Source organism: Phascolarctos cinereus, unplaced genomic scaffold (assembly GCF_003287225.1).
Source record: "Phascolarctos cinereus isolate Bilbo 61053 unplaced genomic scaffold, phaCin_HiC Scaffold_2;HRSCAF=192, whole genome shotgun sequence".
NCBI classification, from domain to species: domain Eukaryota; kingdom Metazoa; phylum Chordata; class Mammalia; order Diprotodontia; family Phascolarctidae; genus Phascolarctos; species Phascolarctos cinereus.
The window spans coordinates 273,710,648-273,782,243 of record NW_027555625.1 but is presented as its reverse complement, the minus strand read 5'-3'; the positions used below and the strand labels follow the sequence as shown (position 1 = coordinate 273,782,243).

The 71,596-nt window shown below is 42.7% G+C and overlaps 1 protein-coding gene and 4 long non-coding RNA genes across 5 annotated transcripts; 4 read left to right on the top strand and 1 right to left on the bottom strand.

Moving 5' to 3' along the window:
• Positions 1 to 28,878: 28,878 nt before the first annotated feature.
• On the top strand, positions 28,879 to 30,418 carry LOC110193772 (uncharacterized). The gene is made up of 3 exons (XR_002320546.2): positions 28,879 to 28,988; positions 29,520 to 29,585; positions 30,201 to 30,418. It is a non-coding gene; the product is annotated as an uncharacterized LOC110193772 (long non-coding RNA).
• Positions 30,419 to 37,438: 7,020 nt separating this feature from the next.
• Positions 37,439 to 39,380, top strand: LOC110193742 (uncharacterized). Its single transcript, XR_002320540.2, has 2 exons — positions 37,439 to 38,301; positions 39,155 to 39,380. It is a non-coding gene; the product is annotated as an uncharacterized LOC110193742 (long non-coding RNA).
• A 5,748-nt stretch (positions 39,381 to 45,128) lies between these two features.
• On the bottom strand, positions 45,129 to 47,981 carry LOC144455628 (uncharacterized). Its single transcript, XR_013484348.1, has 2 exons — positions 47,791 to 47,981; positions 45,129 to 46,701 (listed from the first exon to the last, which is right to left on the bottom strand). It is a non-coding gene; the product is annotated as an uncharacterized LOC144455628 (long non-coding RNA).
• A 3,023-nt stretch (positions 47,982 to 51,004) lies between these two features.
• On the top strand, positions 51,005 to 52,442 carry LOC110193740 (uncharacterized). Its single transcript, XR_002320538.2, has 3 exons — positions 51,005 to 51,119; positions 51,840 to 51,905; positions 52,193 to 52,442. It is a non-coding gene; the product is annotated as an uncharacterized LOC110193740 (long non-coding RNA).
• Positions 52,443 to 63,030: 10,588 nt separating this feature from the next.
• Positions 63,031 to 64,350, top strand: LOC110193741 (metallothionein-like). Its single transcript, XM_078150061.1, has 3 exons — positions 63,031 to 63,161; positions 63,776 to 63,841; positions 64,127 to 64,350. The coding sequence occupies exons 1-3, from the start codon at positions 63,134 to 63,136 to the stop codon at positions 64,219 to 64,221; spliced, it is 189 nt and encodes a 62-aa protein (XP_078006187.1). The 5' UTR covers positions 63,031 to 63,133; the 3' UTR covers positions 64,222 to 64,350.
• The last annotated feature ends 7,246 nt before the right edge of the window (positions 64,351 to 71,596 follow it).

The following is a 71,596-nucleotide window of genomic DNA, read 5'->3' as shown; positions in this document are numbered from 1 at the left end:
TGTGTTATATATGTGACATGTAATATGTATCGGGATAAAGTACTGCAAAGCTAGCATTTATGGATTGTTTGAAGATTGATACTGTTTGCAATGTTTAATTGTATGGAAGTATTGCTACACTGGAGGATTCTGTAGTACTGAATCCTGTAAAAGTATTGATAGGAGGTTTAACGTGAGAAATCTGGCATCTCTAGATTGCTTGTATTTGGTGGAAATTGTTCATATTGTTTTGGGGCCTTCAAAGTGTCCTCTAATGTCTTGCTTTTTGTGAAAGCAAAATTTCCTACAATTTGTTAGAGTGAGATGCCTGTGCCCAGTTCTCCAAATAGTTGAGGTTCTTTGTTTCTTGTCCAGCTGATCTTGTCCTGATGGGTGAGTTTGCAATTCCATTTAATTTGTCCTGGTAGTAGCAGAAATCCATGGAGGGCATTTTTGGTGCCCTTTGGAGTAAGGACCCAGAAAACTTTGGCTTGACCCTTCTATTGGCTGGACCTCCAATGGTGGAGGGGAACCCCTAGAGTTTCTGAGTGTGCCCTGTGTAGGAAGGAATACTCTATCCAGTCCTAAATTGGATGGCCTTGTGCATGGACAGAATCCTGGAAGAATTTCCACCCAGGATAGTATTCTTATTGGAGAAAGGAGTAAGGTCATAGAGGTCTCCAGGTCCCAAATCCTTGTGGGGAGAGGTCCCAAGTAATCTGGAAAGCTCAGTTTGGAACAGGCTTAGGAGATGTAGGCTAAGTAAGGAGAAATATTGGTGAACTTTGTAAAATGTGGCTTGTTTTACAAATCTGCAAAATTTGTATTTGGGGATAGTTGTGATTTCTGTTTGTACGTGTCAGATTGTATGTATGTGTATATATGTGTGCATGCATGTGTACATATATGTATGTACATATGTACATATAATTGCACAACGTTGCTTATTTGGAGACCTGAGGAAGAAGTAAGAATGAAAATTGCTTCTGTCTTCCCAGAGAACATAAAAGGACTGTTCTGAATTTGGGATAAGGACTGTGTTAACCAAAAACTGTACCCATGCATTTTTGCTGAGGATGGACCTCAACTTCGAAATGGGTGGGAAGTATGTAATGGAACCTTTGGAACTTATACATTCAGCTGGTCCAATATGGAGGTGCCCTTGTTCCCTGAGTCCCCTATCCTGGACCTTTACCCAGGTGGCTGAGTTGGGTATAGGATCCATAATGACCTTGGAGCCAGGATTCTAGGCTAAGTGTTTGAGCCAGCTAGCCTGGCAAGGAAGCCCTGAGAAGCCAGTGTGCCAGGGACTGGAATAGAAGGAAGGGAGGGTTTTGGACTTGGATCCAGGACTGTGTTCTACAGGAAGGAATCAAGGTAAGTTGTTTGCATATTTGTTTTAAATCTTATTTTCTAATTTACAAGTCCTATTTGTATAATTCTTCAAATTTGATTGGCTGAATGCTTGACTGATACTTTTTGTGTTATTGAATTCTATACTGAAGTACTGATTGTACTAATAATGTTCTGTATTACTAAATACTGTGCAAGTACTGATAGAACTTTTAATGTATGAAATCTGGCATTGATAGATTGCTACTTATTACAGGAAATATTCAAATTGTTTTTTGCCATTCAAACTGATCTACACTGCTTGCCTATAGAAACTAAACTAAACTGCTTATCTATTTACTTTATACTGTTGGAGTAAGTATTTCTTTTGTCCAAGCTGATTTGATTATAAATGCTTAAATGTAACTGGGTTAATAAAAAAAACCAAGTTATTTATTTTTACATTAGTAATTTGCCCCTCTCCCCACTCTCATTTAAGAAACAACAACAACAACAAAAACCTCAAACCCCTAAAAAACAAAACTCTCATTATAAACAGGTGTAGTACCAAGTCTAACAAATTCCCACATTGGTCAAGCCCCAACATGTAGACTTTTTTTCTATTCTTCAGCTATCCACTCTGGCAGGAGGGGAGTGGTAAACTTCATCTTCAGCCCATAAACTTGTGGTTTAAGTTTCCATTTACCAAAGTTCTAAAGTATTTCCAAGTGGTCTTAGAATCCATTGTTCTAGTTCTTATGGCCCAACATCTCCTCAGTACTTCTTTTCTCTGCGGCCCCTCTCTCCCTCTGACATGAGATAGTATAGAGGGTATTCATTGGGAGAGGTCTTCTCAGATTCTCTTTAATGAGGAGTCAGTTCAATTAAATAAATATTAAGCACCTACTGTGTGTCAGGTTCTGTGCTAAGTGCTGGGGATACAAAAAAAGGCAAAAGACAATTTTTGCCCTAAAGGAGTTTACTATCTAATGGGAGGTTGGGGGGAGGGGGGCAACGACAACATACAAACAAATATATACAAAGCAAGCTATGTATGGAATAAATAGGAAATACCTAACGAGGGAAGGCACTGGAATACAAGGGGTTGGGGAAGGTTTCCTATAAGAAGCAAGATTTTAGTTGGTTAATCCACAGAGTTCTGTAGTCAGAAGTACAGAAGGGAGATCGTTCCAGATATGGGGGACAGCCAGAGAGAACGCCCACAGATGAGAGATGGCCAGTGTCACTGGATGGAAGAGTATGTATTAGACAGCAAGATGTAAGAAGACTGGAAAGGTATGAGGAAGCCCAGGGCAGGCATCTCACAATTTGCTAGCTGCTGCAGGATTTCCCTGCTTCTCTTAACCTTTCCCCACTTTCCAGTTGTCTCTTGCCTTTCTTTGGATCTCTAGCCCTCAGCCCAGTGCCTGGTATATAGTAGCTGCTTAATTGATTTGTTGGCACATAGTAAGTATTTACATGTTTTTACTAACTTGATGCCCTATTATATTATATGTATGTGTGTGCATCTATCTATCAATCTATCTACATATATATATTCCCACCTAAACTTCTACCTTCCACTGAGAAACCTTTCTCAGCCTCTCTTAATTCTAGTACCTTCTTTATGATGATTATTTCCTATTTGCCTCATATATGTATATATATTTAGTTTTTTGTACAGTTATATATATAGTATATCCTTTTTATACATATATACATATGTGATAAATAAAAAATAATCAACATAAGGAAGGCACTAGAATATATACCCTTTATATTATTTATTTCATATTTATAGATGATGCATAATATATTTATATTAATATACGTTTTTGTACATAACTGTTTATATGTCTCCTCTCTCATCAGAATGTGAGCTCCTTGAGAGCAGTGACTGTCTTTGTTTTGTTTTGCTTTGTTTTATCCCCAGAACTTATCGAAGTACCTAGAGAATAGTAGGAGTATAATAAATGTTTATGGACTGACTGAAGGGGTGTATATTCTGGGGGAGGCCCACCCACTAAAAGGAAAGGTTCAAGTGGTCTAAGCAAGTCGAGTAGGTCCCTTGGCTCAGGGCGTGACAGAGGACCCATCCTGTCTTGCTCACCAGCACCCCCTGGTGCATCTAGTGAATAGTGTTAACTGTAGGATCTTTCTCATAGGAATGCTTTAAGGCAGAAATACCTAATGTTTGTAAAGTGTTCTGCAAACTCTAAAACAACTAAATTTCAATTATACTACATCAATCAGCCACTTCCAAGCTCCCAGTTGCTTTTCTGTAGCTTGTGTGTGAGTAAAGTCTTGCTGTAAAACGAGAAGAAGTAAAGTTTCAGAATTCAGACATATAACAAAAATCGGTCTAGTGCTATTGTTGAAGTCTAAGGGTGCTAGGAACCACAAAATACAGGGCAAAAGCAGGTCCTGCCCCAAAAGAATTCGACTCAAGCCTTCTTTCAGTCAGAGACAAGGTTTATTGAAACACCTGTTGGGGTGAGCAAGATTCCTAGTGAGTACGTGCTATTGGCCAGATTTTAAGAATCTGAGTGATTTAATTGGGGGCAAAATAGACACTTATAAACAGAAGGACCATGAGAAGATCTGGATGTGATCTAGGAGTGGCCAAGTAGTCTGGGATGACTGGGAGGTAACAGAGAAGGACTCGGAAGGGCCAGGTGTCCCATGCGAATGCCACGGTCCTGGGCCATGTGGAAGGGGTCTAGGTGGAATCAAGGAGTGGTGGTCTAAAGTGGAGCCAGGTGTGGACAAAGAGGGCCAGGCTGGGTTAGAAGTAACAGAGAATTGGAGACTGGGGCGAGGTCAAAGCCACAATGCAGGGACCATTGAAAGGATTATACTGAAATGAGCCTCAGCCTAATGCTGGGGTGGGGTGTTGGGGTGGGAGGCGGGGAGGGTGCGGTTCAGGGTTTATACCCTGTCGTTATTACTTCCTGGCCACGGTCAGGTGGAGATGGAATATTGAAAGACTGAAAGGGGATATAGCATTGAAGATCTGATTTCTTTTTACGTACCCCCAGCACAGATCACAATGTGAAGAATGAATGTCTTACATTCTCAGGTTCATACCAAGGGAAAACTTGGTTCGGGGGCAAGGGAGAGAGAGGGAGGAAATTTATCTTAAGAGAAAAAGGAGCCCAAAACTACAAACCAGACTGTAGCTACTTGGCTGGGATTCAGGAGGCCCCAAAACCAACCTCTGTTCAAACGAAAATAAAGTTTTGTATTCTGAGCTCCCATTCCCAGCCCTGCTCTCTAGGCTAAAGCCTCTTGAGTGAGTGGAGGGAAAAGTTGGTCTTTTGAACAACTAATTAAAAGAGGCATTAGCCCTGCCTGGTGAATAATGAAGTATAAGCCCTGGGCCCTTCCTCCTTTCCTAGGCTTCTCTGAAAATGTAAAGCCTCTCTGGTCAAATTGGAGCAGTCTTTGAAACCTTTCACAGAGGTGCTGACAGTAATTACAGCTCTGGGAGCAAAGCAAGGGGGATTAAGCTCACATCTAAAAGTGAATAAAAATGACTGCAAAATTGTTGGGGAATGACTTACAGTACCAGGACCAAACCACACAGACCTAAATTGGGTCTTTTCAGTTTTGTAGGAAGTATAGCTCTCCTCCCTCTATAAACAGAGAGCCTAGGGATCTGTAGCTTGGCCCCATGCTGCTTAATAAAGTCATTGACTTTAGTAAAGGCATAAATGTCATGAAATAAAATTTGCATGTGACACAAAGCAGTGAGAGAGTGATGATGGCCTTCTCAGGCCCCAGCCCTAAGGTCATGTCTCTGGAAGACTCCCAACTTCTTAGTAGGCTCTGTTCTGTGAGAAAATTTTCTCTTGTTGCAGAACACATTCTCTTATCAAGACAGAGAGAGGGGTGCCTGGCCCAAGGATTTTTGTCCCTGGATGACCCAAGGACTCTTCCTCCCACCAGATCCCCAAGGTCCATGCCTCTGACGGTTCCCTCAATGGGCCGGTATACTCCCTATACTTTCCCATCCATAGCTCCCAAAGACACCTGGGCCTTTAGATTACCTAATTAGTATCCCTGGCATTCCTTTCCCATGCCCTTTTTCCATATAAACCCCAGAACCATCCTCAGTCTCTCACAAGCTCCCATGAGGACCCTTGCCCACTTTTGCTAAAACGTTACAATAAACTCTTTGCCATTTGATTAAGAGAAGGCTCCAGTGTGTGAATTCATTCCAGGCAACTCTGCCTTGTCATTCTCAGGGTCCCAGCACCCCAAAACCTTGTCAAGAGGAGGGATCCAAAAAGGTGTCAAAGGTGATGACCAACTTTGATAGATTCAGCTCTTCTCAACAATGCAATGATCTAAGACAACTCCAAAAGTCTCATGATGGAACATGCTATCCACATCCAGAGAAAGAACTGTGGAGTCTGAATGCAGATTGAAGCAAACTATTTTCTCTCTCTTTTTTTTCTTTCTCGTGATTTTTCCCATTTGTTCTGATTCTTCTTTCACAACATGATTAATGTGGAAATATGTTTAATATGATTGTACCTGTACAGCCTATATCAGGTTGCATGCTGTTTTGGGGAAGGGAAGAAAAAGAAGAGGGGGAAATTTAGAACTCAAAATCTTACAAAAGTGAATGTTGAAAACAAAATAAATAAATAAATAAATAGAAACAAAAAGGTGTCAAAAGATGTCAAAACAATTTTAATACTAATACTAAGTTGTTTTTTTGTCTTTTTCATTCACATTCTCTCACAAGTATACAGATGGGTTTTGCAGAGACTACATCACCCACGGATTAAAGATTTAGCTGCAAACATATATTGTAACAATGATCAACTGTGAAAGACTTACCTACTCTGACCAATATCATGAGCCAAAACAATTCTGAAGGACTCATGATGAAAAATGCTGTCCACCACCAGGGACAGAACTGATGAACTCTGAGGACAGATTGAATTATAATTTTTTTTTTTGGTGAAGCAGTCGGGGTTAAGTGACCTGCCTAAGGTCACACAGCTAGTACATGTCAAGTGGAAGTATAATTTTTCTTTATTTTTCTTGCTTTTTCTTTTTTGCAACATGGCTAATATGGAAATATGTTTTGCCTGAATTCACATGTATAACTGATATCATACTGTTTGCCTTCTCAATGGATAGGGAGGGCCAGGAAGGAGGCAAAGAATTTGGAACTCAGAATTTTTCAAAAAAATGAATGTTAAAAATAAATAACTTATTTCAAAAGTATTTAGCTGCAAACACAAAGACTGAGTTAATATCTCATCTGTAGAACTGCATTTTTGCCTTACAAATAAATGAATCTATGGATGTGGCTGGACTCATTATGCCTATATTCCAGAAAAGCTATACTCAATCATTGAATGAAGTCTGTTATGCAAATGTTTTACAGTAAACACAAATGCTGCTGAAATATTCAAAGTGTTGAATATCTTTTTGGAACTTCATGGTTTATCCTGGCACAACTGCGTTGACATTTGCACTGGTATTGCAGAATAATAACAACAATATAACAGCTAACATTTACATAGCACTTACTCTGTGCCAGGCCCTATGTTAAGTGCTTTACAGTTATTATCTTCTTTAATCCTCACAACAACCTTGGGAGGTAGGTACTATTATTATCCCTTTTTTGCAGTTGAGGAAATAGGCAGGGTCTAAGCGATTTGCCCAGGTTCACATAGCTAACAAGTGTCTGAATTTGAACTCAGGTCTTCCTGACTCAAGGCCTGGTGCTCTACCCACTATAGCACCTACTTGTAAAAGCTATTTGCCATTTGCATCTGTAAAACTAAAATGATGCCACTCTTCTCACTACATTTTTTATTTTAGAAAATACAATTATTTTCACTAAAAATATGTTGACATGTATTGGGTTTATTGTTGTTATTTTAAATGAATTAATAAATATTTTAAATTGTATCAGTTTTAATTTCTAATACAGTAAATTGATAACTATAACTCATATAAGTGAAAGCTTTTTGGGGTACTCAATAATATCTAAGAGTGTAAAGGGAGTCTTGAGACTGAAAAGTTTGAGAACTGATGAGCTAATGCATGAAGTTGAATATAAAATAAAATTCAATATGGATAAATGTGAAGTCTTATGCTTGACAAGAAATCAAAGCTATTATTATTATTATCATTATTATTATCTGCAACAGTGCAAATACAAGGAGGAGAAGGCATGGTTAGACAGCAATTTGTCTGAAAAAAACTTAGAGTTTTAATGGACTGCAAGCTCAATATAAGTCAGTAGTGTGATGTGGCAGTAAAAAAACCAAACCAAACAAACAAAACAAAACTGACAACTACTGAGATCTGGGCTGTATGGAAACGCAGAGCTTTCAGGAGCAAGGAGGTAAGAGTCCCTCTGTACTCTGGCTCATTTGGACAGCATCTAAAGAATTATGTTCAATTCTGAAAGCCACGGGTTTTTGGGGGTTTTTTGGTGAGGCAATTGGGGTTAAGTGACTTGCCCAAGGTCACACAGCTAGTAAGTGTCAATTGTCTGAGGTCAGATTTGAACCCAGGACCTCTTGATTCCAAAGCTGGAGCTCTATTCACTGTGCCACCTAGCTGCCCCTTGAAAGCCACATTTTAAGAAACACATTGACAACCTGGAGTGTGCCCAAAAGAAGACAACCAGGATGATGAAGGACCATGAGTCTGTGTCATATCACCACTTGATAACTGGTTGAATGTTTAGCTGACAAAGAGAAGACTTAGTGAGGCTGTAATAACTGTCTCCAAGTATTCACCGGGTTGTCATGTAGAAAAGAGATTAAATTGGTTTGGTTTGGGCCCAGAAGGGGAAAGTAGGAGTGATGAATGGGTGTTGCAAAGAAGCAAATTTACACTTGGTGTCAGGGGACAAAACTTGTTCACAATTAGAACTGTCCCCAAATAGAATGTGCTGCCTTGAGAGATGGGAGTGGTGGTGATCTCTTCCTTCTGGAGAGCCTTCAAGCACAGGCTGGATGATTCCTTTCAGGAAGGAATTGGATCTAGCCGCTAAGGTTCCCTCCAACTCTGATTCTGTGAAAAGAATTCAGAGAACATTAGAGTCACTAAGGTTAACCCTTTCATGTTAAAGATTGGGATATAGGAGGCTCTGTGAAATTAAATTATTTGTCCAATATCACACATGTAATACCAAGCACCAGAAGTAGTACTTAGACCTCCAATTCAATGCGATGCCCACTACTGCTGGACAGCTAGCGAGTTTGGGGACACAGGTCAAGGAATAAAGTTGCTCAAGGTCACATAACTGGTTAAGTATGGTAGAGCCCCAAATTCAGGGGAATATGAGCTCCTTGAGGACAAGACTATGGAATTTTTGTCTTGGTAACCCTAAAACCCAGAGTGCCCTGAGCTCTGGGGAATGTCAAGAACTTAAGAAGTGGGAATAAAAAAGCAAGAGAAAGGGACAGTTAGATGATAACCCAAGAAGTACCTTTTATTTCTAACTGATTTTGAAAAGAGTTATTATCTTTTGGAAAAAGAAACTCAAAATTTCCTATGATAATATTCCCATGGGCATTATAAGATTATAGATCCCATAGCTGGAAAGGACCTCAGTGTTCAACTAGTGCAACCCCCTCAATTTGTTATTTTTTAGGGAAGAGTGGAAGGCAATCAAGGTTAAATGACCTGCCCAGGGTCACACAGCTGGTAAGTATCTAAGGCAGGATTTGAACTCAGGTCCTCAACTCCAGTGATGGTGCTCTATCCACTGTACCGCCTAGCTGCATTGCCCTCACCCCTTCACTTTACAAATGAGGAAGCTGAGACCCAGAGAGGTTAAGTGATTTGCCCAAGGTCACACAGGTAGTAAGAGACAGAGGTAGGATTTGAACTCAGATCCTTTGACTTGAGAGCCAGGGCTCTTTCCGTTCTACCACACTTTTGAATATAAAAAAATACATTTTTGTCATCTCTACTTCATAGGGTTGTGGTAGAAGAATTGAAAGATCCAACAATCTAGGAATATTTTGGAAAATGTAGAGAAAAATATCAATCTTTGTTATTGGAATCTGTTTGATTGAATTCTCCTCCCCCCATGTCCCACCAATCCTTATTGTTGTTCAGTCATATCCAACTCTTCATGACTCCATTTGAGGGGGGGGTTTTTTGGGCAAAGATACTGGAGTATTTGGCTACTTCTTCCTGCAGGTCATTTGACATATGTGGAAACTGAGGCCAATAGGATTAAGTGACTTGCCCAGGGTCACACAGCTAAGAAGTGTCTGAGGCTGGATTCCAGGCCTGGCACTCTATCCACAGTGCCAACTAGCTGCCCCACCTCCCTTCCTGCCCTAGGCTAAAAAACAAAACCTGACTCAACTTCCTCCAACCTGCTCAGGCTGATTCCACAAAGCCTTGCTGATGTCTTGGCACTCCTTAGCTGCCCATGACCCCAGGCTAGCTTTCCTATAGGGACAGGCTATCTCAGTAGATCATTTAAATGCTGCAGAATGCCACTCATTAGCTGTGAATTCTAAGCAGGCCTGAAAAATTAACATAAGCCAAATCTGTACCCAGAGAAGCAGATGCTGCCACCAGCAAGCAGTCTTCATTATTGTGCTATTTATATATTATGTACATATTTGAGTATATATGTATGCATATATTTATGAATGTGTGTATTTATCTATATCTATATCTATATCTATATCTATATCTATATCTATATCTATATCTATATCTATATCTATATCTATATCTATATCTATATCTACATATGTGTGTATCTATATCTATGTATATCCTTATTTGTACCAAAGAGGTAATGTTAATGTTAATGGCATATGTCTACAGATAAACATATTTTTTAATTTGTTCTTTTCCATTCTAGGTGAAGGGAGTAGAGTCTCCAATCTTGGTCTGGAGAGTAGGCACAGAAATTCCAGAGTTGGAGTATGAGCCGGGTTTTCCAGTCAGCCCAGCATCAATGACCAGAGGGACAAGGAATAACCTTTGGAAGTGACTTTCAGGATCCCAGCTCAGCAGAAAAACTTACCCCACATTCATGCCACATGTGGACATGAACTTGGTTGAGGGGGGAAGCAGCAATGTTTTGTAGAAACTCAATTAGATATCGAGCCTACTACCCCCAGAGACTGAAGTGGAGTAGAGGAAAAATGAAGGAAATTCTTGTACATTTGCTCTTGCTATATCATTGACGTCATTATCCCTTTGTAAAAACTGGGAGGGGGGAGAGGAGGAAGGAAAAAAACCCATTCGCCCCCATTCTAGAAAGCTAGGTGGCGCAGTAGATAGAGTTTGAAGTCAAATCTGGCCTTAGACACTAGTTCTGTGTCCCTGGGCAAGTCATTTAACCTATTTGCCTCAGTTTCCTCAACTGCAAAATGGTGACCTTGTTGTGAGGCTCAAACGACATAATAATTGTAAAGTGCTTAGCATAGTGTTTGGCATAGGCACTCTACAAATGTTAGCTATATTGTTATTTGTTATTGTTTCATCATTTCATTTGTGTCTAACTCTTCGTGACCCCATTTGGGGTTTTCTTAGCAAAGATTCTGCAGCAGTCTGCCAATGAGAGGCATTCTGCAGCATTTAAATAAACTATTGGAGCTGCTTCTCCAGATCATTTTACAGATGAGAAAACTGAGGCAAACAGGGTTAAGTGACTTCCCAGGGTCACACAGCTAGTAAGTGTCAGAGGCCAGATTTGAACTCACAAAAATGGTGACTTCAGGCTTGTCACTCTATCCATTGCTCCACCTAGCTGCCTGTGTTGTTATTATGTAAATATCTGTAATCAGAGAGTAATTGAACAATGCAGAGTATCTCTGCATAGCTACTATTAAACAATTTTTGTATGATTTACACATATTTTTGAGCAGCCTTTTGTCAGAGGAGAACCTTTGAGGGTATTTTGATTCACTGAATCAAATCCCCTTTTCTGGGGTGGCAGGGTGGGGTGGTAAGCAGTATACTTTAGTGTTTTAAACATCTGTTATTTCACTGGTATGGGTTTTTCCCTCAACTGATAGATTGCAATGTATCTGTAACTGAGTATATGGTCTTCAATCAATCCATGGATGGATCAACAAACAGTTATTAAGGGCTAGCTGGAGATACAAATACAAAAATGAGATAAACTCAGTTCTCTAAGAGCTTAAATCTACTTGGGGAATACGATAAAAGCTCCTCATTCTGTGGTTTACTTGATGAGAAACTGCTTCCAAATGAGCTCCAGGCTGGTCCCACTACTGGTCACTAACCCTGTCCTTGAAGCCTTTGTACCATGTCCAAACCCACCAGAGTCTACAGTGTACTGAACAGTCTTTGGGAACCCAAAGTCAGCTCTATGTAAGAATCCTAGAGGAAGACCTTAGGAGAGGTTTTTTGTTTTGTTTTACTTTTTTTTCCTTTTCTTTTCTGGGATCAACAAACAATAAATCCTGAGGAATTCCCTGCGCTTCCAAGTCAACTGTGTGATTGTGGAGGTGTGATCTGTTACAGAAAGTTGTCCGCAAGGGGGCAACTAGGTGGTACAGTGGATAGAGCACCAGCCCTGAAGTCAGGAGGACCTGAGTTCAAATCCAGACTCAAACCAAACACTTGGCACTCACTAGCTGTGTGACCCTGGGCAAGTCACTTAACCACAATTGCCTAAAAACAAAACAAACAAAAAAGTTGTCTGCAAGAGTCTGCTTCTTCCCTCTCATATTCCCATCAAAGATATCATCCTTATACATCTAGATCATTCTCATAGCTTATAGGCATTAGAAGGCAGATGTATGGGTGAGTAGTTATTGATATCATCTTTGTTCCATTTTGGGGTAATAATATCCTGTGTGATTTTTTTTTCTTCCCAGGCTTTTGGCATCTTCTCCTCTTTGAGTTATCATGAAAATTGATTGTGAGGCATAAAATATGGAGGCCTAGATTTCCAGCATTAGGTAGATAAGTAACATTGGATAGAGTGCTGGGCTTAGAATCAGAAAGACCTCACACACTTACTAAACTGTGTGACTCTGGACAAAACACAGTTTTGCCTCAATTTCTTCAACTATAAAATGGGGATAAGAATAATGGTTGTGAGAATCAAATGAGATAATATTTATTAAGTGCCTGGAATATAGTCTGCACTATATAAATGGAGCCTAGATAGGATTAAGGGTGGGAAGTGGCCTGGGGACATAGGGAGGTCCGGGCAAGGTTAAGGGTAATAGAGAATTGGGAGATTAGGTGTAGCCACAAAGAAAGGCCAATTGATCATAGGATTATAAGGATTATAGCCTCAGGAAAATGCCAGAGATTTGGCCACCTGGGAAAGTCCAGGGTTTTTCTTTTTTGGGTCTAGCTCCCAACCTCATCACTCTGAGTTCCCATCCCAGGTTGTTTATACCTCTAATATGCTCTCAGGATCATAGATTAAGAGATAGAAGGGGCTTCAGAGGTCATCTATGATCTAGCCCAACACCATTTTACAGATAGGGAAACAAACCCAGATTAAGGGATTTCCTGAAGGTCCCACAGATTGACTGAGGTCTTCTAATTCTCCAGTGGAGCACTCTCTTCACTAAACCACATTGCCATAGGAAAGAGATCATAGAATGTTACCATTGGAAGGGACTTTAAAGATAAATTTCTGAACACATTTGCTCCTCTCTACCAGACTATGAGCTCCATAAGGGCAAATGATCTTTTTTCCTCTGCATCCTCTATAGTCCTAGTACAGGGCCTTGCACCAGTACAGACTTAGTAAATTTTAAATGAAAGGAATGTTGACCCTCCCAGAGGAGAAAAGTACTAAGCCACGAGGGACAAAGTGGCCCCATTTTGAGACTGCTGACCGCTGAGAGAAGAATTTTGCTAGAGAAAAAAAATGAAACTGACCAAAGAAAAGCCCCTTCAGTCAGGATGAAAGACACACCAGGAAACCAACAGTCCTTGCACAACCAGCTTTGAACACTATCTTCAGTGGATACATCAAATCCAACCTCAGACACTCACTACCTGCATAATAATCCTGGGCAAGTCATTTAACCTCTATCTACCTCAGTTTCCCAAATTGTAAAATGAGGATAATAATAGGACGTCTCTTGTTGTTGCTCATCCTTCATTTTCAAAGACCAATGACATCACAGGTGAATGTCACGTGACTGATGAGTGAATTGGATTTCAGTGAGGCAGAGCTGCACAAAGGTCAGGCTCACTCTCTTTTTCCAGAGTCATAGAAGTCCAATGGCAAGACAAAAGTCAGAAAGACTGGTGGTCTTCAATGCCTGACCAAGCCTGAGGCTCTTCACAGTATATGGCACATAGTAGGTGCTATATAAATGTTTGTTTCCTACTGTTGTGCTATAAGAAAATGATGAGCAGGATGCTTCCCAGAAAAACCTGGAAAGACTTACATGAACTAATGCAGAGTTAAGTGACCAGAACCAGGAGAACATTGTACACAGTAACAGCAATATTGTCTGATGATCAACTGTGAATGACTTAGCTATTACCAACAATACAATGATACAATTCTGAAGGACATATGATGAAAAATGCTCTCCACCTTCAGAGAAAGAACTGATGGACTATGAATGCTGATTGAAGAATACTTTTAAAATTTTCTTTATTATTCTTGGGATTTTTTTTCTGGTCCTTTTTCTTTTATAACGTAGCTAATATAGAAATGTTTGGCATGACAACACATGTATTATCTATATGGAACTGCTTGCCTTATCAAGGAGGGAGAGTACAGGGATAGGGAGAATTTGGAACTCACAAATGTCAAAAAAATTGTTTTCATGTAATTGAGAAAAAAAATTAAATGAAAATAAATGCTTATTCCCTTCCCTTCCCAACTTCAAGAACTAAATAAGAGAATTCATGTCTATTCCACCTTTCTACATTCCTCTGCATTCCAGCTATGTTTCCTGTCCAGCAGGCTTCTAAACCCTTCCCTTTCCCCACACCTCTTAGCAGTTAGCCAAAAGAATGGATCCTGCAAAATCTCTGAGATGGACAGGAGGCACCCCCTCCCCTTTGAGGGTTCACTAGGAGAATATTGGGAAGGCATAGGTGCGAACCTGGTCATGAAAACCTGGTGATACGTGGAGATTAGGGAAAAGGGCAGTGACCTCTCTGCTAGGAATAAAGAAAGGCTGGATTTATTGGTCTTTGCTTAAGGAAGGACAAAGGCAGGGCGGGTGGGGACAGGACAGGATGTTTTTGGTAACCTCAGGACATAAGGGGCTGGACTGGTAATCTAGGGGCAGGGGGAAGCATCGAGATCAGCACCACGTACTCTGGTGTCTGCACACAGCCCGTGAGGCTGTGTGCTTTAAAGCCCTGGTGATTTAGAATCTGCACTCAGTATCAGGGCTCTGAGAAACTGCACCCGTGACCAAATCTGAGGTAAGAGCCCATGAGTCAGCACAAGCCTGGGGCTATGTGCTGCTGGCTAGCCTGAGGCAGAGGGGAGGAGGAGGGAAAAGGGGCGGGTCTTTGCGCTAGCTCTCCTGGTCCTTTCCCTATAAATTAGAAGACACAGTTCTGCCCTCTAATACATCTTTCTCTTGTTCATCCTTCACCTGTGAGGACTGCGTGCCTGACATCTACCTGCCAGCCATGGATCCCAAATGTAACTGCGAGAATGGTAAGGCACTCCTGGGTTCTGGAAACAACCTACTGGCCAGGGTTGCTCTTCCCATCCTGGGACAGCTCAGTCTTGGTTTGAGGACAGGACTGTTGGCTAAGGAGAAAAGAGGTCATAATGTCAGGGGAAAGGAGACTGATTTTGTTTTAAAATGAAGTACTAGTCCTTTCTCCTCTGCTTTTTGGAATTAAAGCTATAAACCACAAATATGCTTAACAGTCATGGCCCCAGGGATGAGGTAGACTTGAAGTGCTCTTTTGAACCAAGGACAGACCTTACTTAGGGTTCCATCTAAACAGGGGCTCCCTTAGGAAAGGGGCAGGCAATGTGACAGAGCATGGAGAACAGTAAAGATGAGGGTTTGGGGCTCTGGTTTCTGATGGGAGATGATACTTTTCTGGGGTAGTGGGAGGATCGCAGGTCTGGCACCTACTCCTAAATTTGTCTAGGGATATGGTCTATCTCTGTTGACTCTCTCCCATCCTCCTTTCCTCTCAAGGTGCCTCTTGCACCTGTGCAGGCTCCTGCAAATGCCAATCATGCCAGTGTTCCTCCTGCAAGAAGAGTAAGTATTTGCAGGGTTGGGCTGGGGGGAGAAAGGAGGAAGACTTTTCATGGGTTGAACTTAAATAGACTTTGCCCTATCTGAGAGATTCCTGGGTGTAGCCCTGGGTTGAGGAGAGGGGGTCAGGGTGGGAAGGAGGCCCATGGGATGATTTCCTACTGGTACAAAGTCCCCTAAATGTTCCATGAGGATCCTGGTAAGCTGTCTTCTTTCTCTTGCTTCTGAAACCCATCACAATAAACATCCCCGGGGCTGGACCCCACCAGACTCTCAGGTCAGGGTCCCTCACATTCATTTTCTATCATTCCTTTTCAGCCTGCTGCTCCTGCTGCCCAGGAGAATGTACCAAGTGTGCCCAGAACTGTGTCTGCAAAGACCCCCAGACAAGGAGTTGCAGCTGCTGCCAATAATGTCCTCACTTCCCTTTGACTGTAAATAGAAGAATTTGTGCAGACCTGAATTTTTATACAGCATTGCATGTGTTTTCTACTGTTTTTCTATGAAATATATGAATTAAAATAAACGATGAATACCTTTATGTTTCTTGCCCTCTTTGTCTATTTGGAGAATATTCATTCACATCAGCTTACAAACTCTCTTTTCTGCCCAACTCTACAAACCTGTATGGTGGCTTGTAGGATCAATATTATCCTTATTTAACAGTTGAGTAAACAGTTCTAGAGAGGATAAATGGATTACTCACAATCAAGTATGCAGAAAACTCAGTTAAGGTGTAGATGGGAATGTGGCTCTACCCTGGAGGTTTGGGAAAGGGCAAATGACCTCCCTGCCAGGAATACAGAAAGGTTGGATTACCTTTCTTAATAGAAGGAAAGATACTAAGGCTCTTTTTTTGGTAATCTTGGGGGGTTGGACTGGTGGTCTGGGGGCAAGGTGGCAATGGGATAGGTGGCACAGTCAGTGCTAATACTATCCAGTTAATCTGGGGGCTAAGCCTCCCAAGCCATTGTTAGTTCTTATACCACATATTACATTTCTATAATAAGACTTATGTCAGAAATAGACAATTTGACCTAAGCTTTGTGGGTAAAAAAGTTTGGGATAGCTTGATAGAGATTGGCTCTTTCAGACTGAGTTGTCAGTTATAGATTAATTGAAGGGCCCTCAAGTTTGGTCCAGTTTATCCAGGGTCCCATGGCTTAATGGGTACCAGAAGTGAGATTTCAAGCTAGCTACCAATGACTCCAGTGTCAATAATACCCTGTCTGCTATACCATGCCTCCTCTAAGAAAGAGCTGAATCCAGAACTTATTAAAGAAGAAAGCTTTTTTCCCCTACAGTTTCCTAAAATAGTGCTATTATTATTATAGTTATTTAGTTTGGCATGCATGGTATTTGTAGACAAAAGGAACTCGGGGCAAGGGATGGATAACCATGCAAAGGGTGATATTTTGGAGCATTCCAAAACAATATTATCTGAGAAAGAGGCTATTGCTACTATGGTATTCGTCCATTCTACTACAAATAAATAAAATATAAAATACAACTCCCTCTCCTTATGGCCATTTGGGTATGTTATAGAGGACATTTTTTTGTGCGTGTATGGACTAGACTAGAGGTTCCTTCCAACTCTCAAAATTCTGTGATTCTTTGAATTACATTTGATGTGATATATTTCTTTTTTTCTTCTCTTATTTTTTTATTTGGTATTTTATTTTTCCCCAGTTATGTGTGAAAATAATTTTTAACATTTTTTCTTAATTTATTTTTAGTTTTCAACATTCACTTCCACATGATTTTCAGTTCCAAATTTTCTCCCTATCTTGTCCTTCCCCCCACCCCAAGATGGTATGCATTCTGAACACCTCCTCCCCTAATTTGCCCTCCCTTCTATCTCTCCCACCCTCTCTTATCTCCTTCCCCTTCTATTTTCCTGTAGGGCAGGATAGATTTCTATACCCCATTGCCTATATATTTTATGTGAAAACAATTTTTAACATTTGTTTTTAAAATTTTGGGTTCCAAATTTTCTCCCTCCCTTCCCACCCACCTACCTTCATTGAGGAGGCAAGCAACTCCATAGAAGTTATACATGTGTAGTCATAACTTTTTTTTTCAACTTTGAGTTCCAAATTCTTTCCCTTCCTCCCTTCCCACCCCTGCCCCCATGGAGAAGGCAAACAATTCAATATAGGCTATACATGTATAGTCATGCAAAACACACCCATAATAGTCATATTGTGAAAGAAAACATAGACCAAAAAAATAAAGTAAAAAAAAAAGTATGCTTTAATCTGTATTCAGACATCATCAGTTCTTTCTCTGGGGATGGATAGCATTTTTCATCATAAGTCCTTCAGAGTTGTCTTGGATCATTGTATTGCTGAGAATAGCTAAGTTATTCACAGCTGATTGTCTTACAATATTGCTGTTACTTTGTACATAGTGCATTTCACTTTGTGTCAACCCACATAAGTCTTTCCTGGTTTTTCTGAAAGCATCCTGCTCATCATTTATTATGGTACAATAGTATTCCAGGTTGTGATATATTTCTTAAATAAAATCAGGCATGTTTTTCAAAAGAGGAGTTTTAAAAAGAACAAAATATTAGTTCCGTCCTTCCATTTGCAGAGGAAAAAAGAGCCAGAGAGAAGTGACCGGCTCAAAGAGTGGTGAACTTGGAGTCATGTAACCAGGGTTTAGAATCTTGGCTCTGCCACTTACTACCTGTGTGACCTTGCAGAACTCATTTATGGGCCCCAGTTTCCCCACCTGTAAAATGAAGAGGGTGGACTAGATGATGTGGGAGTTTCCCTCCAGCTCTAAAGCTATGATTCTTGGTGTTAGCTAGGATCCTAGTTATTCAGTGGGAGAGCTGAAAGTGGAATCTAATTATTATTTGAATGCAGATTAAGATGGTAAGATCCATAGGTTTTGAACTGGAAGGGACCTTAGGGGTCATTAAGTTCAACTCCCTTATTTTTCAGATGAGGAAACTGAGGCCCAGAGAGGTTGTGACTTCCTCAGGATCAGACAGCTAATAAGTGTCTGAATCAGAAGGTCAAACACATTGCTTACTTCAAGCCTGACCTAGGTCAAGCTGCCACTGGAAGGAAAGACCATTGAATATGGATGGGGACCAGGGATTGAATCCCTGACTAGGACTTATCTATGTGACCTTAGGGAAGTTATTTTACCTCTCTGGGCCTCAGGCCAGAGATCTGCCAATCACTAAAGAGCTTTCTGGTTCTAGGCCCTATAAGATGGTCTCTTTTCTATGAGATGGAAGCTGGTGATCCTCTCTTCTAAAACTACATGTTAGGACTCCTTGCAGCATCCTTGCCCAGAGTTGGTGTCAGTCAGTGCAGCTGGCCAGCAGGATCGAGCCTTCCAGGGTTTTACCAGCCACTCTCCCCATTTCACAAGACAGAGCCTGTGGAGAACCTTTTCAAGTACCACATTCCTCGGTGCCTACATTTAATTGGGCTCATGGAGAAGCACAAACTAAAGTTATGTTTGCTTATTAGGTGGACGGGATGAGGCCAAAGAAGACATAATTAAAGCCAACAGTTGACCCTCAGGCTCAATACGTGCAGAGGGAATTAATTATCCTTAGAACATCAAAGAGGGAGAATAGTCACCTGGCCCTTCAATCAGGACTACATTAGCCAGCTAGGAGTTTTCTATAACATAGGCATCTCAGTAAAGGGAACTTAGAGTTAAGATACCTGGTTTCCACACAGATTCTGTCCCTCATTAGCTGTGTGACCTTGAATAAGTTACTTCTCTGGGGCTCGGTTTCTCACCTCTATAAAACAATGGTGCTTTCCTGTCTGCTCTCTGAGGTCCTTTCCACTTTTCACCTTCTCACATTTTCCAGGAGTATGGCTGTTTCAGGAAGCCTTTGAAGGAAGTGAGGAGGATTGAGAAGGCAGGGAATCCCAGGCACAGGGTAGGAGTGGGAAGATTGGTCTCAGGCAAAACAAAAGGTGCTAGATAGAGGGCGATGTTACTCCTGATGACTTCATTATTAAATTTCGGGCATTTATATATCTCTTTTAATGTTTGCAAAGCGTTTTATTCATAATTTCATTTGTTTCTCACTAGAACCCTATGAGTCAGGGGTAGTTATTCCCATTTTAAAAATAAGGAAACTGAGGCACATAAAGGTTAAGTGATTTGGCCAGGGTCGCCTAGCAAGTGTCTGAGTCAGGAGCTGAATGTCTTCTGACTCCAGGAAGACCCAGTGTTCTAATTACCATACCACACTGCGTCTTGGACCATTAATGGTGGAGCCGCTGATTATTTTTGGCAGTGGTTTGATCATTCATCTAGGGTTTCTGTGTTGTAAACTGGTGTTTTCTGGTAGCCTTTCCTCTCCCTCACCTCACAGTTAATTAGTAACCAGGTCCCTTGTACATAGTAGGCATTAAGTATTTTTGTTATTTTTGCTGTCCTATCTAACTTGCCTTTGCAGATCGCCCCCAGACTTCTCTATTCCCATTGTCAACTCTGGTTCAACAGAAAGAAGAAGGGAGTTGGAATCATAGGACCTGGGTTCAAATCCTGTTCCTTCTGTTTCTACCTGTGTAACCCTGTCACTTAGCTTCTCCGGATCTCAGTTGCCTCATCTGTAAAATAAGGGAGTTGGACTAGATGATTTCTCCAATTCCTTCCAGCTCTAAAGCTATGATACTATACAGTAAACCCAGACAGCTAGGTAGCTCAATGGATAGAGTGCTGGGCCTGGAGTCAGGAAGACTTGAGATCAAATCCAGCCTCAGACACTTATTAGCTGTGTGACCCTGGGCAAGTCACTTACCCTGTTAGCCTCAGTTTTCTCATCTGCCAAATGAGCTGGAGAAGGAAATGGTAAACCACAGCAGTATCTTTGCCAAACAAACCCCAAATGGGATCACAAAGAATTGGACGTGACTGAAAAACTTGAACTAAACCACCAACCAGCAATCAGAAGCAACTCTTTCTTGAGGCTGTTCAAAACATGTCTGGCTCAATGCTAGATGTAGGAAGGTGGTTCTACTATTCTATAAAGCCTCTCAGACTACCTCTGTCTCCCCAGTGTCTAAACTGTTATTAGTGATTCATTTCTTTGAGTTAAATATTGATCGACCTCTCCCTGTCAGCCCTGTACAAAATACAACTCACTGCTCTGGGAGGGGGGAAGCTCAAAATTAGTGCCCATTCACATAGTGAATTAGTGTGAATGAATTTAGCAACTTCCTAGTAACAAAGGGGACTTTATATAACTTGAGAGCAGGTGTCTGGCAGGGGAGCTACTACAGAAAATAGGGAAAACAGAAGGGCAAGGGGAGCCCTAAATTTTTTTCCTATAAACTTTTATGACCACAATTTATCTAGAGGGAGAAGGCACAGATAAGAATGAGAAGTGGGAGTAGGAGGAGTGTGGAAAGCAGGGGGCACTCAGCTTGGCTTCTCAGAGGACTGGGTTATCTAGGTCTCTAGTAGGGAAAATGACCCTCTCACCACATACAGAAGAATCCAGGGAAGGGAAAGTCTAAGCTTATCATAAACTCCAACAAGAAGGAACCAGAAACTTCCAGTTTTGAATCATGTTGAACCATGTGAGTGGGGGAGGACCTGGGGTTCTTGTCTTTGCACACAGCCCTGACTGGGTGGAGGGAGTAGCAGAAGTGAGGTGCACTCGGCTCCATCCTGTGCACTGAGCCCGCAATTCAGCTCAGCCCAGCCTGGGGTTGTGTGCAGGTGTGGGGGCGGGGGAGAAGGGGACTCCTGCAGGGTTACCCTCCTGCTGTAAGTGAGAGGACATGGCTGAATTACTTATATATTTGCTTTCAGTCGTCCAGTCTGTCCTTCAAAGAGAATGGCCTGACACCTACCTGAAATGCTCCCCAGTTGTGGCCATATGGTATAAGTGGGAATGGGATTCCTGGATCTGGGGGCTTTGTCAGGGGCCAAAGGACCTGCCTCTGTTCGTTGTATGCTGGGCTCAGCCTCAATGTCCATACAGGAGTCTGAGAGGAGGAAGGCTGTGGGCACATGGTGGGGAGGTGGGGGGGGGGTTGGATTTGTTTCAAAGTGAAATAATAGAAAATTAGTTTCCCCCACCCCTTTCTCCCACTCTGCTTCGGAGAGACAGGAGATCTCAAACAATGCTTTACCATCAGAGCACTGGGCACAGGAATACACAAAGATCATTTTAAGGACTCTAAGGATCTTTAGAAATGTAGTCCCTAAGAAATAGAATGGTCAGTCTCACTAGGTTGGATGGAAAGCTTCCAGCAATGGCGAACAGCTGGTGTTAGGGTTGTCCTTCCCAGTAGAAGGTGCTTTTCTAGGCAAGTGAGACAGGCAGAGGAACAGACTACTCCATCCTTTCTTAAGGCAAGACGGGGAAGATCTTTCTTAGGCAGTAAGTGACCCAGAGCCTGGGGAGTTTGGAAAGAAAGAAGCATTCTACATCTTTATCTCTTACTCCAACCCTACCCTGGAGCTCTGCCCTGTTGCTTCTCTGCTCTCCCACCTGAAAGCTCTCTCACAGGGGCAGCCTGCACAAATACAACTCATTTCAGGATATCTTTGTCAAGAAAAGTTAAATAGGAGGAGGGAGGTGGGGAGGGATAAGGGTCAGGTAGAATACTTTACTGAACTACATAGTTCCCGTTCCGTCAGAAAACAGTCTGTGTAGTCCTGGGAATATAATCACTGGGGGAGGGAGGGAATTCATGTCCTGGAAGAGACAAGTCTGCTAAATCTTCCATGAAGAGCCCAGGTCCTATAGCATCCTTCCTGTGCCATCCATATTGGCATGCCTGGGCTTGGCCCCTGTCAGATTTTCAGTCCAGGACCCTTCACATGCATCTCCTGTCTCTCCTTCTCAGGCTATTTGCTGCTTTGTTATTATTGTTGTTGTTCAGTTGTTTCAGTCATATCTGACTTCTCAAGACCCCATTTGGGGTTTTCTTGGCAAAGATACTGGAGTGATTTGCCATTTCCTTCTCCAGCTCATTTTACAGATGAGGAGACAGAGGCAAATAGGGTTAAGTGACTTGCCAGAGGGTCACACAGCTAGTAAGTGTCTGCGGCTGTATTTGAACTCAGGTCTTCCTGACTCCAGGCCTGGTACTCTGTCCACTGTGCCACCTAGATGCCCTATTTGCTGGTCCTTTTTTTCAATGGGATGTGTCAAATATGCCCAGGGCTGTGTCCAGACCCCTGCCCCCCACGTCACTGTACCTTACTAACAATTTTAGCTGTCACCACTGATGCTACTGTCTGGCTGTGCCTGTAAATAGAAGAACTTGTACAGACCTGGATTATCATATACTATGAACTCATTTTCTACTTTTTAAATAAACAAAATAAATGAAAAAAGTACACTCACTGAATTCCCTTCTGTGTCTTTGTGTTTGGAAAAAAGGGACAGGAATCCTCAACCCTGTGGCAGAGATATTTGGGGACCTCAGGAGGAATGGAATGCTCTGAAGAGGGATTTCAAATATAGATTTCTAAAGATGTCACAACTAGAAGGGTCATGAGCTATTTTTATTTTACAATTGAGGAAACTGAGTCACCAACCAGGGAAGTGACTTTCCCAAGGTCATATGGTTAGTTAATGCCATAGCAGGGACTAGAATCCCCAGCTCTTCTGACAGCTAGCTCAGTGTTAGCAAGTGAACTCTGGGATAGTGACTGCTTGGATCTCTCATCTCCACAGCAGCACTGGCAATGCAGGTGCTACATTATTCCCCAGGGCCAGCAAAGGAAAATAAATATTTGAGGAAGGCAGCTCAGGCAACGGGCAGTAGTGCAGTTTGGTGGGGAAGTAGAGTGCATGAAAGGAGGTGCAGTATCATGATATGAAGGATGGAAGAGAAGCTGGAGTCTGACTGTGAATGGTCTTAAATGCCAGGCTGAGGAATTTGCATTTTATCCTAGAAGTAATAAGGTCAGGGAGCCACTGATGGCTCTTGAGCTGGATAATAACATGGTCATATCTGTGCCTTGATGATTTTGGCAGTTGTTTGGAGGACTGACTAGAGGCAGGAGAGGCAGGAAATTGGAAAACCACAATGGATGGTGATTGTTCGAAAGGCAAAAAGGAGATGGATTCTAGAGATGTTAGGAAGATAAACTCAACAAGATTTGACAAATGATTGAGTGTGTGCAGTGAGGAAGAGGGATGATTCAAAGATGACTCCAAGGATTTGGAAGGGAAAGTCCTCGTGTCTTGTTTCCAAACTGTGATGGCCCTCCTTCCTCACATCTCAGCAGCCCGGGCCTCCTTTAAAACTCAGCTTCAATGTCCCTTCCGCCGGAGGTGTTTCCCATTCTTCCCCACCCCACCCCACCCCAGCCCACCTTTAGAGCCTTCTATTTACTCCACAGGTGTCTTGAACATTCTCTGTATCTTGTATTTATGTGATGTCTTCCCCATTAAAATGTAAATGGGGCAGAGACTGTTTTTGCTTTTGAATACCCAGGGTTTACTTAGCACAGTGCCTGGCACAAAGTAAGAGTTTAATAAACATATTGGTTGACTGCCTATTGAGCTTGAGATACTTTGTAGCACAGTGGAAAAAATACTTGCTTTAGAGTTGGAGGAGCTGGGTTCAAATCCCACCTTTGACATTTCTTAGCTGTGTAACTGGAGACAAATCTCTTAGCTTCTCAGTCCTAGTTTCATCATAAATAGGGACAATAATAGCACTTATCTCAGAAGGCTGCTGTAATGATCAAACGAAATAGCCTATGTAAAGCACTTGGTTTATCTTTAGGCACTATAGAAATGTTAGCTATTCCTTTTATCTTTCTCCCTGTGTTGAACATACCTGACCCCTTGGTAGGCATGAAGGTGAAAAGAGATGAAATGGCAAGTCAGAAAGCATTAGTTCTACTCTTAGGGGATAGGGATCAGACCTGCGATGTTTACCATAGCAGACTGGCGCTTTGTTGAAAAAGTGGTTGAACACTTTTATTCTTAGACAGTTGTCTAGAATGTGGAAGAGTTATGTGACTTTCCCAGGGTTAGGTTAAAGGCAGAGTGTGTTAAAGGTAAAACCTGAATCTAGGTCTTGCTGGCTTTGAGATCAGCTCCCTAAGCTACTATGTCACACTCTTTTTTTACTGTCATTAAGAATAATAACAAGACTAACATGAGATAACACTGTTTTGGGGCAGGGGGCTTAAGAGCAGGGAGGGAAGGTAGTTTCTTTTCCTTTTTAAAAAAATCAATCAACACTTGTCCTCCCCAGTATATTGGAAGGCGAATCAGATGTGTAGTCAAGAAGGCTGGGTTCAAACCCTGCCTCTGACACTTCCAGCTATGTGACGGATGAGGATAGGATCTAGACTCCAAAAAAGAAAAACCCTGGACTTTCCCACTTGGTCGAATCTCTAGCATTCCCCCGAGGCTATAATCCCATCAACTGGCCTTTCACTGTGGCTACACCCAATCTCTCTTACCTTTCCCTATGGCCCCCAGCCATTTCCCACACTTGATCCTAGCTGGGCTCCATTGTACAAATTCCAGTTCTGTTCAGCTTAGTTTACTGGCCACTCCCATTCAGATCTTCCTTAGACCCCTCCTCCAGTCACCCCAAACTACTTGGCCACTCCTGGGTCCCTCCCATAGTCTTCTGTGTATAAGGTCCACCTTGTCTCCATTAAAATGCTTAGATTCTTAAAATTTAGCCAATAGTTTATTAATGTTCAGACTCCTTAAGAGTCTGCCCACTATGACAGATGTTCTAATAAACCTTGTCTTTGGCTGAAAGAAGGCTTGGGTTGAATTCTTTGAGGCAGGATCTGCATGTTGTGATTTTGGGGTCCCAGCACCCCTAAGCCCCTAAACCTCATCATGACCATCGGCAATTCATTCAGCCCTTCAGAGATTTTCTTGGCAACCCATTCATCCACTGCCTTTCATTTGTGACAGATTATCTTGTCACTCTCTTCAGCATTTCTACCTATAGAAAACACTACAAGGTGAGAGCAATTGTTAGGAGGCACAGCAACCTTATTTAACCTTTCTCCCCTTTCTCCTCCCCCTGTCCTCTCATCTTGATTCTTTTCACTCTTCCAGTTTTACATTAAGAAACCTGTGTCCTAACTCTGAACTTACCAGAGGAAGGCTTTGTATTTTCCCTCCAGCATGTTGATGACACACTACCAGGGCTGCTGACTTCTTTTCTGTTACAAGTAAGTAGCTAGGAATTCATGTTCTGCCGACAAAGGTTCACAGAGACAGGGAGGAAGGAGAGACGGCATGGGGGTGGGGAAGACTGAGGAAGTGGAGAGAGACAGATATACAGGGGTGAGGATGAGGCAGAGAGAGAGAGAGACAGAGAGAAAAAAAGAAGAGAGAAAACAGAGAAGAAAGGGGAGAGAGAGAAAGGGGAAAAGCAGGAGGAGAAGAAAAGGAGAGACAAGGGGAGAGGAAGAGGGAATGAGGAGAGAAGGAGAGGGAGAGGAAAATTTACTCAGAAATAGAAATTTTAAAAGCTCAACATAGAGAGCTTAAGGAGGCAGGGACAAAAAGACTATCATCTTCCCCATGAAGAAAGTTTGGAAAGGTCAGTCCTGCGTCTCCTCAATACTACTCACTGCACCTGTTCACTCCTCCACTCCCACCCCTGCTCCCAATCTCGGTCTCCAGGGTGGAAAGGCTTATCCTCTGTCTGAATTTCTGACAGATGTTTGAGCATTCCTTTTCTCTTAACAGAAAATCGGTGCGTGAGTTGAGGGCACTGGTGAAAATACATTGTACAGTCAATAAACATTAAGACTCTACTCAAAATGCCAGGCCCAGTGCTAAACCCTGGGATACAAAGAGTTCCTGCCTTCAAAGATCTTATAGGATAATGGAGGAGGATAACGCCCAAAAGGAGGCTGAAATGAGGGGTGGGGATAGGATTGGCTTGGGATAAAATATGAAGAACAAATCCAGAGGAGTGCAGCTAGGTGGTAAAGGGAGAGATGGCCCACCTGGGCACCCTCCTTAAATGGAGGTTCTGGGGGTGAGCTTCTCACTCTCTACTCTCCAATCTGAGGGAGGGGCCCTGAGGGCAGAGGATACTGACAAGGTGGGATTTTGTGGGCTGGAGTGATGAAGCAGGATGAAGAGGTTCATGGGGCACAATGAAAAAGTGGGAAATGAAGAGATGGCAGGGCTGAGCGCCTTCCTGAAATGTGGGTTCTTTCATCAATAGTCCCCTGGGATACATGGACTCCAGTGAAAAGAATACAAGATTTGGCATCAAGGGACCAAGGTTCAAATCCTGACTCTGCTATTTAGTACCTGGGTGTCCTTCAGGCAAATTACTCAACCTCTCTAGGTCTCAGTTTCTTAACCCATAAAATGAAGGTATTAGGCTAAATGATCTCTAAGGTACCCCCCAATTCTTACTTATTTATTTTTGCAAGGCAATTGGGGTTAAGTGACTTGCCCAGGGTCACATAGCTAGTAAGTGTCAAGTATCTGGTCTGAGACCGGATTTGAACTCAGGTTCTTCTGACTCCAGGGCCAGTACTCTATCCACTTCACCACCTAGCTGCCCTTCCTCCCAATTTTTATGAAGGACCTAAAGCATCTTCTTACCTTTGCTCACACTATGCCTCACCCTTCCACCCCACCCCCACCCCCTGCCCCAGGCCCAGAATGGACCTGCTGCCTTCACCAACCTTCTGTTGCCCCCTCCCTAGTCCTTATTGGAGTCTTTCTGTTCCTCCAAAACCCAAATCTAGTTTCACCTACTCCACGTGGCTTTCCCTGTCAAATTAAAGGATCTTCTCTCTCCTCAAATGTCTATCACTCCTCATGGATCACTCCTTCGGACTGAACTCACATCCCATTCTGTTTATATTTCACCTATACACTACATGCTACATCTGGACTCATCTAGTACTTCACGGGAGATCGAAGAATGTTAGGTTAGAAAGAGACCTTATAGGCCATCTTTGCACATGTCATACCCTGCTATTAGGTTTTAAATTTCCTCAAGCCAGGAATGTCACTTACCCTTTCTTTGTGACCCCCATAACACTTAATACAGGGCCTTAATCAAGGACCATAAACTTAAGGACCTAAGAGGCAGGCAGCTCTCAATGGATAGAGTGCTGGGCCTGAAATCAGGAAGACCTGAGTTCAAATCTGGGCTCAGACCCTTACTAGCTGTGTAACCCTGGGCAAGTCATTTAACCCTGTTTGCCTGAGTTCCTTACCTGTGAGATGAGCTAGAGAAGGCAATGGCATCTGTAAAATGAGCTGGGCAAGTCACTTAAGCTCTGCTTGTCTTGATCCTCTGGAGAATGAAATGGCAAACCACTCCAATATCTTTGCCAGGAAAACTCCATGGACAGTATTGGTGTGCTAAGGGTCATGGTGTCACAAAGAGTTGGAAGTGATGGAATAACAAGAAACCTCAAAAGACATCTAGTCCCACCCCCTTATTTTACAGATGAATAAACTGAGGTACAGACTGGTAAAGCAACTTGCCTAGATCTAGAAAGGAAGTCAGTGGCAGAGCTGGGATTCAAACCTAGGTCATCTGATTACAAATCCGCCTGTCTTTCCACTGCACTGTTTCAACAGTAGGCACTTAGCAAATATTTATTGAGTAAATGGATGGATCTTCACAGTCAGGAAGGGCCTAACAATGGAGGAAGGGCCTCAGTGGTTAAAGGGCCCTACTTTCCACAAAAGCCCTAAGGTTATTCATTACATTTGTATAGACTGGACTTACACCCATTGTACCTCAGTCTCTGAGAATGTTTATGCCCATCCTAGGCCCTCTGAACATTCCTGCTCCCCCAGTCTACCCCCTCCCCATCCACACACTTCAGCTCCCTTTTCTGCTTATCTGAGCAATGAGCACAGGTGACTAAGCAAGGACAAGAGTAGTCACAAGTTTAGGGGCTGACAGCCTCAGCACAGAAGGTTCGTTGGGTAATAATCAGAGGGCAGAGGCCCGAGCATAACTTTGTAAAGGGTCTCTGGCGGGGCAGATGGTCTCCCTGCCAAGGACACAACAAGAAGTTTGAGAATAGGAAGGTCTGAACTAATTTTCCCAATCAGAAAAAGAAGACTAGCTCCTCATTTCTAGCAAGGAATAATACAAGCTGCCTGGGAGCAGAGAGAACACCCAAGGGTACATGATGTTCTGTATGGCCCCAGGGCCTCTCCCTACCTTTGCACACAGCGACTCTGAGCCAGGAGACTGCAGCTGCCCCAGAGATCTGCACTCAGCACCCTAGATTCTGGGGAATTTCCCTCTGAGTCATAACCTGGGCACAGAGCCTACAACTCAGCCAAGTAGTAGGGCTGAGTGCAAGAGACTCATCTTGGGCAAGGAGGAAGGGGGCAGAGCTTTTGCACTCATTCTCCTGTTCTGCTATAAAGGGAGGGGCTGGACCGGTCCCTTCACAACTCATCCTTCTAGCCTTCCAGCTCATTCTTCAGCCCACGTGCTCCAGCCCTGCCAGCTATGGACCCCAACTGTGACTGCTCAAATGGTAAGGGACTCCTAGGTTCTCAGGTTGTCTTAGGGACCAGGAACCTGGGCTCTGCCCTGGCTTTGATTTAAGCTAAAAGGGAAAGGCTTGGGAGGAAAGACGCTGCTGTTAGCATGGAGAAAATGGTTGGATTGGCTCTAAAGTGGAGGAACTGAAAGCTTTTATCCATTTCTTAGAGGAAGCCCTAAATAACAAATGTACTGGACAGTGGGGACCCAGGTATAGGAGCCAATTGGAGAAGGGTTCTTTTGTTGAAGAAAATGGCTGCTAGGCTCCCCGAGTTTTAGAGGGGGACGATCAGGGTCCCAAGATCTGGAATCCGTGATAAGCAGAGGAGCAGCCCGCTAAGTCCTTGGGTTTTACTGTAAGATCTAAGGGTTGTAGCCTCCTTTTAGGGACCTGGAGGGGGGGGAGATTGGGGAATGAGAGGGAAAGGATAATCCCATACTTTTGTTTTATCCTGAAATCTGCCCTGGAGCTCTGATTGGATGCTAACAACTGCTTCCCACCCCCACCTCCCTCTCTCTCTAGGTGGCTCTTGCACCTGTGGTGACTCCTGCAAATGCAAATCATGCTCCTGTACCTCTTGTAAGAAAAGTAAGTGTACTAAGAAACTAGGGGTGGGGTGGGGTGGGGATCTTCCATCTTCTGAACTAAGCAGCCCTGGCATTATCAGAGAGATATCTGTATAGGCCTGGAGGAGGGGGTTCAACTATGTCACTGTAGTCTCAGTATCTCCAGTACCTGGAATATCATTACTATAGGTTGCATTTGTGTAGTGCTTTTAGGTTTACAAAATGCTTTACAAATAGTATGTCATTTTGTCCTCACAACAACTTTGGGAGATAGGTGCTTTTCTTCTCTCCATGTCACAGATGGGGAAACTGAGACAATGGTTAAATGGCTTGGCCAGGGCCTCACAGCTAGTAAGCATCTGAGGTTGGATTTGAACTCAGATCTTCCTGGCTCCAGGGTCTAAATGCCTTCACTGCTCCCCTCAGCTACTTATAATAGAGGCACATAGTTGGTGATTGAAATATAGCTAGCAGGGAGGAAGCTGATTTCCTAGCAGAGCTAAATCTTCCAAATAGCCCCTAAGCTGTTGAGTCACATGGGATACGTCCTCAGACTCCCCACTGATGTCTTTGGGTGGGCTCTGCCAGGTGCTTAGGTCAGGACTCCTCACACTCACTTCCTGTCTTTCCTTCTCAGGCTGCTGCTCCTGCTGCCCAGCAGGATGTGCCAAGTGTGCCCAGGGCTGTGTCTGCAAAGCCCCCCAGACCGAGAGCTGCAGCTGCTGCCACTGATGCTCCTGCCTCCCTGTGCCTGTAGAATAGAGGAATCTGTATATTTTCACGCACCGTGAATGTTTTTCTACTTTTTCCCTATGAAATATGTAAACGAAAATAAACTAACAATGCTTTTCTATATGTTGTTGTGTTGTGTGTCACGGTTTTGGGGTTTTTTTTAAGACTTGCTTTAGATTGCTTTATTTGAGAGTTAGGAGATGAAAGAGATGCAGAGCTAACAAGCAACAAACCTCCCAACTTTCTTCCCACTCATTGCCCTCAAAAATCTGTTTATGAATCCCTGGAATATTGATTCCATCCTTCTCTATTCCTAACTGCTCCCAGGTACAGGGAGAGCTCAATCCACTAACTCCCAGAACTTAAAGCCAATTTTTGGGTTCCTCAGCTCTTTTCTCTCATCTCCAAATATGGGCTAGCCCTTCAGCTTGAATGCAGGGGTGACAAGAGAGGGGAGAATGCATTCCCCTCTGTGAAGGGAGCTGGAGAATAGAGAGTGGTGAAATTAGGGACCCCACAGCTGGGTGTAATGCCATGTTTCAAGTTTACATATGTTATTCCATTTCCATATCATTAAGGTTTTAAAAAAGCCTTTCATACCCAACCACCTGGTCAGGCAGATACAATAACAAGCATTTATTAAGTGCCTACTATATGTCAGACACCAGTACTAGGGTTACAAAAAAAGGTAAACACGGTTTCTGCTTTCACAGAGCTCACAGAATAATGGGATAGTGTATCATTAACACCATTTTATAGAGAAGGACACTGAAACTCAGAGCTTCAAAGGGTTTGCCCATGATCATTCACCTAATGGTAGCCAGTGCTTAAAACAAGGTCCACTGATTTCAGATCCAGTGACCTTTGCATGACAAGACATTGCCTTTCTAAAACCTTACTGTGTTAGTCAGAAATAAGGGATGTGGAGCCTCAACCAAGGAGGCTGATCAGCTTTGGAGACTGTTCCAATAAACATAGCATGCTCTGAGTTAATCATGGATCCCAGAATATTTTAACTGGAAGGGACCAGAGAAATTTATTTAAACCCTAATATTTTAGAGGAAGAAACTGAGAACCAGGAAAGGAAAGAAAATCTCCAAAGCTCACACAGCTGCAGACAAGATCAGACACCCTGCCACACCCCAGCACCGCCCTCTCCCCCTCCCCCGGGGTCCCCATCAATTTTTGAGTGTAGACTCCTAAGAAGGTTTCGTGGGAAGCTGACTTTCAAATTACTCCCACATCCTAAATCTACATGTTAAGACGCTTTGTGAATCTGTAACAAAAATCAGTCATCCAGCAGAGCTATCTTCTGGAATTGAGGTTTTCAAGAATTTCCCAGTTGTCCTTGTGTCTCACAAGATAGAGCATGTATGGGAATCCTTTTACATCCCACAACATTTACTGCCTATTCTTGGATGGGTAATGAAAGAAAACATGTCCTAGAGGGTGTGTTGTTTTACTTATTTGTTAGGTGGAGGGAATGAAGTTGGCTTAATTAATCTCGACTCTTGGCTCTCAAACTCTCTAATTTCTAAGGGTATTAACATTCATTATATATCAAAGACTGAATCTGCTCACATGGATCTTATTCAAGACCACACTAGTACCATGAGTGCTTCCAAAAAGGAGGCATCATGATGCTGTGATTTGAGCACAGGGCATCTCAGGGGGTATGGTGAGGGCAGAGACCCAAGTTAGAGTTACATCTGGATCTTCAGCTAAATTAGCACTGGGCTCATTCCCTCTATATCTTGTCCCTTAGTCCTCCAGCTCATTCTCTTTCAGAGTCCTTCATCTGCCAGTGAGAGACTCCAAATGTGACTGGGAGGTGAGGGTTCTCTGGCTGCCTCAGGGAATAGGGCTCCTGTGTCTGCTTTGAGCTGGGGTCAGGCTCTGTTTTAGGATAGGCTTTGGGGCTTTGAAGAAAAGAGGTGTAACCTGAGGGTCTTAGAGGCTTTGGAAACTGGGAAGATGTTGGGTTTGGTTTTGAAATGAAGGAACAGAGAAATATCCCACTGGCTTTCTATTTCAAAGGTTCAAAGAAGTAGAGCTTTGAACTACAAATGTGCTTAACCACCAGGGCCCCAGGATAGGAATAGACTTAAAAAGGGCTCTTTTGAACCAGGAGCAGACTTTAGGGCTCCTTCCAGAAACGTGCTTTTTTGTGGAGACGGAGGTGGTGGTCAGGTTGCCAACAATGGGGAGCAATTAGGTTCAGGGTCTGGATCTGGGTTCTTACAATTGGGAGAAAATGTTTCTCTGGGGAGCTGAGAAAGGCAGAAGGACAGACAGGCTGTTCAGAGCTTCGGAAAGATCTGAGGTCTGCACCCCCTTCTTGGTGACTATACAGAGGAGTGCTAGGGAATGAATACAGACTGGGGAATGGGAAATGAAGGAGAAAAGAGAATCATAGGCCTTTATTTCCTATCCCTAACCCTGTCCAGAGTTCTGGGACTTTCCATGGCCAGACCTGAGCAGACCCTGCTGCACCCAGGAGATGCTTGTGTGGGCCTGCCTGGAGATCAGTTCAGGAGAAAATACGTGAAGTGGAGGCTCAATTTCTAGTGGTACAAAGCCCCCAGAATCTTTCTTAAAGAGTCCCAGTAGGACAGCATCCTTCTTGTGCTTCTGAGATCCATCCCCACTGATATCCCTGGAACTTTTGACCCTTGTTAGACTGCCCTCACTCTCTGAACTCCTGTTTGCACTTCTCAGGGTCCTACTCCTGCTACTCACTGGGACGTGCCAAGTGTGTTCAGGACTATGTCTGCAACCCCCTCTCAATTGTAGCTATCATTACGCTATAGTGTAGCTATCACTATAGACATCACTAGCTATCATTACTGATATCCCTGTCTCTCTGTGCCTATAAAGGAAGGGGTTTGTACGGACCTGGTTTTTTATATACCTTGGACATATTTCCTAACCCTTTCCCCTCTTCTGAAATGTGTCAATTAAAATAAAACCAACAAATACCCTTCTTCCTCTTGTTGAGATTAGTGGATGAGGAATAAAGAACACTAACCTTGACTCCTTGGACAGAGATGCTGTGGAAACTCCATGGGGAAACAGAGATCTTTTTGTCCAACACTGCCATTTTGTAAAAGAAGAAACTGAGACCCTGAGAGAAATGACTTGACCAAAATCATTTAACGTCAGATTTGGGCCTATACTTCTTAGGTTTTCTAACTCCTAATCAGAGCCTTTTCCCACTATCTCAACAAATATTGTGAAAGGGAAGAAAAGGGGAGTTAAACAGTGGAGCAAAGACAATCTGGAGGCTAGAACTTGGGTGTTCTGATGCCAGATGGCTAGAGTCTTTCACTGAACCATGATACATTATCCTTAGCCACAAAAGCCTCTATCTCAGGTCCTTTGTAGATACACCATTGAGCCCTCGGTATGTTAAAGAGTTTAAGAAATGGGAATAACAGGTAAGAGAAAAGAGCCTAGGTCCACGGACTCCCTGGGAAGCCCTTTTTCATACTTCTGAGCAATTCTGAGGATTGGTTCCCAGGAAAATAAACTCCAAATCTCCTTTGCCATTTTCCTCCTCTGTAAACTGGGATCTTCTGTCCTGCCTATCACATAGGGTTACTGTAGGGAATACATGAGATCATAGATATAGAAATGCTTTGGAAAATTGAGGTATGTGAAGTTTTGTTATTGTTAATGAAAGCAATAAATGGAGTTTTAGCCCCAAAGAACAGATATGAGAAAATGCCCCCATCCCAGTCCTTTATAGAGTAGGAAGTCCAATTACCCGTATTTTCAGACTTTCCCTATTAATTAGTTGGTTTTGCTGATTTTTTTCTCTTCTTTTTCTTTAAAAAATATTACTTGCCATATAAGATGGCTCTGTGAAAGGGGGGAGGGGAAAGGATCCTGAGAGAAATGTTGGTGAGGTAAAAAACAAAAGATATCAAATCAAATTTATTAAAAACTAAACACCAATGGAGCTGTATTATTCTTGGGCTGGAAGGGAACAGAAATAGGGCCACAGGCTTTGGTGCTTACCCAGGAAGCTCAAGGAAAGGAGAGTTTTGATAATTGATAATTTCCACATATACTGTGTGGCACAACTAGATGGCACAGTGGATAGAGTACTGGGCCCAGAGTCAGGAAGGCTCACTTTCCTGAGTTCAGATCTAGCCTCAGACACTTACTAGTTATGTGACCCTGGGCAAGTCACTTCACCCTGTTTGCCTCAGTTTCCTTATCTGTAAAATGAGCTGGAGAAGGAAATGGCAAACCACTGCAGTATCTCTGCCAAGAAAACCCCAAATGGAGTCATGATGACAGGACTAAACAATCTCTACTGAGTATACACAACATTAGAATACCATGAAGGATACAGTATGAAAACTGAACTGAAAACAATACCATTTATCTGTTGTGACACAGAATTGGCAGAGGTGGCAGAGCCTTGTTGAGTCCCTTTCCCTTCCCCTCCACCCCTTTCTTCCCCCCTCTCCAGCCCACCCTCACCTCTGCACCGTAGATGAAACCACTAGGGAGAGCTGTTGACCATCTGCCCAATGGTCAACATTACAAGAAACAGGCACTATCAATTCCTAATTCACTGCAGTTGTTAGTTGCGTGGTCTGCCCACATCCTGGGACAATTAAAAACTCCTTCCTCATAGCAACCAGAGTTGACTGCCTCTATTCCCTAGCTCCCGACCTGTTCTGGAACTCATCTTATTAATTTAAAATGATGCAATTGAGCTCTTGACTCAGTCCCCAACCACCAGAAAATGGCTTTCTTCCCTTCATCTCGGCATTTCAATGCACTTCATCATACAAGCATGTAACGTTGCTAGATACAGTTCTTTACTTATAAACATAGAAGAATAAGACTAAGTTAAAATACATTAAATGACCACTATGCTGTCTGGGCAAGCCAAAATCAAGAGAGACATACACACACAGAACTAAGGATGAGATCAAAGAAAAAATATAGAAACATAACAAAGACACGAAGAGAAAGAAAAACACAGAGACACAAAGAAAGTAAGGAATGGAAATAATGAAGAATAGAAAGAATGAGAAATACAAAGAAAGGCTATGACAGGGTAAGTAAATAGACAAAGTAAGACAGAGATATTGATGCATACAGAGAAAAAAAATTGTGTGTATGCATACACATAATATATATGTATGTATATATGTGTATATACACACACTCACAAACATACACACACACAGACAGAGAAAGAAAATAAAAGCAACAAAAGTCACAAAGAAGAATAAAGAGTTAGTGATATTAACCACCCCCAAATCACAGGGATGAATTTGATTTGGAGTCATTTCCATTTCTCATTTCTAAGATATTCCTCTATCTAGAAGGATAGATCCTCCTGTATTTTCAGACTTCCTCTACCTATATTTCAGAGAGATTCTGATGGTTTTAATTTTTACTTGGCATTAACACTTCCATAGAGAAGGCCATCTCTGGCATTACTGTAACCTGGGGTCACTGCTGGAGATAGGCTAAGCTGGGAAAGAGGAAAATTCTTCTCTGGGTCAAAAGACCCCTGAAGTGTCTTCTAAGAGAGCTGTCTCAGACTTCCAATTCAAGTAGTATTTGTTACTTTGTTTGTATGTGCCTAACACTGTTTTAAGTTGTTGAGGGGAAATGGACTTAGATGGTTTTTGTGATCTCCAGTGTGGATATACCCTTCACTGGTGAAGATTGCAGCTCCTCTGTACCCCACACATGGTAATTCTTATTCATATCTTTTGTAAATCCTCTGTAAAGAAGCCACTTAATGTTTCAGAGGCCTTTCTCTGGTAATTTTTCATAATCAGGAGGTACCAATTCAACTTTCAAAATGTCTCCTCTCTCTTACTATAAGAACAGCCTTCCTATTTTCCTGATTGTGTGTGCCATGGGTTATGTATTTTAAACCACTTATTCTAGTAAGGAAAGCCTTGGTCATGTGTTTCAGCCTTTGCCTTTATCTACCTGGGGTCTCTTTGTGGATTCCTGATAACCTGTAATTTTTATTTGTTTGAGATCAAAATGTCCCGTAGTTATCATTGCCAGGAAAATATTGATTATTCAAATATGGGTTTTTATAGTAGCCAGGAATTTGAAAGTGTTTCATTTCTTCTCTCTTCCAGCTCTTAAATCCTGTGACTCAGTAACCAGAGGGCCAACCCAAACTTGGGACCCAGGGGGTGAAGCTGCTAACTAGCAACCACAGAAAGATAGCAAGATCTACTTGGAAGGGGATCCTGACTGAGGATGAAAAGTACCCTTGTTTTGAATGAAGGACACCCAAAGAACAGCCCTAAACCTTTGGACCTTCACAATATCTCTCATAACTGTCTCTTTGCCACTCACACAGCCACCAGCCTGCTTTAGGCCCTTCTCACCTGAACTACTACTCCTAACTGTCTTCTTACCTTATGTCATAGCCATCTCTGGTTTTCTTCAAGTACAGGTGTGACCTTGTAGTGTCCTTACTCAATTAACTCCCTATAGGATCCCTCTAGGATCAACTATGAGCTCCTCTGACATTTAAAACCTTTCACAATCAGGCCCCGACCTTCCCTTCCAGCCTCAATCTCCTTCAGGTTCTAGCTGGCTTATTTATTGTTTCTGGTATATAGCACCCAACCTCCTGTCCCCACGGTTTGTACCTGCTGTCCCTCAGGCCTGGGATTCACTCCCCTTTACCTCTGACTTTTAGAAAGCTAGTTTCTTTTTTTTTCTTTTTAATTTATTCATTTTCAGTTTCCAACATTTACTTCCACAAGATTTTGAGTTCCAAATTTTCACCACATCTCGCCCCTCCCCCCACCCCAAGATGGCATGCATTCTGAATATCCCTTCCCCTAGTCTGCCCTCCCTTCTATCTCTCCCCCTCTTGTCTTATCCCCTTTCCCTTCTGTTTTCCTGTAGGAGAAAGTTAGTTTCTTAAAAGGCTCAGCTAAATCACCAACCCTTGCATGAATCCTTCCTTGATCTCTCTAACTTCCCCATCTTTAACTGCAAGTGCCCCCCCCTCCAGTCACCTTGTATACATAATTCACATGTTATATATATATATATATATATACATACATACATACATACACATATACATATATACATATATATCCATTTATAGACATGTTATTTTCCTTAGTGAGAGTGCAGACTGCTCAATGGCAGAGACTGTCCCAGTTTGGGCCCATAATCACCTTCAACTGGCACAGAGCATAGTAAACTTTTAATATGCTTGTTAATTGAGTGTTTGAATGTGGCCTTCCAAGTCCCCATAAGATTCAAGCTCATTCTGGGACCTCTCCACACGGCTCCAGATCACCAAATCTTTCTCCTTCCCAGGTCTCCAACACTGCTGTCACCCACATCTGTTACTCATGAAAGCAGAGCCTACGGTTTGAGTTTGATGGAGAGAAAGTGACATTTATTGCTGAGGGTTTATGGGACCATTAAAGTGGTGAGCAGCCTGAGATGCCTTTGCACAAGGCCCCTCACAGGAAACACAAACTCTGTGCAGAGATGTGAAGTCTGGGCTCCCGGGATAGAAGAAAGGCTACCAGGTCATATTTTCACATATGCTTGGGTGCCAGGGAGATAGGCCAGCTATTCCAGGAGGAGGGGAAGGTATCTGGGCTCTAAAGCATGTTTTTTCTTCTCTGCACACAGCCCCTCCAGTGTGCGAGGCAGCCCAGAGATTTGCACTTGGCACCTTCTGATTTCTAAGTCAATACGTAGATTCACAAGGCAATGAGCAAAGAGCCCAGCAGTCAGCACAGCCCTGGGGCTGTGTGCAAGAGGCTGGCCTCGGGCAGTCGGGAAAGAGGGGAGGGAAGGGGGTGGGGCCTTTGCACTCATTCTCCTGGTCCTTCTGCAATAAAGGGGAGGATACCATTCTTTCCCTCCACCCCTGAATCCAACCTTCCAGACTATTCTTCCCCGGGGGGGAGGGGGCAACTTCATATCTGACCTCTATCTGCCAGCCATGGACCCCAACTGTGATTGTGAAAGTGGTAAGAGACTCCTGGGTTCTGGAAACACCTCCAGGACAGTAATCCCCTGCCTGTGCTTAACAGTCCAGGCACCAGAGATCGGTAGATTGGAAAAGGGCCCTTTTTCACAGATAACTGACTTTAGCATCCTTTTTGGAAATGTGATCCCTAATGAGTTGATCAGCATGGGTCAGGGACTCCGGGTGTGTCAATTTGGAGTGGGGGAGAGCTTCTGAAAATAGAGAACAATTTAGATTGACTTCTGTCCTTCCTGGTGGGAGAAGATGCTTTTCTAGGGATGTGAGAAAGGTAGAGTGACAGCCTCCTTGGCTTTGTTAAGGCAAGTCTAAGAAGAGTTCAGAGCTAATATCTCTCCTTGGTGACTATGGGGACCAGGTTTGAGGAATGAGCTCTAGAAGGAAATGAAAATCTCAGACTTGTACTTCCTACTCTCAAGCCTAGCTAGAGCTCTGGGATATTTCTATGCTCATCCTTAAAGTTTATCTTCCTCAAGGTGGCTCTTGTGCCTGTGCAGGCTTCTGCAAATGTAAATCCTGCCGATGTAGCTCCTGCAGGAAAAGTGAGTTAGAGTGTAATATGTTGGGGAATGGGTGTGGGTATCTTGGGGGAAATCCTTTTCTGGTTTGAAATAAACAGCCCCTGACCCATCAGAGAATACCTGAAAAGACCTGGGGATCAGTTCAGGAGTTGGGGCTTTGGAGACTCATTTCTTAGTGGTACCAAGTCCTCTACATCTCCCCTAAGAGGTAAAGCAACATCCTTTCCTTGCTTTTGAAGCACATCCCCGAACTTGAGCTCTGCCAGGCTCTCAGGCCAGGACTCATCATACTTATCTCCTGTCTTTCTTTCTCAGGCTGCTGCTCCTGCTGCCCAACAGGATGTGCCAAGTGTGCCCAGGGCTGTGTCTGCAAAGCCCCCCACACCGAGAGTTGCAGCTGCTGCCACTGATGCTCCTGTCTCCCTGCATTTATAAATAGAGGAATTTGTACAGATCTAGCTTTTCATACGCCATAAATGTGCTTTTTATTTTGTTTCTATGAAATGTGTGAATGGAAATAAAACCGTTGCATATCCTTCTATCTCTGAACCTCTTGTGTGTTTGTGAAATAAGGGACAGTAAATCTCAACTCTGTGGACGAGGTGGCTTTGGAAGCCTCATTCATGGGTGGAAAATTCTGGCAGGTCTGCCAATCCTTGACCTGTCAGATATTTGAACCTAAGGAAACTTTTCAGACCACTTATTCTAACACTGCCACTTTACATAGGCCAGTACTGAGGTACAAAGCAAAGCAAAGAAATAAAATCTTATGATTAATAAGCATCAGAACTTGGACCACACTCCCAGGTCTTGGGCTCCTTTTTCTATAACACGCTAAATACTTGTGGACTAGATAATTGGAATTATTGTATCATAATAAGCCAATGTCGGAGTAGAGATGGAAACCAGTGTGTTCCAATTCTTGATACCTAATCTTTTTTCTCTTGAACCATAATTCCACCAAGATGATTAATCTCTGAGTCTTTGCAGACACATCATTAGGTTCCCATACTCATTAAGAATTTAGGAAACAGAAATAATATATGGGAGGAAAGATCCTAGATCAGAAACACAAATCTCTCCCAGAAATACTTTTTGCTCCTGGGAAATTGTAAGAATAGCTATAACTGGTTCCTTAGGACAGGAAGCCCAATCTCCTGGTGACTCAATCTCCTCATTTTTAAAATGGGGGTTCCTCCTTTGTCTACCTTACAGAATTCTTGTGAAGAGTCAAATGAGAACATGAATGTTGGATTACTTTGGAAAGGTAATGGAGTTATTTGTGTATGAGAAAATAATTATTAGGATTATTACTATTATGATAAAGACCTGGATCTATTTCGTTCTCAATATAGAAAGAACTAGAAAGAGATGCTTGTGAAGAATATGGTAATCTTTTTTTTTTTTAAAGGCAATTGCGGTTAAGTGACTTGCCCAGGGCCACACAGCTAGTATGTGTCAAGTGTTTGGTCTGAAACCAGATTTGAACTCAGGTTCTCCTGACTTCAGGGCCGGTGCTCTATTCACTGCACCACCTAGTTGCCTTGGTAACCTATTTCTTTATGGGCTCACTTGGTATGTGGCCTTCTAGGTCCGTAGGTGCGGCCTTTTGACTGAGTCCAAGTTTCACAGAACAGATCCCTTTTTTAAGGGTTTTTGTTCTTTGAAGTTTGGATTCAATCAAAGGGATGCATTTAAGAACCTAGTTGGCCACATGTGGCCTTGAGGCTGCAGGTTCCCCTCCTGGTGAACCTTCCTTCTTTCTCCTCCATTTCTTCTCTCTCCTCCCCTCCATCCATGTCAGCCCTATTCCTCTGGTGTCCTTATCTTACTCTTCCCTCCCTTTTCATTGTGCCCACTGGAACCCTGTTCCACTTCTTAAATAACCGCCCTTTATATTCATCCTGCGACCTTCCCCTGGAAATTACTTTGTATTTCCAGCATTTTGCTTTTACTTATACGTGTGCACGTTGCTTCCCTCCAACAAAATATAAGGGCATAATTGTCCTGTATTCTAACGTATCTCTCACAGCACCTGGCACATAGTAGGCACTTAAATGTTGAATTGGATTATATGAATAGCTGTTGGATTATGTTGGATTATACCAAATTGGATCATAGGCACTGGTTACCCAGGCAATGGCACATTTTGGTTATTTAAATATTCTGGTTAATAAAAAGTTACCACATATATTAGAAACAGTTTAGCTATTCTCAAAGCATTAGAATATAATGAATGAATTTAAGAATGAAAACTTGACTGAACCTTCCTGGCTGTGGGGACATAGGAGGCTCTTGAGTCTTTTTTTTTTGGGGGGGGCCAGGCAATTGGGGTTAAGTGACTTGCCCAGGGTCACACAGCTAGTAAGCATCAAGTTTCTGAGGCCAAATTTGAACTCAGGTCCTCCTGACTCCAAGGCCAGTGCTCTATCCACTGGCCACCTAGCTGCCCTGAGGCCCTTGAGTCTTGGCAGGGCCCCAGAGCCCTCTTTCTGAATATCACCTCTCACTAGACCAGGAGCTACATTTACATCACAGACTGACCTTAGTGCTCTGATTCCCCCTAATGGGAAAATATAAGCTCCATGGCAAGTTGCTGTGAGGGGAGAGATGGGGGAAAAGTAGAAGTGATTATCCCCTCACTTTCTTTAGCATTTTCCACTGCAGAGGATGAAATAGACTTCATGGCGACTTTCTTCCCTAATCTACTCCTCCAAGATACCTTTATGACTTCGACACTTCCCATCCTTCATTAAGCAACTTAAATCCTAAACTTGAACTCCCAGTAATGTGTTTCTCCCTTTCCCTATGTCATGGAACCTTTTTTGAATATTTGCTTACCAGCTCCCAGACTCACACTGGGCAAAGCAGGGATTATGGCACTAAAGAGAGAGAAAAGTAGAGACAGAGAGAGAGAGATACAGGGAGAAAGAGACACAAAAGGCCGTAAGAGAGCTAGAGCTAGAGAAAGACAGAGGGATGGGGAAGACAGAAAAATCAGGAAAGACTAAAAGATAGAAATAGAGAAGGAAGACAACTGATGGGGAATACAGTAAGAGAATGACTCAGAGAGAGATGCAAAGAGATGGAGAGAGAGAAACATCTCTAGGACACAGGATCATTGGCTGAAGAGCTGAAAAGAATATTCTTTTCATTCTAAAATTAAATTTAGATATTCTCTTTGCATATTGTCTCTTCTGTCCTTGACTCCCATCTCTTGCCTCAAAGTTTCTTTTGCTAGGGAGCAAAGAATTTTCTTCTGTCTGCCTTTGAGAGAATGACAGTGATTTCCCTATTTGCTTGGCTTTAATCTCTCAATAAGAGAAGTCCCTCTCTTCAGTTTCCCTCAGCTGGGGGTATTGCTAGAGGGAATGCGGGGAAGGAGAGAGGCCTTTTATGTGTCCTTGGCCCCGGGACCACATGGATTCTCTCAGCTATTCAGTTTGGAAGGAAAGATCAGGAAGCATCCACTATGAGAGCTCTCTTACCTTCAGTTCTCAATTCAATAAGCATTTGTTTCTCTCCTGCTGTGTGACTGGCACTGTGTTTGCTACTGTGGGATTGGACTACATTGGAGGTGGAGTCCTGGGACTGAGAATGATAAAATGTATGTCAGTCATTAGCACTCAGGCTCTGTTTCTATTGAGCCTCTTGAACATCGAATAGGGGAATGGTCCCATGGCCTCTCATCCTAGACCTAGACCAAGTGGCCCTCAGGTGTTCTCTGCAATACAGATATCTCTGTACAGTGAACCCTGGAACAGAGACTTAGGAAACCTGACCTCTCATGAAGATTCTTCCCCTCCAAAATAGGAAGATAGTCCCTGACCTTAAGGAGCTCACTATCTAATGGGTGAAAACAACATACAAAAGTAAGAAAGAAGGGGAGGAAGATAATCAGTGTGGAGTGGAGGTGGTGGGGGATAGGGGTATGATGGAGAAGTCCAAGGAAATGCAGCTGGCTGGGAAATGAAGTGGTGGCTGACCTGGGCTCCCTCCTTAATTAGAAGTTCTGGGAAGAGTGGTCTCTGCCCTCCAGTCAAAGGGATTATTTAGCAAGCAGGTATGATTATGATTTCTCTTTGTTTCACAAATGTGGGAGATGTGGAAAATGCCTGGACCTACAGTTGGGGATTCTGAAGACCAGAAAGATCTTCAGACACAGGAAGCCAGTGACAATTCTACAGGGCTCTGGAAGAATGGGACTGAGGGTGACAAAAGAAACCTGAGAATCAGCTCCTACCCTTCAGAAGTTAATGGTCCTACTGGAAATACACCGATACATGCCCAAGAAGGAGTAATTAAACAATACAAGTCAGTATGAGATAAGAACCAAATGAGTGGTTTAGCGTTATAGTTCAAAGAAGGGAGTTAGGAATCCTTGATGAGACTGAGAGGAGAACTCACTGATGGCTGTCTTTGAGGGTCTCAAGAGCTCAAGAAGGATGTTGTTTCTGCAACTTGACCCCAGAGAGCAGAACTAGGAGTGATGGGTAGAAACGGAAAAGAAGTAGGTTTAGACTTGATTTAATTAATAACAACAACAAAGCAGGGCTGCCCAAAGATAGAAAGGGCTGTCTTTGAGGTTGGTGAGCTCCTTCTCTTCCAGTGGTTTTCAATCAAAAGGTGGCTGCCATCTTCTGATGATGTTTTAGGGAGGATTCTTCTTCAGGTATGCATTGGACTAGATGGCCTCAAAGGTCTCTTCCAAATTTAAGAGTCTTTGAAAATCCTTCTAAGGTCTGTGCTAAATGGCCATTCCAAGCAGACTTAAGGAGGGGAAGAATGAACAGAGGAAGGGAGGTCAGGGAATCCCAGGCACCAGGAATCAGCATGGAGGAGGAAGGGGGCAATTGGTCCAAGGCAGCTGTAGGGAATACAGAAGAATGGCTGGCTCAGCTCTTCCTCTTGTTTTCTTTATTTGTATCAGTGTCACAAGTGTCACACAAATGTGTGACACATATTTGTGTCACAAGCATTGGCCCAGTGTCCCATATTCACACAACCTATGCCTAGCAAGTAAAATTCTAATTCTGTCCAGCCTTTTGTTATTCAGTTATTTTTCAGTCACGTCCAACTCTTCATGACTCCGTTTGGGGTCTTCTTGGCAAAGATATTGGAATGGTTTACCATTTCCTTCTCTAGAACATTTTACAGATGAGGAAACTGAGGCAACAGGCTTAAGTGACTTCCCCAAGGTTACACAACCAGTAAGTGTCTAAGGGCAGATTTGAACTCAAGAAGATGGGTCTTTCTGACTGCTAGGCTAGCTAGGCCACATGGCTGCCTTGTCTCATGCCAGTCTTTCTCATATTATCTCATCATTTATTTTATACTTGAAACTGACAACTTCATGTATCTCAAGTGCTTCCAGAGTTTCCTTGGTCATACCATTCCCTTCATCTGCAATTTCCTTGCCTTTTCTTTTGTTGGAAAAATGGAATAAACCTAGAGTTTGGAATAAGATTTTCTTGGGGTTGTTACATCATAGGATTTAGAGTTGGAAGATACTTTAGATACTCCCTAGTCAAACCTTCTCTTTTTATAGATGAGGAAACTGAGGCCCAGAAAAGTTAAATGACTTGCCCAAGTAAGTGCTATATTCACACTCAGATGCAATTACTCCTAATCCCTATCTCTTTCTACTATATAACTTGGTCACACAGCATAAGAGGGTCTGGGGTCTGGCTAGTCATTCCAGGGCTGCTTTAGTCTACAAGGCCCTCAGGCCCCCAGTATCCTCCTGATTTACCTGATCTTAGTGTCTAAAATTATACTATGAGTAACACATTTCTTTGGGTTAAGCATTGTCCTCTCTTTGCTAGTGATTTTTAAAGTACATACTCCCATAGAAAGAGAGGAAACACACTGAGGTACTAGGCCTTTGTTGTGAATGGGTATATGAGCTTCTTAGGGGCAGAGGAGACATGAGGCAGGGTGGGAGGACAAGCAGCTCTACAGAGATGGTGCAAGGACTTTTCTCAAGACCTCTTTGTTTTCCTTTTCTTGAAAAGGGATCCTGTGTCCTGGCTTGACTGTAGAACTTCCTACATCAGAGTCTGGATAGTATGAGGACATATTGCATGAATTGATAATTCTGGAATAAAACTTAACCCAGTATTAAAACAGTATTAAATGAAACTAGGACCAGGAAAACTCTGCTGAGTGGGTTTCTGTTTTTCGGATCAAAATTTAGCAAAACATGATCTAGCCAAAGCTTCTAGGCCCAAAGCTTCCTCATTAAACAAAACCGGTCCTTGAAAAAAAAATTTACATAAGTATTCTATGATGATTTTTTGTATATTTATTTACTTGTCCATGTAGAAAAGAAACAAATGCTTTCAAGGTCAGAAAGATTGAAGGAGAAAGAGATATGATAAAACAAAGAACATTTCTGTATATATCCCTATTAGGGTAAAGCAAGGGGCAAAAATGATATCTATGTATTCTGAAGTTTGTTTGTTTGTTTAAAATCTATTTATCCCCTAAAGAGAAAGCAGTTTTTTTCTTCTCGTTTAGTTTTGCTACTGCTACTCCTTGTTTTGGCAAGGTCAATTTTACGTTATGGTAGTGTTAGTTTTGCCTTTTTCTAACTTAGAAAGGAGCTCTAAAAATCCTTAGCAATCCCCCCCCCACCTTTTGCTCAATATTCTCTCTCATTTTCAGAGGGTTTATTTTTTTTTTTTTTTGTTTGTTTGTTTTAGGCAGTTGGGGTTAAGTGACTTGCCCAGGGTCACACAACTAGTGAGTGTCAAGTGTTTGGTCTGAGGTCGGATTTGAACTCAGGTCCTCCTGACTTCAGGGCTGGTGCTGTATCCACTATGCCACCTAGCTGCCCCCCCCCAGAGGATTTAGAATAGGGTTTCTTAGCCTAGGGTTTATAGTTAGATTTCAGGGGATCCAGCAATGGGAATAGGATGGGGAAAATGCATCTATATTTTCTTTTTTTTTGGTAATTGAGGTTAAATGACTTGCCCAGGGTCACATAGCTAGTAAGTGTCAAGTGTTTGGTCTGAGGCCAGATTTGAACTCAAGTCCTCCTGACTCTAGGGCTGGTGCTCTATCCACTGTACCACCTACCCCCTATTTTCACTAACCTCTAATTGAAATGTAATATTTCCTTCAATGATTTAAAAACATTTATTCTGAGAAAGTATCCATGGACTTCATGAGACTGCCAAAGGGGTCTATGGTACAAGAGTTAATCCCTGGCTTGGAGTCACAGAAAACTCTAAGGCTCATTCTGTCTAGCCAGGAGCTCCAGTATGCCCCCAGCAAAAAGAGTTCAATAGGGCCCTTAGAAAGGCATCACTCTTCTGTATCATCTTCTCTGAGATCCTTTCCCTATAAGACGCACACCTTTCTCTTCTGGCCTCAGTGTTCAGTCTTTTCCCTCTCATGAACCTTAGCCCTGTTTATTTCCCTTTGTCTTCTCTGCAAAATAGGTGATTTTGACAGACTCTTTTTTTAAAGCTAAGTTCCAAAAACAAAGGGATTATTTCTCAGGATCATGCATTTGGAGATGGAAGGGACCGATTAGGCCCCTTGATGAACAATAATTTCCATAATTGTGAACTAAAATTTCCCCAATATGATCAATATACATTTTAACCCCATTTGCTCAATACATTTACATATGTGTTGTCAAAGAAAGAGCTTTGTGAGTGAGAGTTGTCAGGTACAATCCTCACCCTTTTCCATACTCAAAGATCTCAAGTGTAAAAATATTGATGGCCACGTCCAAAAAGCACAGAAGTCCAAGGGAGAAGTCCTGTTTACTGAGGCCAGGTGTATTCATCAGCTTGGGCATCTTATGGGGTACTGTGAAGATAGGAATCTGAGCCTGGCTCTTAACAAGTTCTCTGGAAAGAAAAGAATAACCTTGTTACCATGGATACTTAATAATTCAGATGTTGAATGTCTGAACTTATCTCCCTTGATAAAAGGATGTGACTATATCAGTATCTGTTTCTGGTAATACTGGGTCCTGGGAAGATGGACTGCTTGGCCAGAAACAGGATGGAAGTATGTGGAAGTAGAAACCTAGTCATTGGTTCATTAAGGCAAGACTGGAAAAGGTAGTAATTCTTGGATCTCTTCTTGGTGACTATGAGTTGATAAGATGAAATGGGATGGAAAAGAGAATCCCAGATACTTACCTCTTACCCCTAAGCTTTTCTCTCTCTTCCCTCCTCCTCCTCTCTCCTCTTCTTTTCTTTCCTCGCCTCCCCCCACTTCTCTACTCCTTTCACCTCTCCTCCCTCTCCCTCCATTTCCCCTACTTTCTCCTTCCTTCCTTTTTCTCTTTTCCTTTACTTTCTCTTTTCTTCTCCTTTTTCCTCCTCTCCTCTCTCCCCCTTTCCCTTTACTCTTTCCCAACGTTCACCTCTCCTCCCCTGTTCTGCTCCTGTCTCTTCCTCTTAGCTTGTGTCCTCTGCTCTTATCTCCTCTTCATTCCCTTTTCCTGCCTTTATGACTCTGGAATTGGTATAGCCTCCTACAAATGCGAGTCCCCCTGCTGGCCCACTATGAAGGACACAATGAAAATTCTACTGAGCACATTCCCTTCGGACTTGTGTGACCCAGAGGCACTTTAGGCAGAGCCTCAGGATCTTCTTTCCGAGCAGCCCATCTCAATGAACCATGAGCTACGATGGACTGATTACTCAGTGTGATTCACTCAGTGGGCTGCATTTGCCTACAGATGTGCACTGTTCTTGGAGTGGAAAAAATCGAACTGGCAGGTAATTTACTGGCAAAAGAATTAAGGGTATTATTCCATCACTTCTTCCTCTCTCTCTCTCTCTCTCTTACATAAGGTTTAAGCAGAACAACTTGTTTTCAACTACTTTTATTCCCCCCGCCCCTTTCCTTTATTCCTGGGTTTTCCCCAGTATTCATTACTTAACTTCCCTTCAACAGCTAAGAGCTGGATTGTCAATTCTGTTTACCTGGTAACTTCCAGGAATGTGCGTGGCTTTTTCCTTCACTGTGGCATGATGACGACACACTTCTGGCCTTCCCATTTCAATTTGATTTGGCTCCCTTCAGTCTTTGTGCTGGATAATATGGGAACATAGCGCTCCCCACCCCTGAGCAAAGTGATGGAGGAGACCGAGGTTGAGAGAGAAGGACTGAGGGGGAGGGGAGACAAAATCATGATTCAAAGAGACAGGAAAAAATGTGGAGAGAAAAAAAAACAAAGAATAGAGAGTCAGAGATAGAGAGACAGATTGAGACAATGAAGGAGGTACAGATGGAAAAATCATGAGAGAGACCCAGGGAGAAAAATAAAGACAGAATGAGAGACAAAGTAAAAGAGACAAAAATAGAGAGACAAAGAGATAGATAAAGAGACATCAATAGAAAGCTATTCTTCCCCATGAGGCAAACTTGGGAAGACTTAACCTGGTTTCCACTCCTCAAAATTTCAGTCTCTAGGGGGAAAAAAGCCCCTTTTCCTTTGCCTACATTTCAGAGAGATCATAGACTCATTCCAGTTTTTCCATCTTTGATCATCCATCTTTCAAAGTTTCACTGAGCAAGGCAAGAGGGAGGCTTCTCCCTCATTCAGAAGCCCCCAAGGTCACACAGATCCTCTCAGCTTGTCAGCTTTGACCCAACAACCCTGAGGGACCTTCTGTGGCAGCTGCCTCACTTTCAGATCCAGGAGTATTTGTTAAGAAAACAGGCTTACAGATTTAGAAAAGGAAAGGTCATCTGGTCCAATATTCTTATTTTACAAATGAGGAAACTGAGGCCCAGAGAAGTTAAGTGACTTGCCATACAGGTAGTGAGAGTCAGAGGTAGGATTTGAACCAGATTCTCTGATTACAAAGGCACTTGTACTATCTTCCCCTCTGTACCATGAGCAGCTTTGGGCTGGCTTGGGTATTGTGGAGAAACTGATTTAGCTCAATCTTTGATATCAGTGTAGGTCTACTCTGGGTTGGTGGAAGTAGGACTCTTCCATACCTCATCCTCTGCCACTCTTGCCCATCATATCTTTCTGCAAATCCTCCCAATGTTATGTAGGCCTTCCTGTGGTTCTTTTAATATCCAGAGGACACCAGGGCAGCTCTCAGGCTGGCCATGAAATGCCCTTCACTCTTGGCTACGTCATTAGCTTCCCTCCTTTTCTGGCTACTGTCACCTGAAAAGTAGCTTTCCTGCCCCTTTTCCTGCCACTGCTTAAACTTATTTATACCCACAAGGGTCTTTTCATCACCTCCTGGGACACTCCAATTTTGATTCCTCTGACATCATACAGCATCGCCAGAAGAATGTTGATATTAACAAAAGATGGGTCATTTCCTGGATCATTGAAAAGGCAACATGGTTTTCCCATGCTCTCCATTCCAAATTTCTTCTGCTTCTCAATTGTGGGCAGATTGTTAGTCTAAAGCACTTGTCTAAATGTACATGGAAATACATATATATGTTATATATTTACATATATGTATACACACACATATGTATACACATATCAGGAGGCAGCTAAGTGGCTCAGTGGATAGGGTGCTGGGCCTGGAGTCAGGAAGCCCTGAGTTCAAATCCAGCCTGAGACACTTAGCTGTGTGACCCTGGTCAAGTCACTTAACCCTGTTTGTCTCAGTTTCCGCCTTTGTAAAATGAGCTGGAGAAGGAAATGGCAAACCATTCCAGTATGTTTGCCAAGAAAACCCCAGATGGACTCATAAAGAGTCAGATAGAACTGAGCAACAGCAGGGCTTGAGCTTAGCTTTGAAGAGGTCGGGATAAAGAGGGAGTGCATTCCAGGCATGGAGGATAGTCTAGACAAAGACACAGAAATGGAAGATGGAACGCGAATGGGGACCAATTCAGTAGGCCAGCTTAACCGGCATTTAGAGTGTGGAAACGTGGGAATACTGTGCAATCATCTTGGAAAGTTTGTCTGGACCCAGTCTATCTCATGCTTTAAAATGCCAATCAGATGAGTCTGTACTTTACCCCTGGGGCAATAGGGAATTGCTACAGTTTTTGAGCAGGGGAATGACATGATCGGTCCTGTGCTTTAAGACCATCACTTTGGCAGTTGTTTGGCCGATGCATTAGAAAGGGGAGAGACTTGAGGCCAGGAGACCAGTTAGGAGACTATTGTAATAGTCCAGAACAAAACATGCCAATGGATTGGATATCAGGGGAATGAGGGAGAGAAAAGGGTTGAGAGTGTTTGTGAGTCTGAGAACCCAAGGGACTGAAAGGGTGGTGGTGCCCTCCACAGAAACAGGGAAATTAAGAAGAGGGATGAATTCTGAGCAAAGATAATTAGTTCTATTTTGAACGTGTTGACTCTGAGATTCCTAAGGGACATCTAGAGGGAAATGGCCAGTTGGCAGTCAGTGATGCTGGACCAGAATTCAGGAGCAAGATGAGGAACAGAGACATAGATTTGGGGGTCAGACACATAGAAGGTGAATCGAACCCTTGGGAGCTGGTACAGTTCATGAGAGAGTGTAGAGAGAGTGAAGACTGAGGTCCCAGTTAGGATGTGGGAGGATGATTCACTCAGGTAGTCATGCCCTTCCCCATACTTCTCGACATGTCCTCAAATGCCCAATTATCTCCTCTGCCTGCCCATGTACCCAGACACTGTTCTGACACACTGTTCACCATGTCAGCAGTTCCTACTGAAGCCAGGAGACAGACGGACATAGAGGGCACCCTCATCCCTGAGGAGTCAGGGGGCAATAATCAAAGGGTAGGAGCCTAAGCTTGGTTTTGCACAAGGCCTTTAACGTGAAAAAGCGAATTCTATGCCAAACATGCGAAAGGAATCTTGGAATGGGATGGTCAGAACTCTTCCTCCTAAAAGAAGGAAGATACAACAGGTCCCACTTTCTGGCAACCTTGAGTCCCACTGGGTTGGACTAACTGGAAGAAGAACTGGGGTCATGCAGCATGTACTCTGTTCTCTGCACACAGGCCTTCTTGTGTGGGAGGCAGGATCCAGGAAAGCCCACACATCTGCACGCAGCCCCTGGGTTCCAGGAACTGCACTCATCAAAGTATACCAAGTGCACAGTGCATGAGTCAGCACAACCCTGGAGCTGTGTGCAGGAGGCTGGCTTTGGATAGAGCGGAGGAGGAGGAAAGGGGGCGGGGCCTTTGCACTCCTTCTCCTGGTCCTTCTGCTTTAAATGGGAGCATCTGGCTCTTTCCTCCACAACATCTTTCTTCCATCCATTCTTCTCCTGTGAGAACTGCGTGCCTAACATCTACCTGCCAGCCATGGACCCCAACTGTGACTGCGTGAGCGGTAAGGAACTCCTGGGTTCTGGAGACACCCACAGGCCAAGGATGCTCTGCCTGTGCCGGGACAGCTCAGGCTTAGTTTGTGATGGGACTATAGACTGAGATGGAAAGAGGTTGTGGGCATGAGGAAGGAGATCAATTTTGTTTTAAAATGAAGTAACAGAAAGTTTCCTTCTTTTCCCCTCTTCAGCTTCGAAATTAAAGCACAAATGTGCTTAATAATTAGTGCTCCAAGGGCACGAATAGAGCTGAGAAGGGCTTCTTGCTTTGAACATGGGACAGACTTTCGGGTCCCTTCTAGAAGTGTGCTCCTTGAGGAGCAGAAGGGAAGGGGGTGGTCAGGGCTATAATGTCAGATGAGGGGCTCTCACCAATGGCAGGAGTTAGGATCGGGGTTTGTGTCTGTGCCCTTGCTGGTGAGAGAAGACTTTTCTGGGGGCTGAGAAAAGAAGAGGGACAGACATCTACCCAGGGCTTCATTATGGCAAGCCTGGGAAGATCTCAGGTCTGATCACTCTTCTGGGTGATGATGGAGGATCAGGGCTGGGGCATGGGGAATGAGAGGGAAAGGAAAATCCCTGACCTGTGTCTGCTATCCCTAAGCTTGCCCAGTGCTCTGGGCATTTATTAAGCATTTAATGTGACAATAAACTCACTGAACCCTCTTTTGTCTTTTAAGCTTTTTCTCTGCTCACCTTCCCTCTTTCTTTTTCTCCCCCTCAAGATGGCTCTTGTGCCTGTGCCGGCTCCTGCAAATGTAAATCCTGCCGATGCACCTCCTGCAAGAAAAGTGAGTGAGAAAGAATATATGTGTCGGGGAGTGGGGCAGGGTGGAGGTGCAGAAACTTTCTGTGGCCTAAATTAACCTGTCCTGGTCCGTCATGACAGAGATGTTTGGGTATTCTGGAGGTGGATAAATGGGATTGGGGGTGGTAGTCTTTTCTTACAGATGTAAAAATCCTTTTAGTTTCCCATTAGGAGACTTGATACCATAGCATCCTTCCATTACTTTTTCACTTCCCTAGGACTGGGCCCTACCAGGCTCCCTCACATTCACCTCCTGTCTTTCCTTCTCAGGCTGCTGCTCCTGCTGCCCAGTAGGATGTGCCAAGTGTGCCCAAGGTTGTATTTGCAAAGCTCCCCAGACTGAGAGCTGCAGCTGCTGCCAGTGATGCTCCTGTCTTCCTGTGACTGTAAATAGAAGAATTTATATATGCCTGACTTTTCATATACTTTGGACATATTTTTCTATTTTTTTCATATTAAATATGTGAATCAACAAGCATTTATTAAGCATTTAATGTGATAATAAACTCACTGAACCCTCTTTTGTCTATGGTCTAGTTGTATCTTTTTGGGGATGGGATAAGGAACAGAATTTTGACTCTGAGAACAGAGATGACTTGGAGACTTGGGGAGGGGGTAGAAATACTGTCAAAGATTCAAAGAATCTTGTAACTAGGAGGCATTTGAGAGATAATGTAGTAAACACTGCCATTTAACAGATGAGGAAATATAGGGCCAGCAAGAAGTGACTTGCCCAAGATCACTTGGCCAGTTAGATACTAGACTCCTTAGGTTTGTTGACTTCCAGTCCATGGCTCCTTTTACTATAAACCTCATTGCTTCAATTCACATGGAACAGAGCAGCCTAGACTTCACTATTTGATATTTTGAGTTGTCCTTTAGTCTCCTACCATGAATCATGTTACATATATGTGTGTGTATGTATGTATATATGTGTGCATGTGTATATGTGTATATATAGTCTATTCCAAAAGTCTTTGTGCAGTTTCAAGCTATTAAAGATTAAAAGCGCTCTAAGACTTTTGGGACACCTTGTATAACCAATATTATATAAATCCTTTACCTCAGATCTTTTGCAAACATAGCTGTGTGATTCTCTGAAAGTTACTCCTCTGTGCTCAGTTGCCTTGCTGGTAGTGGTTATAATAGCACCTACTTCACTTGAGGTTGAATGGGTTGTTATGAACTCAGGGTTGTTATGAACTCACTCAGTCAGCTTACAAACATTTAATAATTAGCAATATGTTCCAGGCTCTGTCATTCTAATGTGGGAGACAACAAATAAATATTTCTATGTTTATGTATGTGTCTATAGACATATGCATACACACATATATACCCATATGTATATATGTACACATACACATATGAATAAAGAGATTAAATACAAATAAATATAAGGTAGTTAAATACAAGATTATTGGGGTAAGAGGGCACTAGTAATTGGAAGATTGGGCAGGGCTTCATGTAGAAGGTGATGTTACAGCTATGTCTTAAAGGAAGAAGAGTTTCAATGAGATATATCAGGTGTTTACATATATTAGACAATATATGTAAATTACTCTACAAATTTCAAGGTATTATACCAATGCCAGCTGTTACTACTGTCACTGAGCTCTTAGACACCAACCAACAAACATTTATCAAGCACCTGCTATGTGCCAAGCGTTGTATTAAGTTGCTGTTTTTGTTGTTGGTCCTTCACTCTCCAAGAGCACCAATGACATCATGAGCATAATGTCTTGACTTGCCCTAAGTTGGATCTGAATGGGGCAAAGCTGCACAAAGTCATCAGCCTTGATCTCTCCTCCAGAGTCATCAGAGTCTAGTGACAAGACAAAGGTCAAGATGACTGGTGGCCCCAGATGCACATACTACGTAGTATACTAGTGAAATATACCATATATAACATTAGAATACAATAAGGACATTCAGAATGAAAACTACCCTGGACACAATCATATCTCACTTTGATGACACAAGGAGGCACTTTAGGTTTGGTGCATATTCTAAGTATGCTCTGTCCCATGAGAACCATGTGTAATTCATATTTCACAGATAAAAAAAGTAAGACCATTTGAGGACAGCTCCCTCTTCTTCCCTCTTCCTTATCTCACATCACTCATAGAATTTCCACTACTATCTCTCCCTTCACCCCCCTCTCATGTGAAGGGGTGGCCTTTCTCTATGCCAAGACAAACTCTTTTTACATGTACAAGTGATCCCCCTTCATCCCCTTTTCTCTAGCAGACTGTGGTCTGTTATCCCAATTCTCGTTTATCTTCAGTCTCACCCTCTCTACTGTCTTCTTCCCTACTGCCTACCAACACAGTCATGTCTCCATCCTCAAAAACACCTTCACTTGATCCATCCATCCCTACTGTCTCTCATCTTTTTTCTTTCCTTCCTTCCACAGCTAAAATCTATGTGAAAGCCATCTATAATCAATGCCCCCCATCTCTTTTCTTTTTACTCTCTTCTAAACCTTCTTTAATCTGGCTTCTGATCTCATGATTTAACTCAAACGCCCCTCTCCAAAGTTACTAGATACCAAATCTAATGACCTTTTCTCAATCTCAGCCTTCTTGACCCCTTTGCAGCCTTTGAGGCTATTGATTACCCTCTTCTCCTGGACACTCTCTCCTCTCTAAGTTTTTGTTCCACATGTCTCTTCTGATTCTCCTCCTACCTCTCTAATTCTCTTTCTCAGTCTCTCTTCCTGGGTCTTTCTCCAAGTCTTGCCCACCAATCATGACTATCCTCCAAGGCTCTATTCTGAACCCTCTTCTTTTATGTTACTTCACTTAGTGATGTCAGCTCCTATGATTTCAATTATCACCTCTCTGCAAAGATTCTCAGGTCTCCTTATGCAATTTTAATCTCCCTCTTTCTATTATCAACAACTGCCTATTAAACATCTTAAAGCAGATATCCCACAGATATTTGTAACTCATCATGTCCTAAATTAAATCAATTGTCTTTATCCTCAAACTCTTGCCTCTTCTGAACTTACCAATTACTGTCAAAGGTACCACCATCCTCCCAGTCAACCAAGCTCACAACCTTGGATTTAATGCTTCAAATCGAAACTGTTACTGTGCAGACATGTTACCTTCACAAGATCCCTAGCTACCGAAGTGATGCTCTTAAAGTGCAGGTCTGACCATACACACTCTCTGCCCAGTTGACTCCAATGGCTCCCTGCTACCTCCAGCATCAAAGGTAAAATCGTGTTTGGTTTTTAAAACCTTTCACCCCCTGGTCCCTTTGTGCCCTTGTAGTCTTTTTATATTTTACTTCCCTCCACACATTCCATAATCCAGCAGCACCTGCATCCTTGAGTTTCTTCCCACAGTATGGTCCAGGCACCTCCCAGCACTGTCTTTTCATTGACTGTTCCCTCTACCTCAAATGCTCTACCTCATTCCTGACGTTTTCAGTCATCCTTGGCTTCCTTCAAGACTCACTCAACTTCCACCTGCTGGGGAATTTGTTGATTCCTCTTACCTCCATTCCCAATTCCTTCTTCTCTGAGATTGCCTGCTGTTGACACCTTAGATATCTTGATGAGCAATAGTTATTTGCCTGCTGCGTCTCCCATCAGCATGTGAGCTCCTTGAGGGCAGGGCTAGTGGTTTTTTTTTGGGGGGGGGGTTTGCCTTTCTTTGTATCTTTTTTGCGTAGTACACATCAAGCACTTAATAAATGCTTGTTCACTGTCTGACAGACAGACCTTAGTGCACCGGATTTCCTAAAATGGAAAACATGAGCTGCAAGACAAGCTTTTGGGCAAAGAGGCAATCATGCCATTACCTCACTTCATTCAGCTTTTCCAACCGCAGAAGACACACACCCTGGTAGAAGTAATGGTCCAGGAAGGACACAATGTGCTCAGCCTGTTTTCCCCTCAGTGTGTTTTCTCTTTTCCCCTCAATTCCTTTGGCTTCGTCCATCATTTATTACCTAACTTGATGTCCAAAATCTTAACTTCCAAGAATATTGTAGGGTTTCCTCTTCATTTTCACTATGGCATGTCAATGTAATTTTGGACATTCCTGGGGCAGCTTCCATCAGTTCCATTACTGTGCAGGTTAGGAATGTATGTGCTACCCAGCCACAGATCACTGCAATGGAGGGAGAGAAAGAGAGCAAGACCTGAAGAGTAAAACTAGAAAGGGATAGAAAAATGAGGAAGAAGGAGAGAGAAACATGACAAAGAAAGAGAAAGAAAAATGAGAGGTAGAGATAGGAAAAGACACATAAAGAGAGGAAAAGAGTGAGAGAGAAATGCCAAGAAAGAAAATACATAAAAGCAGACAGAGAAACAGAGAAAGAGACAGAGATAGAGAGACAATTCTTTCAATCAGTGAATTTGGAGATATTCATCCCCATTTCTCACTCCTCAAATCATCCATGTCTAGAGAAAACAACCTTTCCTCTGCCTGCATTTGAGAGAGAAGTCAGTGGTCTCCATCTTTGCTTGGTATTAACCATTAACTTAAGCAGTCCATATATGGTGGGATCATTGCTAAAGATAGACTGATCGGGGAAGGAGAGAGGGTAGTATAGTGGACCTAAATCAGGAACACTTGAATCCAAATCCAACCTCAGATACTTACTAGCTGTGTGATCCTGGGCAAGTCATTTAACCCTTGTCTGCCTCAGTTTCTTAATCTGTAAAATGGATATAACAATGGCGCCTAACTTTCAGAGTTGTGTAAGGATAAAATGAGGCGATAGTTGTAAAGTACTTTATGAACTTTAAAGTGCTCAATAAATGCTGGTTGTTATTCTTATTCTTATTACCACTAGGTGGTGCGGTAGAGAGAGTGCCAATCCTGGCATCAGGAAGCTGCGTGTTCTTGAGTTCAAATCCAGCCTCAGACATTTACTAGCTGTGGGAGCCTGGGCAAGTTAGCCTCAGTTTCCTCATCTATAAAATGAGCTGGAGAAGAAAATGCCGAACCACCCCAGTAACCTACAAATTATTATTATTGTTGTCATTGTTGTTTTCTGGGTCAAAAGCTTCCAGTAACACATAAACCTTCTCAGCTTTTTGGCTTTGACTCAAAGATCCTGGCATACCTTCTATAGGTATTGTCTCACTTCCAACCCCAGGAGTATTTGTTAAGGTTCTACTCTGTGCCTAACACTGTGTTCAGGGATGTGAGGAAACTGACTTGGATCTATAATCTTATCAAGGGTGGGCCATGCCCCCTAGCAAACGTTATAACCACTCTACCTAGAAAGTAAAGCATTCTGTGCATGACATCTTTCTCTAAATTCTTCATCTAATACTATATAGGTAAAACCAGGCCTGTCTGGTTCTTTTAATACCTAAACCATATGTCGATGAGGCTCACAGGCTATCTATCTGACATTCCTTCCTTTTGCTGCATGAGCAGCCCTCTCCATTCCTTTTCTGGCCACACATATTCTGGATATCAGAAATCCTTGGGGTTATCCTTGTTGTTGTTGTTTGTCCTTCATTCTTGAAGAGGACTGTGACATCAGGAAGGTGATGCCATGACATGCAAGTGAACTGGATTTAAGTGAGGGAGGGCTGTACAAAGTCACCAGCATCACTTTCTCCTCCAGAGCCATCTGGGTCCAGTGGCCAGGTATGGATGAGGACAACTGGAGATGGCCCCAGAGAAGAGAGAAGAGCATGCTACTGCCTTAATAGACCCACCAGGGTCTTTACACCACCCTTTGCATTACCTGCAATTTTGATTTTTCTGAGATCATGGTGTTCTTTAAAAAAGGCAATGAGGAAGATATACATGACAGATTTCTGACTTTTGAGTAAGGAAATTCAAAGCCTGGCTCTGACCTTTAATAGCCGTATGAACTTGTAGCAAGTTCCTTAAATTCACTGAGCATCAGTTTCCTCCTTTGTAAATAGGGCAGAATATACTTGTAGTTTTAACCAGTACAACTCTGGGACATGGAAAAATATATTATGATGAGTTAAGGTTCCAAGGTTCCAAACTCTTAGATTTTCAATCCTGACAATGAACACTTCGATTTGGGAGGAGGATGCTGAGCTAAGGCACCAAGTGGCCTATTGGAGGAGAAAGGAGCATCAGAGGTTGTGAATTAATGACCAGGATATGGTGGCACTCTAGTGGGTGCTTGGATGAGCACTAGGACCAGCAATGGGGGCCTGAGCTCTCCTTTCCTGCTCTCCATCTTTGTCCTTTCAAATCCCTAAAGGGAGAGAATGGCTAAATGATATCATAGAAGCAAAGTGCATCACAAATACAAAAGTGTTCTACAAATGTTCATTACTATTCATAGTTTACAACCATGTGGAGAATGTCAGTGTTAAAGGAAAAGAGTGGCTTTTATAGAAGCTAGAGGTTCTCATCAATGAAAGGTGACACCATTTCCCAAAGATGAACCAATATAATTGAGACCTTCTACTTTATTCTGGCAGATTGTCCATCTTTGGCACCTGTCCAGATGTGTATGGGTGCAGATATAGGAAAAGGCATGTCGTATTTGCCTGCATTCAAGGCTTGGTGATTTCATCATGAGGATCTAGATCTCAATCGCTGTTTTGTTGTTCAGTTATTTCGGTCATATCTGACTCTCCATGATCCATTTGGGGTTTTCCTGGCAAAGATATTGGAGTGGTCTGCCATTTCCTTCTCCAGATCATTTGACAGATGAGGAAACTGAGGCAAGCAGGGTTAAGTGACTTGCCCAGGATCACACAGATAGTGTCTGAATCAGGATTTGAATTCAGGAAGACATCCTGACTCCAGGCCTCTACTCCATCCATTTTGCCACCTAGGTGCACCTAGTTTCCATTAAATTAGTGCCCTATTCCTTCTTGCAAATGAGTTATGGTTACTTTGGAGTTCCTGAATAAAATGCTTGCAAAGGGAAATAGATCAGATTCTCTTATTCAGTTTCTCGCCATATTTAGTGAGTTTGTCTTCTACATGGGTGATTTTGTGATAAAGAAATCCAGGAAGCCACAAGCCACATCATATCTTAATGAGGTTCATCGAAGGCTATTCTTCCCAGTTTTAGTAGAGGTTTCAGGAAGTCTGGAGCTGAAAGGGGATGCTCCTCAGGGCTGTGACCCAAGCTGAGTCTCCATTTATCCGAAGGGCCTCCCTGCTCAGATCAGCTGGGTGAGGGAGAGAGAGGTAGTAATTCCCTGATAGATAACAGGAGTTGCAGCACCAAAGAAGGCTCTCCCCCAGCTCCCTGAGAAGCCCACAGTCTTGAGGGCCCACTTGAGCTAGTGGGAGGGAAGGCAGTGGAGGAGGTGATAACTCCTGGGAGACTCAGGTTGACTGCAGCACCAAATAAGGCAGTGGGGGATGGCTAAACTCTGAGGGTGGCAGGGGGTGGGGGGAGAAGTAAGGTATAAGATGACTGGACAGGCAGGGGCAGGCCAGGTTATGTAGGGCTTTTAAAAGCAAACAGAGGATTTTATATTGGATTCTGGAGCTAATAGGGAGCCATTGGAGTTGATTGAACATGGATGTGGGAGTCAGGGTGAATAGTCAGACCTGCACTTTAGGAAGATTAATTTGACAACTGAGTGGACAATGGACAGGAGTTAAGAGAGATTTGAGGCAGGCAGCCCCACCAGCATGCTATGCAATAGTCTGGGCATGAGGTGATGAGGGCCTGCATCAGGGTAGTGGCCATATCAGTGGAGAGAAGGGGGCATATATGAAAGATGTTACAAAAATGGAGAGGAGATGACTTGACCGGTGATGGGACATTGGGGAATGAGAGAGAATAAAAAATCAGGGAGGACATCTGGGTTGTGAGCATGGGTAACCAGGAGGATGGTGGTCCCCTCAATAGTAATAGGGAAGTTAGGAAGAGAGAGTTTATTTTTGAATTCTCAGACTATAGGTGCTTAAGAAATGCTTGTTAATTGATTGGTTGATTGATATGCAGAAAAGTTCCAGCTCTGATGCACTGCAGAATTATTTCAGATTTTCGGGTCCTGGATATTCTAGGTCAGTGACTGACTAGATGATACAGCCAGTTTAGGATGAGAATGGTTTCAGGATGTAGAAATCTGTTATCTACAGTCCCAGGAATTAGGGTGCCATGAAAGAAACTACTTTAAGATTAGAGATGTACATTATTATAATTTGAGAAACAAGAAGAGATTTTCCCAGGAGTTTAAGGGTCAAGGCAAAATAGTGAATTTGCAATAAACTGCAGAAGTAAGATAGAAATAAACACTCAAAGTATTCTAATTTATCTTTATTTCCTAAAAAGTTCAAGTCGCTATTTCTATCTAAATTATTTCCATTGCAAAAGGGAATGGCCCTGAGACATTTTTCTGAGGGAGAAAGGGGAGAGCAACTTTCCACTGGAATTCAAAATATGAATGTTGACCCAGATATATTTTTCACTTTCTTCATCTAGTCTATTTCTACATTTGCACTGAAGTCACCAAGTATCAGATTGTATGCAGATTTAATTTGGAGGGCTTTGTGGAGGCCTTCAAAGAATTTACCTCTTCATCCCCTGCAATTGATGTTATAACCATTTTCATGGTCCTTTTTTTCTTAGATACATGTCATAGATACCACAATATGAGATGATCAAAGGTCCCATGAATTGTTTCTTTTTGGCTTTGGGCTTATGATAAATCTAACTCAAATAACTTCTTTCTTTGACCCTCCAAGGAGTATCTTATGATTCTTCTTTCCCTTTAGCTGAAACTTCTTTGTAGTTTCATTCATAGCAAGAATGCTAGGATTGATATAATTCATCTCCTCCAGTAGTATGTTTATTTGTTAGCTATAGGTCAAGGATCTCAAATTTAGAGTACCTATAGCTATACTTAAAGAGGATGATTTAAAAACTAGCCCCTTTTGCTAATTTTTTAGGAAGATAGATGGCACTATGATAAGAGTTCTGGGCCTGGAGTCAGGAAAGCCTGAGTTCAAATTTGACCTTATTGGGCAAGTCATGTAACTTCTGTTTGCCTCAGTTTTCTCCTCTGTAAAATGGAGATTTAAAAAAATGGTGAGGATTAAATGATATAATATCTGTAAAGTGTTCAGCACAGTGCCTGGCAAATAAATATGGCACACACCATATAAATATCAGCTATCATTTTGGGGGTAACTCGGTGGTACAATGGCTAGAGTGCCAGGGCTGGAGTCAGGAAGACTCATCTCCCTAAGTTTAAATCTGGCCCCAGACACTTACTAGCTGTGTGACCCTGGGTAAGCCACTTAACTCTATTTGCCTTGGTTTCCTCATCTGTAAAATGAACTGGAGAAGGAAAAGGAAACCACTCCAGCATTTTTGCCAAGAAAACACCAAATGGGTGACAAAGAGTCAGACACAACTGAAACAACTGAATACCAACAATTACTATTATTATTACTTCATGGACGTGTGTGTGTGTGTGTGTGTGTGTGTGTGTGTGTGTGTGAAGGGTGAAGCAAGGCATACCACCCCTCCCCCAACTCAGCCCTGTCAGGGCTTTACTCCCTGGTCCCAAATTCTTTCCTTCAATAAGTGTACGTGATTAACTACAGAGCCCCCTGTCCCCTATCCAGACTCAGATCTCTTCTATGTTTGTATTGGCCAACGCTTTTTGCAAAACTCCATTTACTATATCATTATGAGCTATTGTACTGTCTCGCATTGTAGATATTTCATCAATCTTAGCATGTTAGAATTCAAAGGTTCATACTTTACAGATAATTTTGTTGCCATGTCACATTCCACTGCTAGACTTTAAGCACCATGAGCATAGGGATTGTGGTTATTTTTTTCTCTATATTCAGCACCCCATTAAGGACAGGGCCACTCCTTAACAAGCAGGTGCTCAGCAAATGTCTGTTGCAAGAATGATTTAATGCCGGTTTCTCCAGAAGCAAGGAATCCAGGGGAGACAGGGAGGGGATAGATCAGCAGTTTGGGGATTCTTAACCTGGTGTCTGTGTGCTTATATTTTAATAACTGTGTTTCAGTAGAATTTCTTTGTGTTTTATTCATTCAAAGAACCTTATTCTGAAAAGGGGTTAAAAGGCTTCCCAAGACTTCTAAGAGAGTCTGGGACACAAGAAAAGGTTAAGACTCCCTGGATTAGATGCTCTCTGAGTTCTCTCTCAACTCTTAGATCCTATGACACAGTGCCCAAAGGGCCAGGATTAGTCTGTGTCCTAGATTTGAAAACAGAGGAGTGGTAGTAACCTGACTAGAGGATCCTGACCAAGGAAGAGAAACTCACTTAAATGAGATAAAATACAAATCAAGGAATGCACTAGCCCCAAACTGGCTTTGAACATATCTTCCAAGTCCTCCCTAAGATCAGAGGTCCTTAATTTTTTTGGTGTCATGGCTCTCTTCTCAGAATAATATATTTTTTTAAAAAATTGATGAAAGAAATGCTAAATTTCAGCTAGATGTTCATGAAAATAAAGGTATAATTTTTTTCCCCTCCATCCAGGTTCAAGGACCCAGGCCTGGAATCTGTCCATGGACAGACCTTAGAACCCTTGATTTAAGAGGATTCTAACCTATTCCAGGAATTCTCAACTTATTCCTAAAGAAATCTGGATGGATAATGGATAAGAAGGAAACTTCGACCCTGACTGCCCCTAGGGGAACAATCAGAGGGGCAGGGCTTTGCCTGGGGTCTCTAGCAGGAAAAATGGACTCAATGTCAAGCATACTTAAGAATTATGGGAATAGAAAAGTCTGGCCTTATCTCCACTGACAGAAAGGACAGCAGGGACCTTTATAGTAAACTTGGGTCTCTTGTTAGAACTGGAAATGTGACTAGAAATGATAAATGTGATAATGGGTGAGAATGTGGGGGTGAGGGACTGGTTGGACTGAGTGGCTATTCAGGAACGAGGGGGTGGGGGATAGCATGAGTTCTGTTCTCTGCACACAGCCCCTGTTGTGTGTGGGAGGCAGGATCTGGTGGCCGTGCCCAAAGATTTGCACTCAGCACTCCTGGACTTTGGAAATGTACTCCGGAGACAGACAAACTGAATGAGTCAGCACAACGCCAGGGCTGTGTGCAGGAGGCTGGCCTTGGGGAGGGGGGAGGGGCAGAAGGAGGAGGAAAGGGGCGGAGCTTTTGCACTCAACTCTCCTGGTCCTTTCACCATAAAGGAGGAGCCGCGATTCTTACCTTCACATCATTCTTCCGTCCATCCTCCTGTGAGACCTGTTTGCCTGACATCTACCTGCCTAGCCATGGACCCCAACTGTAACTGCGAGAATGGTAAGGGACTCCTGGGTTCTGGAGACATCTACTGAGCTGGGGTCCCCTCTCTGTGCTGGGCTTGATTTGGGAGGATGGCTGTGGGCTTTGATGGAAAGAGGCTATGGGCGTGCAGAGGGTCACGGTTTCTTTTTTAAATGAAGTAATAAAAAGTTTTGTTTTCTCCTCAGCGTCCTAAAGCCAAATCTCTGAACTATAAATGTGCTTAACAGTCTGAGCCGCAGAATTAAGAGTAAACTTGAAAAGGGATTTTTTTATACAGATAGCAGACCTTAGCAGCTTTTCTACAAATGTGCTCCCTAAAGAGCAGACGCTATGATTTTTGGGGCTCTCAATAATGGGGCATAATTATGATCTGAGTTTGGACCCGTTTCCTTCCTGATACTTTTCTAGAGAAAGCCAGGGGGACACCTTGTTTGGTGCTGCATTAAGGAAAGCCTGGGAAAATCTCAAGCCTGGTTCTTGGTGGCCCTGGAAGCAGGGGATTAAGGGTGGAGACTGGAGAATGAAAGATAAAGAAGAATCCCAAATTTGTGCCTGCCACCCCTACATGTATCCAGAACTCTGGGCTATTTCTCTGCTTAACTTCTTTCTTTCCTTTTCTCTCTCTCCAGGTGACTCTTGTACCTGTGCAGGCTCCTGCAAATGTAAATCCTGCCGATGCAAATCCTGCAAGAAAAGTGAGTAGAAGAGGGAATGTGGGAGTGGGAGGCGGGGTACAGGGACTTTCTATGGCTGGAACTACCCTGCCCTTTACTGCCACCATAGAGAGATGCTTGAGTATCAACTCGGAAGATCCATAGGTGAGATTTAAGGTGGTGCTCTTTTCGTATGGATGTAAAATCCCTTTAGTTCCCCATTAGGATACTTGATAACATAGCATCCTTCCATTTCTTCTGAACTACATCCCTATGACTAGGCCCTTCCAGGTTCCCTCACACTCACCTCCTGTCTTTCCTTCTCAGGCTGCTGCTCCTGCTGCCCAGCAGGATGTGCCAAGTGTGCCCAGGGCTGTGTCTGCAAAGCCCCCCAGACCGAGAGCTGCAGCTGCTGCCACTGATACTCCCACCTTCCTGTGCCTGTAGATAGAGGAATTTGTACAGACCTGACTTTTTATACTCCCAGATGTGTTTTCTACCCATTTTCCCCCTCCAAAATGAAATGAAAATAAACTCACTAAATAACTTTCTATCTCTGGTCCTATTGTATGTGGGTATAAAAAGGGCCGCTATACCTCAGCCCTGTGGGCAGAGAAGTTTGGGAGGCCTCCTAGGGGTGGAATGTTCTGTTCAGGCCTGTCAGTCAGTGACCTCTAGAACAGGAATGCGGAACCTGCCGCCTCAAAGCCACATGTGGCCTTCTAGGTCCTTGGGTGAGGCCTTTTGACTGAGTCCAAGTTTTACAGAACAAATCCTTTTATTAAGGGGATTTCTTCTGTGAAGTTTCAGTTCAGTCAAAGGGCCACACTTGAGGACCTAGAAGGCCATGTGTGGCCTCAAGGCTAAAGGTTCCCCACTCCTGCTCTGGAATGTTAAAACATGAAGGAAGCTTGGAGGCCCCCCATTTTAACATTGTCATCTTGCTGTATATAGAAGAAAGCTGAGCCCTAGGGTCTAGTACTGGCCTGAGCTAGTGAGTATCAGATCTTGGACTCCAATCCACAGAATTCAGTGGTGCTTCTACTACAACACACTGCTTCAGTGTATATGTTTTTGTTGGGGAATGACAATTCCCTCAGCTCACACAATAAATGGAGACTGAAACCTGGGAATACCAGCTCCTCATTCTCAGTCTTCTTTCCTCAAATTGAGATGCTTTGGCTTTTGCTGCAACAATGCTAAGTTTCAGGCCCTTTGCAGACAAATCATTAGGTTCCTATAATCATCAGAGGATAAGGAAACCTAGGTTAGTGACAAGGACAGGTCATTCCCCAAAAGTAATCTTTTCAGTTTGTGTTTCAGTCATTTCAGTTAAGTCTGTCTCTTCATGACCCTATTTGAGGTTTCCTTGGCAAAAGATACTGAAGTGGTTTGCCGTTTCCTTCTTCAGCTCATTTTACAGAAGAGAAAAGAGGCAGACGGTTAAGTGACTTGCACACATCTAGAAAGTGTCTGAGGCTGGATTTACTCCTGGGAAATTCTAAGGATAGTTGGATCCTTGGGACAGAACTCTAACTTCCCATGTGGGAACAAATGAAATCATGGGTAACAGGACACTTTGGAAAATTGATAGTGCTAGATTTATATGAAGTATAGCTATTGTTATTATCATCAATAAATCAACAAGCATTTATTTAGTGCCTGCTATGTACCAGGCACTGGGCTAGATGCTAACACACAACGACAAGGCTGCAACAATCCCTACTCTCCAGGAGCTTAAATACTAATTAAGGAGAATTCATAAGAATAATTTTATGGGCCTGCACAGTTCTTAGAAACTGTGAGGAGTATAGGAATAGAAAAGAGTTGGAATAGGATCCAATAAATTAATCAATTAAACAACCATTTACCATTTATTAAGAGTTTTCTATGTGCTGGGTACCACATATAAATCAGAACATACAAGATAAATACAGAATAGATGGAAGGGAACTTTAGAAGAGATGGCACCAGCAGCTGAGGGGACCAGAAAAGGCTTGAGAAGATGGTGCTTGACTGGAATCTTAAAGGAAGCCAAGGGTTCTACAAGTCAGAAGTTAGGAGAGAAGGCATTCTAGGTAGGTCTGGGGAGCAGCCAACATAAAGGCATGGCGATGGGAGATGGGAGACGGTGTGCTGTGTGCAAGGAGGCTGGTTTGGCAACATTGTGGTACTAACGAAGGGGAGTGGAATGTAAGACAACTGGAAAGGTAGGAAGGGGCCAGGCTGTAAAGAGCTTCAAATGCCAAACAAAGGACTTTATATTTAATTTTAGAAGTAACAGAGAGTTAATGGAGTTTATTGAGCAAAGGGGACCTATACTTTAGGAAAATCCCTAAGAGGGTGAATTGGAGAGGGAAGACACTTAGAAGCAGGGAGATTAATTAGAAAACTATTGCAATAGTCCCTCAGACTTCATCCCTCACTATGGCTTCATTCATGCCAATCTCTGATGACAAGGTGGCCCTTTTCCCTGCCAAGAACAACATGCAGCCTTGATCCCATCCACACTCATCTTCTCCACCAAATTACTTTCACTGTCATCCCTATTTTCTCTCTAGTCTTCAATCTTTTGATATCTACAGGCTTCTGCCTTGTTACCTACAGATGCTCATATCTCCCCTCCATCCTCAAAAACACCTCACATGAGCCAACCATCCCTGGTAGCTATCATCCTTTCCTTCTCGGTTAAACTCCTTTCAAAGACTCCTTATATGTGCCTCTACTTCCTCTCCTCTCATTCTCTTCAAACCCTCTGTACTAGCTTCTGACATTATCGTTCTATTAAAAGTGTTCTCTCCAAAATTACCAACAACCCCTTAATTCCAAATCAGTCTTTATCCTCCTTGATCTCTCTGTGGCATTTGATTCTGTTGATCACCTTGTCCTCCTAGATTAAGGGTGGGAAACCTGCAGCCTGGAGGCCCCTTAATAAAAGGATTTGTTCTGTAAAATTTGGACTCAGTCAAAAGGCTGCACCCAAGGACCTAGAAGGCCACATGTGGCCTTGAGGCCACAGATTCCCCACCCCTGTCCTAGATACTCTTTCTTCTGAGTTTTCATAGCTTTGCTCTCCCTTGGCTCTCCTTTTTCCTCTCTGTAAGCCCCTTCTCAGACTCCTTTGCTGACAGAACTCATTAACTTTCCCTCCAAACCCTCCTCTCCCCTTAACTATTTCATTACTGTGGAGGCTACCACCACTCAGGTTTGAAACTTCAGTGTCATCTCCAACTCCTCTTTCTCACTCACCCCACACATCTAAACAGTTGCTGAATGTTATAATTTCTTTCTTTACAGTTCCTTTCATAAACATCCCAACACCTCTTGCAATAAATACAATAATCATGCAATAATTTTATTGGTGTCCTTGATTCAGGTCTTTTCCCACTCCAATGCATCCTCCACACAGCTGCCAAAGTGATTTTCTTAGTGCAAATCCGACTGGGCTATTCCCTCTGCACAGTAAACTCCAATGGCTCCCTATTACCCCTAGGATCAAATAGCAGTTCTTTTGTTTGGCATTTAAAGCTCTTCACAACCTGGACTCAGACATGCACTTGACTCCTCTTCACATGCTGCAGATGCTGGCTTCTATGCTGTTCCTCAAATAGGATGCCCTGTCTCCTATGACTTTGCATTGCTGTCCCCCATGCCAAGAATGATCTCTCTCTTCATCTTTGCTTCCTGACTTCCCTGACAACTTTCAGAATGCAGCGGCAATGTTACCTCCTGTTGGAAGCTTTCCTGGTTCCCCTAACCCCTTGAGCTTTCATCTTAATGATGAAATCATGCAGTTCCTATACAGCTCCCTTCCATCTACTCTGTATTTATTTTGTATGCTCTAATTTACAGATGTATAGATTAGTAGGTAAGCTCCTTCAGGGTGGGGGCTGTTTTTGTTTTCCTTTCATTTCATCCTCAGGGAGGAGCACAGAACCTGCCACATAGTAAGACCCTAACAAGTGCTTGTTGTTTGAATGATTCTTTTTCCCCCTTTCTCCTTCAAACTCACCCTTAAACTACTTCATAGTCAGTTAACCCAACCCACCTCTTCGCTAAGAAAGCACCATCAATTGCATTGTTCTATTTGCTCTTCACTCTGTGAAGGGTGGGAGTAGCGTGCTCTGGGCTCTCCCTTAGACAGGTCCCCTCTACAGTAGCAACAACAACCACAACAACAATAATAATAATAACACAGGCTTTCATTTTTCTTGAGACCAAGGGGAAGCAGAAAAGTAAGGAAAGAACAGGGCCAAAGGCCTGAGTATGTTCAAAGAATGGAGAGTTTGGGTTAATTATACATCCTAGTTCATTGAGGATTACTACACATTCCTAATATTTATCCAAGGTTAGAAGGATGGCACCTGATTGTGTTGGGATACTCTTGTGCTGAAAGAAATGATAGAAAGTCAGTGTGGCTTAGCAGGATTAGCTGGCCTCAGATTCAGGAAAACTTTTGGGTCCCAGTCCTGCTTCTGACCCATATGACTATGTGACAATGGGCAAGTCATTTACTGTCCACACTGAGGGAATTTTACATAAGGAGTTCTTAATACTGGTGAAGTGTTAGATATGGTTTAAAAAATACCAATAGAAGCAATTAAGTGAAACTTAGGTAGAATAATATGAACTGGTAGAACCGGGAGAACAATTCACATGATGACCATGCAATGGAAAAAAAAAACACTATGAAATTTCAGGATGTTGATCAATGCAGTCACCTATCCTAATTTTAGAGGACCAATAGTATAGCAGCTTCCTGTCTCTCAGCATAGAGGTGGTATACTACAGGAAAAGATTAAGGCACGTATATTTTCAGATGTGGCCATCATGTTTATTTGTTTTGCCGAATTGTATTTATTTTTTAGAAGAGAGCATTCTTTGGAGGGGGGGAGTAGGAATCATTGGGACATGAACATGGTATGAAAAAGAAAAGAGCATTAATAAAACATTTAAAAAGAAGAAAAAAGGACACCTTCTGTCTCTTCCTCCCCCAGCCCTAACAAGGACGCAGGATAAAAACTCTACTGAACACGATCCCATCTGGCTTTGGAATCACAGAAGGCACTTTAGGGTTGGCAGAGCATCAGGGTCCCCACTCTGAGCATGACATCTCACTGAACTGTGTGAGCTAAGGTTATATACAGACAAATCTGAATGTTTGGGATTTCCTGTAGTGAAAAACATTACCTTCAAAGAAAGCTTCCTGGCAAAGAGGAAAGGCTATTACCCCATTACTTCCTGTAACATTTCCAGCTGCAAAAGACATATAGTCGGTGATGAAAGTAAAGGTCAGAAAGCACAACTCATTGTCACATGACTTTCTTTCTTGCCACTCTCCTGTCCCCTTCCTTTATTCACTGGACTTCTCCTATCATTTATTATATAATGTGGACCCTAAATATCAACTTCCAGGAATGTGTGTTTCCCCCCTCACCATGACATACCAATGACACAATTCTGGGCATTTCTCAGTCATCTTTTAATTCCATTACTGTAAAGGCAAAGAATATGTATGTTGTTTGTCCTTCATTTTTCAAAGAGGATCGATGACCTTATGATATTGGAGTTAGGCAGTGTGTTCTGTTATGGCTGATCAGACCAATATAAGCTTGGAAGGCTCCACCACAGGTCAGGCACAAGGGGTCTGTTAGAATATTTGGAGTGAAGATGTCTCTAGATTTGAACAGCTCACATTTCCTTTGTGCTCCTGTGATTCTGCTTTGCTCATAGAGCACAGAGCCTTCTTTGATGAGGGCACACCATGCTGGGCAGTCCTGTGCCAGTGTCTCCCATGTCTCACAAATAATACTGAAGTTCTTCAAAGAGACCTTGGGAGAGGATAGGAATGCAAAAGTCAGAGAGAGACAGACCAAGACAAGGACAGAGAGCAGGAGAGGCAGAGTGAGAAACATAGAAAGAAAGAAAGAGGAAGAGAGACCAGAGAGTCAAAGAAAGGGAAAACCAGACAGATTTTTAAAAGAGTAACTGAGGTACATAGGAAGAAAAAATACAGACAAAGAGACATAGAGTGAAAAAGACAAAAAGATATAAAGAGACAGAGTTGAAGAGATAAAAGAGATATCTATGAAATAAATTTGGAAACACATTTCCCATTCCTCAAATCTTTAATTTCTATGGAAAGAAGAACTTTTCCTCTACCAGCATTTCAAATGTCAGTGGTCACCATCTCTGCTTGCTATTAACCTTTCAATAGAGAAATCCATCTCTGGAGTCTCCCTAAACTGGGGCCATTTGCTGGAAACAAGTTTGCTCAGGGAAAGAAGCATTTCCCTAGTTCAAAAATACCCAGGATGGGGCAGCTAGGTGGCGCAGTGAATAGAGCACTGGCCCTGAAGTCAGGAGGACTTCAATTCAAATGTGGCCTCAAACCAAACACTTTACACTTACTAGCTGTGTGACCCTGGGCATGTCACTTAACCCCAATTGCCTTAAAAATACCCAGGAGCACAAATTCTCTCAGCTTTCTGGTTTTGATCCAAAGACTCTGAAGCGCCTTCTCTTGAAGCAGTCCCATTTTTTATTCCAAGTGTGTTTGTCAAGGTTCTGTTGGGTACATGTATTCCATTAGATTGTAAGCTCCTTGAGGGTAGGTACTGTCTTCTGTCTTTTTTTTTTTTGTATCCTCAGGACTTATCATAGTTCCTGGCCCATAGTAGGTATTTCATAAATGTTTATTGATTGATTGACTAATTGTTAATTACTCTGAGGAAACAGATCAATCCAATCAGTGTGGACGCTCTTCATATCTTTCTATGAGTCCTTGAAGGAGGGTGTATCTAGTGCTGTGGAAGCCTTCCCTCCATTCTTCTGACCATTCTAAGGGCAAGTACGAAGAATAACTCTGAGGCTCTTGCTCTTGCTTCATGCTCAGACATCTTCATTTCTGGTAACCCATGTCCCAGATAATGTCTGGCAACAAATTTTTCCTGGCAAATAAAGGAAAGTGCTGCACCAATTTTCAAATATGGTTGAGCTCAACTGGTCTCCTACTCAGTTCTGGGAAGATTATCAATCTACACATAGGACCTGTCTAAATATATTTGTATAAGAATGTGAACATAGATATGTCAATATGGCAGGGAGCAGTGATTTTATCAGTGAGATATAGATCCTATCCTTGTATAATTTAGCAGATGAGTCTTAGAATTAATTGCCTGAGGCTCAGAGGAGTTAAGTGGCTTGCCAAGTAATCACAAAGGTAGTAGGAGGGAAGAAAGCAAACGAACATTTATTATTTATTTTTGTCCTACCTAAGTATCCTATTTTTAAAATCTTTTAAATTTGGTTTCATTTTATTTTCAGTTCCAGATTCTTTCCCTCCCTCAATCTCTTCCCTACCCTTTAAGAAGGCACGAAACACAAAATCCACTACAACTGTGAGGTGCTGCACATTAGCCATGTTCTGGAAAGAGAAAAGGAAAAAAGAGAGAGAAAGACGTTTCATTGTGCACTCTGAACTCATCAGTTCTCTATCTGAATATAGATTGGATTTTTCATCATGAGTCCTTTGGAACTGTGGCAGGTCACTGTGTTGACCAGAGTTACTAAATCTTTCACAGTTAGTTATTTTTACAATATTGTTGTTAACTATGTAATTGTTCTCTGGGTTCTGCTTGCTCACTTCACTTTGCATCAGTCCACATAAGTCTTCCCAGGGCTTTCTGAAACCATCCCTCTATCATTTTATACAGCACAATTGTGTTCTATCATATACATATACCACAACTTGTTCAGCCATTCCCCAATTGAAGGGCATCCTCTTAGTTTCCAATT

Excerpts from the sequence above, each read along its gene's own strand:
- LOC110193741 (XM_078150061.1), top strand. The coding sequence starts at position 63,134 with ATGGACCCCAACTGTAACTGCGAGAATG. Across the intron at positions 63,162-63,775 it reads CAACTGTAACTGCGAGAATG|GTGACTCTTGTACCTGTGCA; the intron begins GTAAGGGACTCC and ends CTCTCTCTCCAG. Across the intron at positions 63,842-64,126 it reads ATGCAAATCCTGCAAGAAAA|GCTGCTGCTCCTGCTGCCCA; the intron begins GTGAGTAGAAGA and ends TTTCCTTCTCAG.